The sequence below is a fragment of the Medicago sativa genome, chromosome 6 (genome assembly GCF_051527215.1).
Source record: "Medicago sativa cultivar Bolivia chromosome 6, Bolivia_mono, whole genome shotgun sequence".
NCBI classification, from domain to species: Eukaryota; Viridiplantae; Streptophyta; class Magnoliopsida; order Fabales; family Fabaceae; genus Medicago; species Medicago sativa.
The window spans coordinates 57823673-57895761 of NC_140754.1; the positions used below are offsets into that span (position 1 = coordinate 57823673).

Genomic DNA, 72089 nt, shown 5'->3' on the forward strand with positions numbered 1-72089 from the left:
CCGAGGGATGTGGTGCAGTTCAACCTTTGTAAAGTATGTCAACAGACGTCTTGCATAGTCACGGTATGGGATCAACTTCTCATGATGAGTTTCCCATTCACCTTTTATCTGGTTAATAACAAGTGCAGAATCTCCATAGATGTCAAGGTTCTTAATTCTCAGATCAAGGGCTTCTTCAATGCCCAAGATGCATGCTTCATACTCAGCTATGTTGTTTGTGCATTCAAAAGTTATTCGAGCAGTGAAAGGAATATGGTGCCCCTGAGGAGTTACAATGATGGCCCCAATTCCTTTGCCATAAACATTAACAGCACCATCAAACACCAGTCCCCATTTGCTATTTGGGTCCGGCCCTTCATTGATCAGTGGTTCTTCACAGTCTTTTGCCCTCAAATACATAACTTCTTCATCAGGGAAATCAAATTTAATTGGCTGGTAATCATCAAGAGGTTGACAAGCAAGATGCTCAGCAAGGATGCTTCCTTTGATTGCTTTCTGAGCTTTGTACACAATATCATATTCTGACAACAACATTTGCCAACGTGCAATCTTTCCAGTAACAGCAGGCTTTTCAAAGATGTACTTGATTGGATCCATTCGGGATATCAACCAAGTTGTATGATTCACCATATAATGACGCAGGCGTTTGGCAGCCCAAGCTAAAGCACAACAAGTCTTTTCAAGCATTGTGTACCGAGTCTCACAGTCGGTGAACTTCTTGCTCAGATAGTAGATAGCATGCTCTTTCTTACCAGTCTCATCTTGTTGACCGAGAACACAACCCACTGAATCATCCAACACTGACAGATACATAATCAAAGGCCTTCCTTCCACCGGTGGGACAAGGATAGGTGGCTCCAACAGGTATTCTTTAATGCTATCAAAAGCTTCCTGGCATTCGTCATTCCATACAACATGCTGATTCTTTCTGAGTAATTTGAAAATTGGTCCACAGGTAGTGGTCATGTGAGATATAAATCTTGAAATGTAATTCAGACGTCCGAGGAAACCTCTGACTTGCTTTTCAGTTTGAGGGGCCGGCATCTCTCTGATGGCTCGGACTTTGTCAGGGTCAACTTCAATGCCTCTCTGGCTGACAATGAAGCCTAGCAACTTTCCAGATCGTACACCGAATGTACACTTGTTAGGATTCAGCCGCAGCTTGTACTTTCTCAATCTTTCAAACATCTTTTTCAAATACACAACATGCTGCTCTTCATTACTTGACTTCACAATCATATCATCAACATATACTTCAATCTCTTTGTGAATCATATCATGAAACAGAGTGGTCATACCCCTTTGATAGGTAGCACCAGCATTTATCAAGCCGAACGACATCACTTTATAACAGAACGTTCCCCATAGAGTGATGAAGGACGTCTTTTCTCTATCTTCAGGGGACATTCGTATCTGATTATAACCAGAGAAACCATCCATGAAGGAGAACACTTTGGATTGAGCAGTACTGTCAACAAGCACATCAATATGAGGCAATGGGAAGTTATCTTTCGGACTGGCTTTATTCAGATCTCTGTAATCAACACACATTCGAACTTTCCCATCTTTCTTTGGTACTGGTACGATGTTGGCAATCCACTCAGGATATTCAGCTGTCATGAGGAAACCCGCATCAATTTGCTTCTGCACCTCAGCTTTGATCTTAAGAGCCATGTCTGGACGTGACCTTCTCAATTTCTGTTTGACAGGAGGACATTCAGGTCTTGTCGGTATCCGATGTTCCACAATCTGGGGATCTAGACCCGGCATATCTTCATAAGACCATGCAAAGACATCTGGATAGTCGTGGAGAAGCTGAGTAATCTTCCTTTTCACTTCTGGCTCAAGTGCAGCACCAATCTTGATCTCTCGCTTGTTTTCATCAGTACCCAGGTTGACGAGTTCAATCTCTTCCTGATGAGGCTGAATGGCCCTTCTTTCTTGCTCAAGCAGTCGAGTGATCTCATATGGTATCTCTTCATCATCCTCATCCTCATCTTCAGCTTCATATACAGGGAATTCAAAATTTGGAGGAACCATAGGGTCACGGTGTTCAACGGGTTTATTATGGTTCAATCTGCATAATATGATTGGGATGATTTTAGAAAAAGTTTTTCATGCAGATTTTTGAAATTAATAAGAAAAATACAGATGTTTTGGTTTTTTCTGGCATTACCATTATTTCCAAGAAAAAGGCACTAAAAAGTAAAAAACAAAGAGTCGTGAGAAAAACGACAACTTTTATTGATAACGGCAATGCCGAAACAAACATGCCCTTACAATGATATCACTTTCGCCTTGGGCAGAGCGAAAGGATTGTTATTTTGAAAACAAAAAACATGAGCAACAAAACACATTACATGGAAGCATGCATGACTAAGGGAACATCAATGGCTTCCCAATTTCTCACAGTGCCTCCTGGTGTAACAAATGTAGGCACGTGACCTCTTTCAGCAGCATCTTCGGCAATAGCATTGATGAACCCAGCACTGTAGAAGGTTCCCTTTGAAACAGCAGATGTTGGAGAGAATCCAAGGCCCTCTTTACGCTTGTTTTCCAGAATCTGAATCACTTTGCCCCAGCCAGCAGCTTGCCCTGCTTGAACAGCCTTCTGGGCGTCTTTCAGTGAAGCCATGCTAGTACCAGCCCTCCGGGGCTCTGCGCCCTCGACAGTCAATCCTTGAAATGATGTCCCTTCAGCAGACCCTGCTTCAACACAAGAGAACGATGACACTTGGCTAACTAGATATGCTTCCTCACCATGCACAGTGACAATCTTACCATTCCTCATGAACTTGAGCTTCTGATGCAAAGTGGAAGTTACTGCTCCAGCGTCATGGATCCATGGTCTTCCGAGGAGACAGCTGTAAGAGGCATTGATGTCCATGACCTGGAAAGTAATCTGAAATGTCTCGGGACCAATGGTAATTGGCAAGTCTACTTCCCCAAGAACATCCTTGCGGGATCCATCAAAAGCTTTAACGAGATAGCTGCTACCCCTCAGGGAAATTCCATGACGGCTCAATTGCCTTAGTGTGGATTCAGGCATCACATTCAACGATGATCCAGTGTCCACCAAAACATTAGATATCATATCAGACCCACAGTGCACCGAGATATGTAGAGCCAAGTTGTGATGTTTCCCTGCTGCGGGAAGTTCATCATCACCGAATCCCAAACTGTTGCAAGCGGTAATATTACCCACTATTCCATTGAATTGCTCCACGGAGACTTTATGATCAACATAGGCCTGCTCTAGTATCTTCATCAACACCTTTCTGTGAGCTTCTGAGCTCATGAGCAGAGATAAGATAGATATTTTTGAAGGAGTTTGCAGCAGCTGGTCAACAATCTTATAGTCACTTTTCTTGATAAGCCTCAGGATTTCGTCCAGATTGGACTCTTCAATAGATTGGCCTGCTGGGCCAGTGTTTTTGTCAACAGAAGGAACAACTGGTGGAGTTACCGTGGCAACGGGTGTAACTACCTTCTTTTGAAACAAGGGTGGACGGTCCTTTCCGCTTCTCAGAGTTGTAACTTCACTGGCAACATTGTCAACTGTAGCTGGGGATACCAGAGGCACTTCTACTCCATTCTCAATCATGGTTGCACTGTACTTGTAAGGAATTGCTTTGGTAGAGGTATAAGATACCGGACCAGGTAACCTGATCACCAAAGGCTCAACATTTCTCATCTGAGATACATTTTCAACAGGGGAGTCATGGAACACTGGCACAATCACGCATACATCACTGACGGTCAAGTGTTTGTCATCCATCAGACACTGGATATCATCTTGCACAACACAACAACCCATGGGATTTTGCAGACATTCTGAACAAGAATCATGATCATGTTTGAACAAAGAGGCCTGGCAGAGCTTGACATGTAATGGCACCAAGGGAGTAACGACATTGCGGACATCCAACATGGGATCCTCTTGAGGAGCGGGAATCCTTTCAAAAGCCTCAATCATATTGACAGCAGCATGGTTTGGAAGTGGATTGCCGAGGACATGAGGAGCATTATTCTCAAAAGTCAACCTTCCCTTTTCTATTAGGTCTTTCACAATATACTTCAGAGCAAGGCAACCCTCAACATCATGGCCTTGAGCACCCTGATGAAACTCACATGTTAGATCCTGTCGGAACCTGGGAGGCAATGGATTAGGCGGAGGCCTGCCTGGTCTAGTGACACAGTGTCCCTTGGCCAGTAGAGTTGGGAGCAACTCACCATACCGCATTGGTATTGGTGGAAAGGAGGGTTTGGGTCGGGGACCCTGTTGCTGCTGCTGTTGTTGCTGAGCAGGAGGCTGTTGTTGCACTTGCTGAGCGATGACATTGACGGGCACTGGTGGTTGGCCCGGTGGCAGAGGATATTGCTGGTAGAATGGCGGGAAGAAAGGATGCTGAGAGTACTGCATGTAATGATAAGGCATAGGTAATTGTGTGGCAGCTGCAGATGGGTTACCAGACACCATCCCCACATCAGATTCTTTCTTCTTATGATGACCATTACCATACTTCTTTGATGCACTATTTGAAGATTCACCTTTCTCTAGGACAATAATACCATCTCGGACGGCCTCCTCTAGACGCGTTCCCATTGTAACCATATCAGAGAAGTTGTTTGGGGCAGAGACTATCATTCTCTCCTTATATTCCTTCTTCAGAGTCTTCAGGAATGTCTGTGTTAACTCTTCCTCATCAAGTCGAGGAGAAACACGGGCAGCTGCCCCTCTCCACCTCTGAGCATATTCTCGGAAGGTTTCATCTGATTTCTGAGACAAGGCTTTAAGAGAGTCTCTATTTGGCCTCAGACGGGTATTGAATTCATATTGACTCTCAAAAGCAGCAGCCAGATCCTCAAAAGTATGGATGTTGTCTTTACTCAAACTAGTGTACCAATCTGCTGCATCATCTGTCAAGCTACTCTGGAAGCAATGGATCATTAGTGCATCATTGTCGGCGTAGTTAGCCATCTTTCGGACATACCGGATAACATGGTTGTGTGGACAAGAAGTCCCATTGTATTTGTCAAATTCTGGCTCTTTGAATTTCTTAGGAACCTCAAATCGGGACACCAAGCATAGATCACGAGCTTTAGCAGGAGCACCATTGTTTCCTCGGCTAGCCTTGACCTCACGGAGTTCTCCAGCCAACTCCATCAACTGTCTTCTCATAGCTTCCATTGCGGGATCTTGTCCACGCGGAGTATCGACATCAATTACCTGTTGCACAGTGTGTACAATAGGATCGGTAACAACGGTAGTCACCTGAGGCATAGCAGTGGACACAGGAATCTGTCCTTGTCCAGCAAAACCAGAGACACCAGCAGCAGTATTAGGAGAATAGTAAGCTGAGAGACCATAAGGACGCCCATTGGGCATAACAAAACGAGCATCAGTAGCCACAGTAGATAGTGGGATAGACGGAATTGCTTCAGTAGAAACTGGGACAGATGTGGCTGGTTGTTCTTGTGCAGCCAGCAAAGCAGACATAGTGTCATGAGCCTTAGCCAAGTCTTCTTTCATAGCAGCCAATTCGGCACGGAGCCGAGCATTTTCTTCTTCAAAATTAGCCATGATCCTTCTCTTGTGAAATCTTGTTTGGTGAATTCTATCTGGTTGATACACTTTGCGAGCACGAGCCACTTTTCAGACTGCGGCGGACAAAACCAGGAGGCAGTAAGCACGAGAGAAGCTTTTTGTGACCAATGAATGCATATGATGCATGAAATGTGTAAATGCATATGCAAAAAGATTCTTTTTACGTGTTATCGGAGGGTTTTTAGACAAATTAGACACTTGTAAACATTACTAAACAACGATTAACATGAACGGGAAACAAATAACCAACATATAGTTTTTACAAGACGATTCCCTTTGAAATGCTAAGCCAAGGGATAGACTTGGAAATGTAAATCAACACAAAATGGAAACAACAACAGGAAATGGAGATCCTCAAGCATAGGAAGTGGAAGCATCATCCTCAGACTCAGACTCACAGCTGCAGTATCGTGCATAGAAGTCACGGGCACCCCTAGCCCTCTTGGAGTCTCTCATAAGCAACCTATCTTTCTCTTCAATCTCCCTCTTAGCCTTAGCTAACTCTTTCTTCAGTGTCAAGACCTCATGAGTCTTCTGCTCATCCTTTCCATCCAAAGTCATGATCAAGTTCTCAGCCTCATAGTATCTAGACCTCCACTGATGTTTCTCCCGACTCTCCATAGCTAGATGCTCCAAATACATCTCCTGGGTAGGTGGGAGTAGAGGCAAAGGCATGGTAGGAACAGATGCAGACACATATCTCATAGAGGGGTAAGGCATACCAATCTCCTCAGCTTGGTTTATCACCCACTGTGTATAGGCCTCATGAGCAATACCGGACCTTACACCCATATGCTTTACCTCTTTCTTCCGAAGCTTAGTCCAAGCTTCCATGAAATCCTCTCTAATTCCCGTGGGAGCATTGGAGTAGTGAAAGAAGTAGGGAGCTGTAGCAAGATTGATGGGTTTATCCTTCATCGGGAAACCAAATTGTCGCAAAGCAAGCTCCGGGTTATAGTTGATTCCACCCCGAGTACCAAGAAGAGGTACATTAAGAAACTTTCCACCACCAAAGATAATTTCCTTAACCCTAGAAGCGGGAGTGAGCCAAACCACTTCATTAGGAGTGAGAGCCATAATCCTCTGTGAAATAGACCAATTCTCCGGATTGTCATGGAAAGACTCCGGAAGGTGCGAAATAAACCACCTATAGAGGAGAGGCACACAACAAAGGATGTAGCCACGACCCTTGCCGGAACGATCATGAATAGCATGGTATGTGTCAGCTAGCGAAGTAGGAACCGGATTCTTGGAGTGGAAGATCATAATAGCATTCATGTCCACGAAGCCATCAAGATTCGGAAAGAGAATAAGCCCATAGATGAGAAGTGCAAGAATAGCCTCGAGAGTGTCCTGACAAGTGGTATTGAGGTGAGCTTTCCCAAGAAGATACTCTGACGTGAACCCTCGGATACGAGCCTTAGTGACGAGATTCTTGGAGACATCGGTGGTCTTGAGATAGAGATCCTTAGCAATAACCAATGGAGTAAGAGGAGGCTCAAGTCCTGAGAAAGGTACCCCCTTAGCAATAGATAAACCCATCAAGGAAGAATAAGCCTCTAGAGTAGGCACCAACTGAAAGTCTGGAAAAGTAAAGCACCGATACTTCGGATCATAGAATTGCACTAGAGTGTGCACAAGCTTCTCATCCACATTAGTATGAAGAATAGGAAGTAAAGCCCCGTAACGATATCGGAAACCGGTCGGATCCTTAACCTTGAGTGCCAAATCTCTCAAACTAGCCAAATCCACCTCCTTGAACTTGTAGGACTTAGTCATCTTCATCCCTACAATGTTTACAAATTCAACTTGTCTAAGCCCTTCGATAACAATGCATGGAAAAAGTTTATGCATGTATGCATGTATGCATGAATGCATGATTATGTTCAAGTTCGGAGAAAACATGGTGGGTTTGAAGTTCAAAGTCGAGGAGTCATGGGTGGACACGGCGTCCGGTGAAACTAGGGCTTTAGGATAATAGTAACCGGGTTCTAAAAAGGTTCCCAAGTTGCAACCTCTCCGACGTATCTCATGGTGTCACGAGACAACCCTCGCTCCATGATTATACGTGAAAGGTCTAACTTGAGTGTAGTATCGCGTGACGACTAAAACTCGAGACAACACCCGGTTTAGCCTCCGCACTACATCCTAGAAAATGGCCATGGATGGGTTTGGTTATCTACGGTTCATAGCGTCATAGAACAATTAGAAGCAAAGTGCCTAAACGCGACAACTCGCGTCGACAACATCACCCCCAAAATGCCTCAGCTATGTGGGATTGATCGCATAATCCAAAACACGAGGCAACCCCCGGAATGAATTGTCGATTATATCCCTCCTAAATCCTAAGTTCACTCAGCCCGGGTGCAGGACTTTTGATATTCTCACCCCACACGTTTGCAAGAATTTAAACATTTATTCACATAGGAAAGCAAGTAAAGGAAGCAAGTAAAAAAACAAGCGCAAGCGTGGAAATAAAGACTAGGCGTAACTCTCGAATCTCCCCAGTGAAGTCGCCAGCTGTTTTATCTTGGTTTTTCGGGTGTCAAACATTGATTACGTTTGAACCTTTCTAACCGGTGATATCTTATTTTTTCTTGGGAAGGGAAAAAGTAAGCAAAACCCTTGAGAATCGAGGTCCGGGAGTTGTTTTCGCTACGGGAAGGTGTTAGGCACCCATAACGACTATAGTAACCTATAGGAACCGTCTTTAATTTCTACGCGCGCGCTTTATTTTTAAATGCTATTTTGAAATGTTATTTACACCTATGGGTTTTCTAAGTGAAGAATTGGAGGGAGAAGAATGTTTTTGGATTTTTATTTTAGTTGAATTGAAGGAATTTTGTTCCTTGCCTACGTACCCGATTAAGGGATCAAATCCACCGTAGTTCTCTTCCAAAAATGTTTTTGTTTTTGTTGGTTGATTTTAAGTTTGAAAATTGGAATTTGAAGAATGAGAGAAAGAGGCCTCAAGGGCATGAGATTATGAAATTGTGAGGTTGAATTAGTCATTTGCAAAATGTGGTCTAAACATGATTATTTTTCATTGAAATTTGATTAAGAAAATGAAAAAGGAAAATTCAATGGGATTTTGATCCCAAGGTTTATTTAGAAAATAGTTTGAGTGATGTTGTTCACATTTGTTTGAAAAATTGGTTTTTTCTAAGTATAAGTCCTAGGCATTCATCTAAACATACAATCCTAAACATACATCTAGACATGCATATTCTAGCTATATACCTAAAGTGGTGTGTGTGCATGTGTCGGTGCTTGTGTCGGTGTACATTATTAGAGTCCATTGTCCTTTACATCACACCCTAGATACATTCTATGGCCTCTTTGCCAAGAAATTAAAAGCATGGAAGTAAAATATTACAAGAACTCCTAAATTTTTACATTCTAATTTTTGCATGAAATTGGAACTTAAAGTGCAAGAAATTAAAGTGAAGAAAGAGATGGGAATATAGAATGCTTATGATGTATGAAACATGCAACAAAAAAAAAAAAGTTAGTAGCACAAGATATAAAACAAGTCAAAGCTATCATAACAAAAAGTAAGAAAATTAACATAAGAAAAACAAGCAAAAACAAATGTGAAATAGGCCTAAAAAATCATCACCAATGCAAGGCTTGAATATGACTTATAATCCTCATACTTCAAAGGGTTTCCAAAGAATTTTAATTCAATTTTCACAAAGAGGATTAAAGGAGTATACACTACCAAGCATTTAAGACAAAAATTAGGCAAAGTTCACATTATTTATTCACAAACAAAACTTGGAACACAAGGCATTAATGAAATATTCACAAACAGCACCAATTTCATGGATTCAAAGTCACAATTTTCATAAAATTCATATAACAAGGTTCCCTATCAAATACTCAAGATTAAGGGCCAAGATCATATAAAATTTTCACAAGAAATTATCAAAAAGTAACATAAAATCACAAGAAAACTCCACATATATTTTTATCAATTTTAACATGCAACAATTATCACAAAAATACCACAAAACTATCAAGAAATATGTATGAATTTTTTTGGAATTTTTTAGAGAATTTTTAGACACAAAAACACATAAAATTTCACAATTTTTTAACAAAAATAGCAAACAATTGACAAGGAAATACCACACATTTTTTAACCAAGATTCAACATATGAAAATATCACAAAAATGTCAAGAAAATGATTAAGAACACATAGAATTTTTTGGGAATTTTTTAAAGGGTTTTTGAACATGCAGGGGTGCATAAAGCAAGAAATTATTAAGAACATACAGGGAAGGGGGGTGTAAACAGCAAAAGAGTAGAGAAAAGAAAGGCTGTAGGCAAGTCAGGCCTAAGCCCAAACGAAATGGGTGGACCCATGGGTTATGGGTATCAAAACGGGTCAAAACCCATGGGTTAGCATAAAGGAGTGAAAGTGTGGTGTGTATACGTTTTTTCTTCCTGAAGCAAATACACCTTCTTCTTCCTATCTTCTTCTTCGTTCCAGCCAAAACAACACACCACCTACTCCTTATTTCTTCTCCTATCTTCATTCTCTTAATCATAATTTTCAAAATTAAAGCCCCAAATTCCAAAGGATCTAACAAATCAACATCAAGAAATGCAAAAAAAAGAACGATGCTTCTCTTCTTCCTCAATCATTTTCAGTTCAGATTTTTCCCACAAAAAGCTTCAATTCATGCATTCAATGGAAGAAAGGGGAAAGAAATTACCTCAAGCTCTTCTCCACTTTGATTTCGCGGATTGCAACTCGTTTCGGTGAATTGCGAATTCACGTTCGAATTCGTTCCTCTTCTTTGATTCACGGCTTCAGACTCGTTCTTTCCCCTCACCGCTCGAGTTGACTCCACGCAGCTTCTTCCTTTCGATTCCGTTCAGTTTTGATCTTGATAGCTTGATGAAGCTTGGGTCCGATTGTTGATGTTGTTGATGGGTGATGATGATGATTGTGTTGTTGTGATGTTTGAATCCGAAAATGGAGTGGATTAATGGAAGTTTCTGGTGGAAATGGTGGTGGATTGTGGTGGTTTTGGTGGTAGAAGGTGGTGGTTGAAGTGGATGATGGAAGTTGTTAGGGTGGTGGAGAAAGAAAAAGTGGTGGTGGAGAAAGAAAAAGTGGTGGAGGGAAGTGGTTTATGAGTTGGTTATGGAGGAGGAGTGGTGGAGGAAAGGGTTGTTAGAGGTTGTTATGGTGGAGGAAGTGGTGGTTAGAGGTTGTTATGGAGGAGGAAGTGGTGGTTAGAGGTTGTTATGGAGGAGAAGAAAAGGAACACGTGAGGGAAAAGAAAGAGGGAAAAATTTTTATGACTTTTTTGTGGAGTTTGTGAAAAAATGATTGGTGTTGAAAAATTGACTAAGACTTTGACTTTATAGGTGATGTGGTGAGCCTTGGACCAATGAGGAAATGCCACATGGACTTGACTTGTAACAAACTTTTAAAGACCAATAACATTTGGACACATGGCACTTGGACTCTAACAAACTTAAAAGGGATTAAAACGTAAATAACAAAAGCGCGCGGACTAAAATGAAAATTAAAACAAAAATTGAATTGAAAAAGTAAATTGAAAATTAACGTAAAATGAGACGATTAAAAACAACAAAGCAGATTAAAACGAATCAGAAATATTATGTGAAATGACCAAAACGCCCCTAGGGACTAAAACGACTAAAAACGACTCAAATGCAATTTTAAAATGATTTTTTAACAAGGGATTAAAGCAAGAGTTTATACAAGCGAATTAAAATACTCAGAGACAATTTTTTTAGAATTTAAACAGGGCTTTGACACATGAAAAGACTAAAATGCCCCTAGGGGCAAAATTGACTCAAAATGACTTCAAATGCAATTTAAAAATGGATTTTGACATAGAATTGAGATGAAGACTTATTCAAACTATTTGAAAGGACTCCACCAAATTTTTAAAAGACTGAAAGAAATTTTAACACAGGAAATGACTAAAGTGCCCCTAGGGGCTAAACTGACTAAAAAAAAATGACTTAACTGATATTTTTTTAAATGAATTTTGACATGAGATTGAAACAAGGACTTATACAAACCAATTTAAAAGACTCAAACAATTTTCAAGGATTAAAATGAGTTGAATGCAGGAAATGACTAAAATACCCTTTTACATGAATCATGCAAATAACATTGAAATAAAATGCAGAGAAAGATGCAATTGATCAGAGACATATCAAATGACTTATAATGCAAGAAAAGAAGAATTAAACAAGTATTTTTAGGTCCAAAATTAGGGTATAACATCTTATGCTTGTTCATCAGTGTGTGTTGTTCAAGATGAAGGATAATGAAAGTATTGAGGAAATGTACTTAAGATTTAAAACCCTGGTCTCTGGACTACAAATACTGAAGAAAAGCTATGTTGCTTCTGATCATGTGAGCAAGATACTAAGAAGCTTGCCTGCTAGATGGAGACCTAAGGTTACTGTTATTGATGAAGCTAAAGATTTAAACACTTTAACTGTTGAAGATCTTGTCAGCTCTCTAAAGGTTCGTGAGATAAGTCTAAATGAACTTGAGCCTGCTAAGAAGAGTAAATCTATTGCTCTGCCTTCTAAAGGGAAGTCATCAAAAGCTCTTAAAGTTATTGAATCTGAAGAAGAATCACCTGATGGAGATTCCGATGAAGATCCTACTGAGAAGATGGCTATGCTCTCCAACAAGCTCTGACAAGGAAGAATAGGAAGTTTTTGAGTAAGCGAGGTGGTTATAAAAGTTCCAAGAAAGAATATCAGAAGGGATGCTTCAACTGTAAGAAGCATGCACATTTCACTGCTGATTGCCCTGATCTTAAGAAGGAGAAATCAAAGGACAAGTCAAGGAAATCAAGCTTTAACTCAAGAAAATACAGGAAGCAAATCAAGAAAAGCTTCATGGAAACCTGGGAAGATTTAGACAGTGAATTTGGGTCTGAAAAGGAAGAGGCTGGAGATGAAGCAAATGTAGCTATGGGGTTAGTAGCTACACTGACATCAGAAGCTGAACCTAACTCAGACTTTGAAGATGAAAATGAGATATGCCTAAGAGCAAAGGAAAATCAAAAATCATGGTACCTAGACAACGGTTGCTCAAGACATATGACAGGAGAGAAGTATATGTTCCTTACCCTCACAATGAAAGAAGGAGGAAATGTGAAATTTTGGAGGCAACCAATCCGGCAATATCATTGGTACAGGAACTATTGGTAACTCCTCTATCTCTATTAATAATGTGTGGTTGGTAGATGGTCTTGAACATAACCTTTTGAGTATTAGTCAGTTTTGTGACAATGGTTATGATGTGATATTTGGTAAGACCAACTGCACAGTAATTAACAAGGATGACAACTCCATAGTGTTCAAGGGAAAAAGGGTTGAAAATGTCTATAAAATCAACTTCTCTAAACTGGTTGATCATAAGGTGATTTGCCTTCAATCAGTGAATGATAAGAAATGGGTATGGCAAAGAAGGTTGGGACATGCTAACTAGAGATTAATCTCTAAGCTTAGTAAGTTACAACTTGTCAGAGGCTTACCTAACATTGACTATCATTCAGATGCACTTTGTGGTGTATGCCAGAAAGGGAAGATTGTCAACTCTTCTTTTAAAACTAAAGACATTGTTTCAACCTCCAGACCCTTAGAATTACTTTATATTGATTTGTTTGGACCAGTTAATACTGCATCCTTATATGGAAGTAAATATGGATTAGTCATTGTTGATGATTTATGCAGATGGACTTGGGTTAAATTTCTGAGAAGTAAGAATAATGCATATGATGTATTCAGTAACTTCTGCACTCAAATACAGTCTGAAAAAGAAATGAAGATTTTAAAAGTAAGAAGTGATCATGGTGGAGAATTTGAAAATGAGCCTTTGAAACTTTTTGTGAAAAACTGGAATCATCCATGAATTCTCTTCTCCTAGAACTGCACAGCAAAATAGGGTTGTAGAGAGAAAGAATAGAACTTTACAAGAAATGGCAAGAACCATCCTTCATGGAAATAATTTGGCTAAACATTTTTGGGCAGAAGCAGTGAATACAACATGTTATGTCCAAAATAAAATCAATATCAGACATATCTTGGAGAAAACAACATATGAACTCTTTAATGGAAGAAGACCCAATATCTCTTACTTTCGTCAATTTGGATGTACCTGTTACATTCTAAATAACAATCTCTACCTAAAGAAATTTGATGCCAAGGCCCAAAGAGGAATCTTTTTTGGTTACTCTGAAAGGTCAAAGGCATACAGAGTGTATAATTCAGAGACGCTCTGTGTTGAAGAATCAATGCATGTTAAATTTGATGACAAAGAGCCTGGAAATGAAACTCCATAGCAAGGTGAAAGTTTTGCAGATATACAGGTGCCTGAAGATACTTCAGAACATGATCAGACTCCTGAGTCTGAAGAAAGTCCAGAAGCTGAGCCCACTCCAGAAGCTCAAGATGATGTAGCTTCTGATGAAGCTCAAGATGGTTCTCATCAAGCTAATCAATCCAAGAATACCTTCAAGTACAAGTCTTCACATCCTTAGGATCAAATCATTGGAAACAAAGAAAGTCCTAGAAGAACAAGATCGTATTTCAGACAGGAAGAGTCTATGATGGGATTGTTATCAGTGATAGAACCTGCTACAGTTGATGAAGCACTATCAGATGATGGATGGATAATAGCTTTTCAAGAAGAACTCAATCAATTTCAGAGAAATGATGTGTGAGATCTGGTACCCAAGCCTCAGCATAAGAACATTATTGGAACAAAATGGGTATTCAGAAACAAGCTTAATGAACAGGGAGAAGTAGTCAGAAACAAAGCTAGACTTGTGGCTCAAGGTTACAGTCAATAAGAAAGCATTAATTATACTGAAACATTTGCTCCAGTTGCAAGATAGGAAGCAATCAGGATACTTCTATCCTATGCAGTAAACCATGGCATTATATTATATCAAATGAATGTAAAGAGTGCATTTCTCAATGGAGTGATATGAGAAGAAGTGTTTGTCAAGAAACCCCCTGGTTTTGAGGATCTGAAGTATCCTGACCATGTCTATAAGCTTAAGAAATCACTATATGGTCATAAACAAGCTCCTAGAGCCTGGTATGATAGAGAGGTTGCTTAAGTAATTTCTTGATTAAAAATGATTTTAAAAGATGTCAGGTTGACACAACACTCTTCAGAAGGACTCTTGGTAAAGACTTTCTTGTTAAGAAGATATATGTTGATGATATAATACTTGATTCCACTAATGCATCTCTTTGCAAGGAATTCTCTAAGTTAATGCAGGATGAGTTTGAAACGAGCATGATAGGAGAATTGAAATTCTTCCTTGGAATTCAAATCAATCAGTACAAAGAAGGAGTATATGTTCATCAAACAAAATATACTAAGGAGCTTCTGAAGAAGTTCAAGCTGGAAGATTGTAAAGTGATGAACACTCCAATGCATCCAACATGCACCTTAAGCAAAGAAGATACTGGATCAAAGGTAGATCAGAAGCTGTATAGAGGTATAATTGGTTCTTTGTTATACCTCACTGCATCTAGGCCAGATATTTTATTCAGTGTATGCTTGTATGCAAGATTCCGATCAGATCCTAGAGAATCTCATTTAACAGTTGTTAAGAGAATCTTCAGGTATCTGAAAAGAACAACAAATCTTGGACTCCTCTATAAGAAATCCTTAGATTATAAGTTGGTTGGATTTTGTGATGGTGACAAGATTGAAAGAAAATCAACCAGTGGCAATTGCCAGTTCCTATGTGAGAATATGATATCCTGGGCTAGCAAAAGACAAGAACCTATTGCTATGTCTACAACAGAAGCAGAATACATCTCAGCTGCAAAATGTTGTATACAACTACTTTGGATGAAACATCAATTGGAAGATTATCAGATTAATGCTAACAGTATTCCCATTTATTGTGATAATACTGCTGCTATTTGTTTGTCAAAGAATCCAATTCTACATTCAAGGGCCAAGCATATTGAAATCAACCACCACTTTATTAGAGATTATGTTCAAAAAGGAATTTTAGATATACAATTCATTGATACTGAACATCAATGGGTTGATATATTTACTAAGCCTTTAACTGTGGAAAGATTTGATTTTATAAAGAAAAATTTGAACATGCACTTTGTGACGGATTAAATTGCTTGTCTTTGAAGAGGAATTTAGGTTCTGAAGTTATTCAGAAGCTATAGTCCATCAGAAGCTCTTAATTGAGGTTCTGAGGAAGATGTGCTTCTGAAGATGACATCAGCATCTGAACTCCAGAAGTTGGATTTTGTGCTTCTGAATAGCAGTGTTATCGAAATGTTGGAAGTTACTTTTTGGTAGCATCTATCCCACTAACTTGGTGGCAGTTACTCTGAGAAACTCTTATGTGTCTTAAGTGTATTGGCGTATAACGTAAGAGGGCAATGATGAATTTATGCTTTGAATGTAGTATCTCGTACCCCCTAAGTCATTAATGCTGTGTTTGTTTGTCCCCTTCTGAATTGCAATCGTTTTTGCTAAAAACACTTTGACAAAAACACACACTACTCACTTCACATCATACATTTTCTGATTTTAGATTGAATCTCTGCAAAAATCATCTTTTTCAAAATCAAAACCTTAGAACCCTAAAACTCTCATCAGTATCAATGGCAACTTCAAGTTCAAATCAAGAAACCTCCATGCAAATAGCTACGGGTAAATCATATCAGATTAAAGGAAGAACAATGAACCTAGAGGAATGGGAATTGACAGTTCAAGTGGAGAATCCTGTGGATTTCATCTCCTTAGCTCATCTTGGTTGTGAGCTCAGAAACTTCTTTCATGCTCAAGATTTGGATGGTTACTTCTGCATGCTGAATGGTCCTATGTATGAAAATATGGTCATGCATTTCTGGGTCAGGGCTAAAATTTATGATATTCATGCTGCTAGGTTGGAAGAGCATGAAAAGCTTCTGATTGATCCTAGCTTTGAAGGGAAGATCAGAGAATAACTTGGTTTGAAACCATTCATCTGTACAGAGATTCGCTCAAGTATCATGGGAATCCCTGTTTCTATCTCAGAAGAAGTCATTGCAAGGGCATGTAGAAGAGAAGCTGAAGGTTCTTTTGAAGAGAATCTGGATAACAATACAAGTCCTTGGATAGAGGTTGTGAACATGACTATGTTCAACAACATGAAGAAAGGAAAGTACTGTGATATGTAGAAGGAACACAAGATGCTTCAGAAGATAATGACTGAATGTGTTCTACCCAAAGGTGGAGGGGTGGATTAACCTTCATTAGAACACAGAGTGTTCCTGCATTTTATCATAACTCAAGAGAAAGAAAATGTGCCTAAGTACATCTTTTATCACATGTTGTGGGCACTAAAAGAAAGTCAGGACAAGAGCGGAAGTTACATTCCTTATGGAATATTATTGTCAGAAATCTTTCATCAAGGAGGAATCCTGAAGGCAGTCAAGCAGTCCAAGATAGTCAATGATCATCAATTGGGCACAGTGACTGGCAGATGCATCAATGGTAGCACCTTGAAACATATGAAGATGATAAAAGATGTTTTCAAGTTGAAGACTGATCTTAAGGAATCATCTGTTCTATCCAACTTAATGAATGATTTTCCTCCAATCTACAAACAAGATCCTCCTGATGTAAGAGCTAATTATGTCTATGAGCACTGGCAAAGATTTGGAGAAACTATCAACTATGATGACATTCTAGAAACCATGCATGGTGGTGCTTTACCAGTTGCTAGAAAGAGGAAATCAAAGAAGAAAGCAACTTCAGAAGCTGATGATGATGAAGAAGCTTCTGAACCAAAGAAGAAGAAGGCCAAGAAAGCAAAGGATGTTCCTCAAGAACAAGCAACTGGTTTTGATATGCCATCCATTCAAGATGAAGTTCAGGACTGAGTGTTTTATCTTGGTTTTCGGGTGTCAAACATTGATTACGTTTGAACCTTTTAAACCGTGATATCTTATTTTTTTCTTGGGAAGGGAAAAAGTAAGCAAAACCCTTGAGAATTGAGGTCCGGGAGTTGTTTTCGCTACGGGAAGGTGTTAGGCACCCATAACGACTATAGTAACCTATAGGAACCGTCTTTAATTTCTACGCGCGCGCTTTATTTTTAAATGCTATTTGAAAGTATTTATTTAAACCTAAGAGTTTCTAAGTGAAGAATTGGGGGGAGAAGAATGTTTTTGGATTTTTATTTTAGTTGAATTGAAGGAATTTTGTTCCTTGCCTACGTACCCGTTTAAGGGATCAAATCCACCGTAGTTCTCTTCCAAAAATGTTTTTGTTTTTGTTGGTTGATTTTAAGTTTGAAAATTGGAATTTGAAGAATAGAAAGAGGCCTCAAGGGCATGAGATTATGAAATTGTGAGGTTGAATTAGTAATTTGCAAAATATGGTCTAAGTATGATTATTTTCATTGAATTTTTGATTAAGAAAACAAAAGGGAAAATACAATGGGATTTTGATCCCAAGGTTTATTGTGAAAATGGTTTGGGTGATGTTATTCACATTTTTTTTTGAAATTGATTTTTCTAAGTGTAAAGCCTAAACATACATCTAAACATACAATCCTAAACATACATCTAAACATGCATATTCTAACTATATAGTGATGTGTGTGCATGTGTCGGTGCTTGTGTCGGTGTACATCATTAGAGTCCATTGTCCTTATTACATCATACCCTAGATACATTCTATGGCCTCTTTGCCAAGAAATTTAAATTGCATGAAAGTAAAATATTACAAGAACTCCTAAATCTTTACATTCTAATTTTTGCATGAAATTGAAACTTAAAATGCAAGAAATAGGGTGGAGAGGAAGATGAAGTGTGAATGCTTATGATGAATATGAGACATGAAATGGAATGGTTAGTAACACATGGCAATATCAAAAGAAATAAAGCAAGAGAAACATTATAACATAAAGGATAGAAAACCAATCACAATAAAGGCAAAATGAATGCAAACATGACTAAAATTTGTCCGTAGAATGCAAGAGCCATATGACCTATAATTCTCACATTCCAATACATTTTTAAAGGTTTAGAATCAAATCTTGGAATGGGAATTAAGGCAACATGGTCAATCTTGACATTTTGGAAACAAACTTAAGCATATTTGCATTAATTATTTACACAAGTAACTTGTAAACTAAGCAACCTATCAAGATTCACACTAATGCAGCAATATCAAACACAAACAGTGGCTAAGACCCCATGAAATCAAGTGGTATAGGTCGCAAATATTCATCAAGCAATTGGGATTAAAATCAAGCAAATTTTCATTCATTTTTAGCACAAAATATCATAAAAATAGTAAGAAAATTAGCCACATTATTTTTTACCAATTTATTATGTAAAATTAACACTAAAAGGTCACAAAATTATCAAGAAGCACTCATGAATTTTTTAGGAATTTTTTTTAAAGGTTTCTTGATCACAAGAACATGTAAAATTTTCACAAGTTTTAACAAATGTAATAAACAATTGGAAAAAAAATGCTACTTATTTTTTATCCAAATTCAACACATAACAGCATCACAAGGAAGTCAAGAAACTAGTCAAAAACACATGAAAAATTAATTGGAATTTTTAACAAAGTTTTTGAGCATGAAGGTGTGCAAATAGCAAGAAGTAGTGACAAAAATAGCAAAAACAGGGGAAATTCGCAGGAAAACCAAGCCCAAACCCAAGCCCAAGGAGGAAATGGATCCTGGATCCTTCAGGAATCAAAGAAGGCCGTTGGATTGATCCAACTGGATCAACCCCTAGATCTAATGGCCAGGACGTAAAGCCAGTGAACCAAGACTGAACCAGACCGGTTCAGTCACCTATACAAAGGCTGGTGGACCGGTCCAATTCATTATCACCATTCGTTTCTCTCTCTTCTCTCAGGTTTCTCTCGTTCTCTCTTCTTCTCACCCTAACCCTAACGGCGCCGTTCATGGTTTTCACACATCAAACATGATTTTTGGCTCATAAACTATGAATCAACACTCAAATCAAACATAGAACGAACATGAAACACTTCGATCTTTGCTATTTTCTGAAGAAAGTCATTCAAACCGTTCGATCTTGACATTTTTGAAGAGAAAGAGTTCGAAACGTTTCGATCTATGTGTTTTTTGAAGAAGGATGCTCAAAACGTTTCGATCTACGTGTTGTACACAGGTTTGATTTTGGATCTTTACGGTTTTTTAGGGTTTCAACTTTCTTTTCGAATTTTTCTGAAGCAAAACCCTAATTCGAACTACTTTCTTCACTGATTATGGATTTGAACCTCAATTGATGAAATAAACGGTGAATTCTTGGACGATTCACATTTCTAGGGTTTCGTTCGAATTTCTTCGAATCTTTTTCAAATCATTCTTCGATTCACCGTTTATTCTTGATTTCAAACCTTCGATGATGATTATAAGCAAAAAACGAGAAGGTTTTTCTTGAATATACCTGGATTTTTGAGGTTCGAACGAAGGATCCTTGAACAAGCTTCGGCTTCTTCTGGTGAGCTTCGAGATCGAAAATAAATCGGTGTTTTGATCTTCCTCTTCTTCGAACTGTGATCTTGCTTCAATTCCTCTTCTTTTCACTCTCTTCTTCGAACTGTGATCGCACAATTTCTTTGAAATTGTGCTTGAATTGCAGTTTTTCAATTCGATGATGAAGATTCGAATGTGAATCTCTGAGAATTGCAGTGAATTCACTTCAATTCGATTCAATCCTTTGTTCTGGAATTCTAGGGTTCTTCATTGTGTTCTTCGTGTTTTTGAGAAACGGTTATGATTTTGATCTGTTTGGGAGAAGAGAGAGAAATGAGAAAGTGTTTTTGCTGATTTGGCACGTTGTGTATGGATTCTGATACTGCATTGATGAATTGGCTCCTTTTATAGGCTGCCAAGTGGCCTTGGTGGCCAATGAAAGCTTGCCACCTGTTCTGGACTTGTAACTAATTCGAAACTGGACTGAAAATTTGCCTGAGGACCTTTGTGCAATTTCTGGACTTTAAGGGACTAACCTGCAAAATTGTTAAGATTCTGGACTAAAGTGTAATTGACCAAAAGATTTAAAAAGTTTGACTTTAAAAAACGAATAAAGAAAAGGACCCAAAAGAAAATAAAGTGACTTAAGGGATGAAAATGCAATTTTTGGAATTTTGATGATTTAAAAGAAAATAAAAATAAAGAAATAAAATTGGATTAAAAAATGGTAAATTTGACCAAACGTAAAGTGAAACGATTAAAATTTGACAAAACGGACTAAAACGAACCAATGGCTTAAATGAGGTACTTTAAAGTAACCTCTCTCTGCCAAAATTTCGTGTGAAATGACCAAAATGCCGCTGGGGCTAAAACGACTGAAAATGACTCAGATGCAAATTTTAAAATGGATTTTTAACAAGGGATTAAAGCAAAACTCATACAAGCAAAGTTAAAAGACTCAGAGACAAATTTAAAAGTTTAAACAGAGTCTTGACACATGAAAAGACCAAAATGCCCCCAGGGGCAAAATTGACTCAAAATGACTAAAATGCAGTTTTTGAAATGGACTTTGACATAGAATGAAACAGAGGCTTATTCAAACTCCTTGAAAGGACTCAAACAAAATTTTAGAAGACTGGAAGAAATTTTGACATAGGAAATGACTGAAATACCCTTCCATGTGAATTTTGCAAATAAAATTGAAATAAAATGCAGGGAAAGATGCAATTGATCAGAGACAGTTCAAATGACATGTAATGCAAAAAAGAATTGAATCAGTATTTTTAGGTCCAAAATTAGGGTATAACACTGAGAACCTGCTAAGATTCTAAATAAAAGAACTAGTAGTGGCAAGTCCACAATCTCTGCCTCCTCAATCATCAATTCCTAAGAAGAAGAGGAAGCATGGTGTAAGGAAAATGAAGCTTTCTGCATATGATATGGAAGAGGATGATCAAGTAGAAGCTGCAACTGAGTTGGTCACTAGGGAAGTTAGAAGGAAGAAAACTGTTGATGATGCTGCTGCTTTACAAAAAGCACTTGATATTGCCAGAGAAATTGAGGTTCCTGTTGAAACTTTGCTAAAGGAATCATCAGCTGAACATGCTCAAAAGGTAATTGAGCTAACTGGGAATTTGCAAGATCTGGTGGTGGCAGATGAGAAATTGAAGACTGCTGAAGATGCTCAGTGGGAGGAAGCTACTTTTTCAGAAGCTGCTGCTTCAGAAGCAACAAGAGGTAACACTAACTCTCACACTACTTCTAATCATGAAATAGAAAGAAAATCTAGTTCAACCTCTTCCTCACACTCAACCTCTATTTCAACCTCTTCAGACATAGATGATATTCCATTAAATAGAGTATATGCAAACTTACATAAATCCTTATCTCCATCATCATCTACCAAGCACCAGAAAAAGCCTGTTGTTGATGAGTTTGTGCCATTGTATCCATCTATCCAAGAGAGAATAGGTGAAATGGCACAAATGAGAGTTGATGTCTGTGCTAAACTACCTGCTAATCATCCCTTTCAACCACCATTCATTCAACCTCTTCAAACTATTCCTGCTGATGCAGAAGTTAAAAGAGAGCAAGCAGTGCCTGATTCTGACATCCCTGCTTCTACATCAACACCTCAACCTCAACCTAAACCTACAACCCAAACTAGTGATCCCTCTATTTTACAAGATTTGGTCAATCACTATTCAGGTGAATTACCAGGTTTTGAGCCAAACCTAGAAAAATCCTTGGAAATTGCTTCTGATGAAGTTGTTTTTGAAAGCCCCCAACAACAACAACCTGAACACAGACCAGAATCTCTACAACCTTCTCAGCAAGAGTCTCCTTTACATGAACCATCTGATACTAACACTCTAGTACCAGGAGATCAAACACTAGTTGAATCTCAAATCATTGTAGCCTTACCTGCCTACGTGGCTACAAATGAGCCTGAACAACCTAATCAATGGTTTATGCCTGGATTTTTGAATTCATCATCAAGCACATCTTCTCTGGCTGTCATAAAATCTAATTCAGATGCTGAAGATGGGATTCCTATTCAAACTGGAACTACTTTAGACCTATCTTTACCATATGTATTAGAACGTGTTGATGATCCACCTTTTGTCCCTAACAATGCTCATGCTATTGAGGTCAACAGTTCAACCATCATAGCTACTGAACCTACCCAAAATGCTGACAACACTTCCATGGACTTACCTTCATCTTCTAACCAACTTTGTTCACCTACCCAAACTACAAAAGTCTCATTACCACCTACCCTTTTACTAGATTCTATTAAATTAAAAGAGGTGTGTGAGAATATTTTTAAGGATCTGAACAAGTTAGTGAAGACCAGGAACAATCTTGTCCTTGAGAATGATTATGTAAATGAATGGACAAGATTGAGAACCAGAGTAGACAATGTCATGTGTGAGCTTCAGAAGACTTCTTTGGAAGCACATGATAAAGCTGTGAAATCTCTCAATGAATGGTTTTCAGAAGTTGTCAAGAATATGGAGCATATAGAAATCAACAGGAATAAGGAGAAGAGCAAGCTATACATATCAGACACTCTTATCTTCTTGGATGCTTCTGGTATCATTTCTTCAAGTATGCATTATAAGAATCTGGATCTCAAATGGTTGAAGAAAGAGAAAGAGAAAAGATTGTTATTTGCTGCATACAAGAGAAAGACAAATGCTCAACTGGAAGAAGCAAGAATCAGAGAGGAAAATCTTATCAGGAGTAACCATGAGTTCAAAGAAGAAATGAAGAGGCAATCAAAAACAACAAACAGTTTGATTAGATATCTGATGGAAATGGTTTAGAAACGAGCCAAGCCTTAGATTGCACACCTTATTTTTAGCTTGTTTACTTTTTATCTTGTCTGTTGTTTGTGTTTCTAAATATGAATACTTTGTTTTTCTTCTGACCATGTTTTGCTTCTGACAATGTTTTTGCTTCTGAACTTATTATCTGTCTTATCTATATAATTTTTTTTCTCACTATGTTTTTGATAAAAAGGGGAGTAGCTGTATAGTATTTATTTACAGGCTCTGAGCCCCATTAATTTAATTTTCATTAAGTTGAATTAATAGGACCATCTTCTCATCTCTTAGTCTATTAATTTTAATGTGAGATTATTCTGACTGAATTACAATTTTAAAGACAAATTTAATTAACTTGTATAGAACTCAAGGGGAGCTTACAAACCTCACCTTGAAGGACTATTAGACTCAGGGGGAGCTTACAAACCTCATACCCTAAAAGTCAACTTGTTAATTAGATTAACAACAATTGAACATTTTTAAATACTAGTGTTTGTCATCATCAAAAAGGGGGAGATTGTTGGAACAAAATATGTTTAAACATTACCCTTTGAGTTTTGATGATAACAAGGTATTAAAAATTGTCAATTGGATATGCTATTATTTGTTCAAGTGCGCAAGACCATAGACAAAATTTTCAATGTTTTATTTTAAGAATAAGGTTCTGAGAGAACAAATCAGAGCAGTGGAATCAAGAAGAAGGAAGTTTAAAGTGTCTGAAGACAAGAGGTCCTGAAGAAGTTGACGTCATCAAAAGTACTTTCCTCAGAAGCTGATCACCAGAAGCTGACGTCATCAGAGCCTTGAAGCTTCAAAGGCTGTTCAAATGTTTTAATCACGCCTATCGTTGCAGAAGTCTAGAAGCATGAAGCAACAGCTAATTCAAATGGATTTGAAGTCATTGGATGCTTATTCGTTGGAGAGAGTTGCAAAAGGACAATTGTACAAAGTGTACAACCACTACCTCCACTACTCTGTTTTTTGTCTGCAATAGGACAAGAACAACAGCTATGCTTGCACCAGTGCACCTCCAGACTTGGAATGGACTTGAAATTGATCCTTCAGAGGACAATAACCAAATCAGGCAAAAGATCAATGGTGATTTGATCAAGTTTCAAAAGACTCTTTTTGATGTGCTGGAAATCAACAACATCTCTTTCACACCTCTATATAAATGAGTGAAGACTTGAAGAATTGCAAGACTCATACAACAATTTTACTAGTGCCAAAACTCTGCTGAAATTGTTCCACATCAAAGTTCACTTAGAATTTCTTAACAACTTTCATATTTTAGAAATTCTAGAGTCTTAAGAGTCTGTATCTGATTTGTATTGTGAACACCACTGATTGTATATCAAGTGTTCAACCTCAAACAAATTTCTTTGTAATTCTGTTTGAATAGAAGTCTATTGCAGTTGTGCTTGACCATTGGAAGTCTCTTGTAGTTGTGCTTGAGCATAGGAAATCTCTTGCAGTTGTGCTTGAGTAGTTTGAAGTCTCTTTCTAGTTTTAGCAGTAAGCAGTTGTAATCAGATATTACATTTTAGTGAACTCTCATTGGAAGTGAGAAGGGGGACTACTTCCGGTTTGTGGAAGGAACTTGTATAATTGCTTTGTATCTTTCTTCTCTCTCTCTATTTTATCCGATGCAACTAGATCCTGAACATTACTTCATAAGCTGAACCCTATCTGCTTCTGAACAGTAATTTCAGCTTAGGAGAAAACGAAGAAAAAACTAACACAATTCACCCCCCCCCCCCCTTCTTGTGTTTTTCTCACATTCAAAGATGTTCAAACCATTGAATGTTTAAATACCTTCTCTCCCATCACCACATTAGTAAAAAAAAATTAATTATTATGCAGTAAGTGTTGAGTTTGAGACAATGAAAACAACACTGTCATTTATAGAACTTTATGTGGGTTATGCACCCTAGAAAGTGTCGGTGGATTCCCATCCACACAAAAAAACACTACAACGAAACTAGCTTCCGCTGTCACAACTGCAGTTAGTTGACGTTGCGTACTGAATGCAATACCTGTTGTGGCCAAAACCTACACTAAAGAAATTCTCTGTTTTCATTTTTTTATCAAATCAACAATAATAAATTACCAACATACGAATTATTTACATTATAAGAAAAATAAACGCAAAATACTACGATACGATAGGAAATGTACCCATATCAGTACCAAATACAAAATACGAACAAATGTCATCAAAATACGAACAAAGCCTGAAAGTGGAACTGACAACAAATCCTAAAAACGAACAAAGCCTAACTAATAGAAAGTCTTGCAAATGGAATTACTCCGCCTGCTGTTCCCGCCTCCTTGGCTTCCTGGTCAATACTGGTACGAACCTTCCCTTCACATCTCGCAAAGCCTAATACAACTCCTCGCTGCTCAACCCCTCTTGACACAACGACTCATCAACTCGGCTAATAATGCTTCTATAGCTGGGCCTGATACTCCTGATATTGGGATTTTTGCTACACCATCAATGTTCCTACGCGCCCTTCCCCTCTTTGTCACATGTGAGTTTGCAGCCATCATATCATGGCGGGCGCTGTTAGTTATCGTCTCTTTCCCCAATATGCGTCTATTTGGGTTCCTAGACATATCTGCACAAAAACAAAAGGAAAAAATCAATGTAATTCTCATTCAACTTGAACATCACCAACATTCAACTTTTAAATAAATTCATCTTTATTGTAGTAGTAGAGATAGAAACATGAACATCACTAACATACAAATTGTAAATAAATTTGTCTTTACTGTAATCCAAACTCCAAATATATTACTTTCACGTGTGTCTTCATCATGTAGATAAATCCACATTTGCTCAACATATAAAAAGTTATATGTAACAACTATCAGAAACTACCACATCAAAACAAAAAATAACAATTATTGTCAAAAAAACCAATAATAATATTAATAAAGAACACATTGATGTAAAATATGTCAAATTGTCCATGATACATATTTGAACCCCAAAACCAACATCAAACATAATTGTACAACTCACATTGTACATAAAGATTGAAGTCCAAAGGGATCTACATGACAAACTCCTATGCATATCGTAAACACCCACACCTTTTAGCTAAAGCAGATCCTTAACCTTGTTGTTGGCTAAATCAATCACTCCAAACCACAATATCATCCTTCTCCAACACTAAGATAAGTGACATAACAAATCAAACTTCCAACATGCTATTCCCCTAAATTAACTTCACTAACCCACCGCATCTTGGTATAAATCACATGCCTCTACTTCAGTGTTGGCAGAAGTAAAGGCGCAATCAAACACAATTATGCTTGTGATATTAATATTTTACACTTTTATGATGTCTTCATGCACAAAGAACTCTCTTCCAGATTGCAAAACAAAAGTCCAGATAAATTATAATAGAGAAAAGATGAAGATTTTGATACAAAATTATTCATTCCCCTCTTTTGTCCTCTTTTTTTGAGCCTCTCAATAGTTTTAATTGCATCTACTTCTTCATGTCTTTCCACCAAATAACTTTGATACTAAATTTTTTCAAAAATTATAACTAAAAAGAGAGAGAGAGAGAGGAAGAATGCATGTCTTTCCACTCTCCTTAACTCACAAGTAGCTTGAAACCATATTATCCCAAAAAAAAAAACTACCCAGAAACCATTATAAATACCATCAATTTCTATAGAGTCAATCCCTGAATAAAGCGCAGTCAACTTTACCACTACACCAAACACAACAGCAGTTAATCCCTGATTATATGTTTTGGATGTACATGATTTGATGGTTGTTGTATTCTCCAAATGATAGTTCACCGACCTGCAAATCTTTGTAATTGCAAGCAGAATATTATGCCAAATTACATTGGGCAATTTTGATATCAGAAAATTGAAACATGGTTATTTATGATATGAAGTGTTTAGCTTCATGATTCACTTTTCCCAATATTAATTCCATATAAGAGAACACTAAGATAGATGAAGCCAAAACTGCTTTGGACTTGTGAAGACTTTTTATGGTTAGCAGACAGTGATGTTGTTATATCAAAGGTATAAAAATCCCTTTTTGTTATTGTACATGTAGTGAGTACAATATCAATAACTAGGGTTCAGTCTGTTTTGATCATGCCATGAGAATGATCCCAAGGCGAGGACCTATAGCCCTTTTTGGGGTTGTATTTCCGTGACTTAAGCCCTACGTAACATTAGCTCTATGTCATGTTTCTTATATAGAACACGCGTTCTAGAAGCTACTAGAAGTCCATGAAGGCGATGATGAGATTGTAGGAAAGAGTGTAAGTATACTAAGCCCTTACTAGAATATTGACGTCCAACAGCCCCCAAGCACGAGTTTTGGGACAAGGCGAAGTGGTTTGTGTTTAAGTTAAGGGACCATATATGTTTGGCTTTTAGGATCCACACGTCAAAGGATAACTTTTGGGGAATAAAATGGGTATAAGTTTTAAAGTAGTATGTTTTAATAAACATAATGTTTTCCTTCTTAAACGCGGCAATAACTTTCGCCCACAACATACCCATGTCGGCTGGGAATATAACCCGTGAAACCCAACCATCCGAATCTGGCGGGTAGGCAATGAAGACAACATATAGACTGGATTTTGATCTATTACATGTGTAATAGAGGGTTGCGTTCAAAGTTGGATTTTGATCTATTACATGTGTAATAGAGGGTTGCGTTCAAAGTTGAGAGGTCTTTGCAGATTGTGTATCTTGTTATGTTTTGGTTGGAACAGGCCATGTATGAATCATCCAGGGTAAGTTTCACTAAAAGACATAGTATAAAAAAACACATGAACAAGCTTAAACTTATTCATGTGTTCTTTTATACTATGTCTCTTATTAAAACTTAGCATGTTGATTCATCTGCGGCCTACTCCAACCAAAACATAATAAGATACGTCGTCTTCAAAGACCTCCCTACTTCGAACGCAACCCTATATTACACATATAATAGACCAAAATCGAGTCTATTTGTGGTCCTCAAAGCCGCCCCGCCAAATCCAGATGGTTGGGTTTCACGGGGTATAAACCCAACGAGCATGGGTGTGTTCGGGGCAGAAGTTATTATCGCAACGTTATGTTTATTAAAACATACTACTTGAAAACATATATTCATATTGTTCCCTAAATGTTATCCTTCAATGCGTGGAACCTAAAAGCCGAACATAATTGGACCGGTAACTTAGACACAAACCACTTTGATTTGTCTCAATAATTGTGCTTTGGGGGCTGTGGACCATCAATATTCTATTAAGGGGTTAGTATCCTTTCACGCCCTCTCTCTTAAAATCTCGTCACCGCCTTCATAGAATTCTATAAGCATCTAGAGCGCGTGTTCTACATATGAAACATGACATAATTAAAAGTGATACAAAGTACACAACAATAATGAATAAAAACTACATTTTCAGTGGCATAATTATAGGAGATTGAAGGAAACAAAAGAATAAAATTATAGAAGGTGAAATTGTGTGTAAAAAATATATAATTCTTTTTTTTAAAGGAAAAAAAGTTAGTACTGCCATATTTATAGGAAGATAAAAATGTTTATATTAACTTCTTTTTTGAAGAAATACATGCATCATTTTTAATGATATAGTCATTGGTTATTATAAAAAAAATAATGCTATAAAATAACAATAATAATTAATCCTTAAGACTTTTTTATTAATGATTTTAATGTTTGAGATTATTTTTCGGTTGGTTTTATAGTTGATGCACTCTAAGTTTTAGTTCATCCAATACCATGTCATGCTCACTCCAATGTAAGTTTGCTATAGTTGTCATCATTTATAAGAAATTTGGCATAGTGCATCATGCAAAAAGGTTGCTCTTAATGAAAACTAATAACCAAAAGGGGAATATTTTACTTTTCATTTTTTGCATTAAAGATAGAACATGAACACTTACTTGTGAGTTGTGAATGCATCTTTTGTTCTGATGTTGCAAACCTGAGCTTTCAGCCTTGTATGCTATGCTATCCTAGTCAATAATATAAATCACTTCTCTCGATGCTATGCTAGTTATTTTACATTGCACTCTGCAGTGTTCTACCGTGTTAGCAATAAATAACTGTTCGTATGACTAGTGCAAAATTTATCAGTGTTGTGAAAGTGACTCAAAACCGAAGTTTGGAGGCCAAAATTGATGTTTGCTGAAAGTACAAATCGGTGGCCGATTTTCAGAGCACGATGGCTGATTTTGGACTCTGTTTTTTTGTCTGTTGGTTCTGGAAAAATCGGTGGCCGATTTGGTGAGCACGGTGGCCGAATTTGACAGCAGAAAATAAAACAGAAACGTATTTTCGGGCCTAGATTTGTTCCAGTTTTATTGAGGATTCTTTTACTATAAATATAGGCATTGTATCAGTGTAAACCTTGAGATAGAGGGGGCTGAAACAAGGGTTTAGAAAGGCAACAACAAAACTAGGGTTTGTATAGAGTTTGTCTCTTTGGAACAAACACTAGGTTAAAGGGTTGATTCACCTTGGGAAACACTATTAGGATTAAGTCTCTTGGTTACGGGAAGAGGCTGGGATTTGGGTAGAATTAGGCAGGAGACTTATTCTTGTAACCCATTGAATTCTCTTTTGTAACGTTACTCATCATATAGTGAAACAGAGGGCTGCTCTCTCCCCCAGACTAGGTCAATTTGGACCGAACTGGGTAAACAAATTCTTTTGTGTTCTCTCTTCTTCTTTTCTCTCTCGCTGTTTTTCTACTTTTGGCTCGTGATTATAATTGTTCCATACACTTTGATTTTGGTTGCTTAATTATCCCTTGCTCCACACATCAAGTTGTTATTGGTGTGAGTTTTTTTTTCATCGAATTCGCAACAATTGGCGCCCACCGTGGGGCAAGGGTCAAAGGATAATCTAGTACCATGGGTTCGAAGTAGGATATTGAGAAGTTTACCGGTGATAAAGATTTTGGGTTATGCAAGGTAAAGATGGAAGCGGTGTTAATACAGCAAATGTGTGAGAAAGCTTTGAAGGGTGAAGGATCGTTACCGGTCACCATGTCACGAGCGGAGAAGACCGAGATGGTGGACAAGGCTAAGAGTGCCATTGTCTTGTGCCTCGGAGATAAAGTTTTGAGAGAAGTAGCAAAGGAACCAACCGCGGCATCGATGTGGGCAAAGTTGGAATCTTTGTATATGACAAAGTCTTTGGCTCATCGGCAATTCCTAAAGCAACAACTCTACTGATTCAAGATGGTGGAGTCAAAGGCCATCATGGAGCAACTTACAGAGTTCAACAAAATCCTTGATAACTTGGAGAATATTGAGGTGCAACTTGAGGATGAAGATAAAGCTATACTCTTGTTGTGTGCTCTACCGAAATCTTTTGAATCGTTCAAAGATACCATGCTCTATGGCAAAGAAGGCATTGTTACCTTGGAAGAAGTTCAAGCGGCTTTGAGAACCAAGGAGTTGACCAAGTCCAAGGACTTGAGAGTTCATGAAAACGGTGAAGGCCTAAGTGTCTCAAGAGGGAATGGTGGAGGTAGAGGTAACCGGAGAAAGAGTGGTAAGAAGTCAAAGTCTGAATGCTTTAACTGTCACAAGATGGGTCACTTCATAAAGGATTGTCCGGAGATTAATGGTAACTCCGCACAAATTGTCACTGAGGGTTGTGAGGATGCAGGTGCTCTAATGGTGTGGTGTTGTTTGGAGGATGAAGGTGATGTTGGTCACCTTGGGATTGATGCCTAGTGGAGCGGTGGTCGTCTGGAGAGACGTTAAACACTCAACATCAGCCTGGAGAGGCGATGGTAAGAATACTCATGATCAGTCTGGAGAGGCGGAGGCAACAATACTCATGATCTACCTGTTGAGGTGGAGTTTCAAGGTTGAAGACATAGTGGCATGTACGCATTTGCTAGTTGAGGTAGAGTATGCTCAGCTTGAGGTGGAGTTGAACACACTGGTAATGGTACGACTATGGAGGACCTTGGGTGCTATAGGGATAGCACAACTTGTGGGATTACTCTAAAAGAAGGCCAAGGGTGATTGAATGCAAGGAGACCTTCAAGGAAACGGGAGATGTCCTGTGTTGAAGATGTCATGGTGAATGCTTGTGGAACTACCTAAAACTCCTAGTGTAGTTGGACTGCAAAGACTCTTCGAGAAGATGGAAGACGTTCTGATGGCTGAAGAGGTTGAGGTAAAGGCTTAAATTCCTAGCGTAGTTGGACTACAAGTACCTTCGAGAAGGCGGAAGACATTCCAATGGCTGAAGGGGTTAGGGTGTAAACTTGTGGAGCTACTTGGTGTAGTGGGAAGCAAGGGAAAGAGCAGCAAGGTGTTGATGTTAAATTGGTATCATCACTAATTTGGAGTCAAGGTGGAGATTGTTGTGAAAGTGACTCAAAACCGGAGTTTGGAGGCCAAAATTGATGTTTGCTGAAAGTACAAATCGGAGGCCAATTTTCAGAGCACGGTGGCCGATTTTGGACTTTGTTTCTTTGTCTGTTGGTTCTGGAAAAATCGGTGGCCGATCTGGAAAAAACGTATTTTCGGGCCTAGATTTGTTCCAGTTTTATTGAGGATTCTTTTACTATAAATATAGGCATTGTATCAGTGTAAACCTTGAGATAGAGGGGGCTGAAACAAGGGTTTAGAAAGGAAACAACAAAACTAGGGTTTGTATAAAGTTTGTCTCTTTGGAACAAACACTAGGTTTGAGGGTTGATTCACCTTGGGAAACACTATTAGGATTGAGTCTCTTGGTTATGGGAAGAGGCTGGGATTTGGGTAGAATTAGGCGGGAGACTTATTCTTGCAACCCATTGAATTCTCTTTTGTAACGTTACTCATCGTATAGTGAAACGGAGGGCTGCTCTCTCCCCCAGACTAGGTCAATTTGGACCGAACTGGGTAAACAAATTCTTTTGTGTTCTCTCTTCTTCTTTTCTCTCTCGCTGTTTTTCTACTTTTGGCTTGTGATTATAATTGTTCCATACACTTTGATTTTGGTTGCTTAATTATCCCTTGCTCCACACATCAAGTTGTTATTGGTGTGAGTTGTTTTTTTTCATCGAATTCGCAACAATCAGATTGAGGATAAGTGGATAACACAATTCATATTTAATTTTCTATGTTGTTGAAACTTTTAATAGAAAGCAAGAGGATAACAAGTTGCCGTTAGGACTTTTTAGATGGTAAAACCAATACACATAAACATAAACATATATATGTGTGTGTGAGAGAGAGAGAGAGAGAGAGAGAGAGAGAGAGATGTAATTTAGAACTTGTAAGCTAAAAAAGTACTATTATTCAGTTTCTACATATCAAATTGGGATATTTCCATTTCTTCACTGGTGGTTGTGTCCATTATCCCATCAGATTTCATGCATATTTTCTTTTTCTATTTAAGTTATTTTTTTATAATAGAAGAAATTAAAGTAAGTATCTTTGCTAAAATAAAAATACTTTGGATCTGGAATCTTTCCTAAAAAAAAATACTATTTTCAGAAGAAGGAAACGCACAAATATTTAATTTGAAGATTGGAGGATGATAATGATAAACCCAATAGAGAAGAGCAAGACGAGTGTGATTTGAGATATGCCACATTGCAATATTCTCTTATGTGGAGAAAATTGAGGTATGTGGGATCAAAATGGATGATTTGTCGATCAGAAAACTTGAAGGTCTAATTTAATGGATATAATAATAGATAGATATCACACTTACTTGTTCACCCATACAGTTTAGAGAGGATTAAACTAACTGCCTTAACCTCACGACACTAAATTGTTCGCTTCACTACTCATTCAATCCAAAAACGAATCTCTCTCGATCCTATTTATAGAGGTCCCGCCAACTCCAATAGGTTGGATTGTATTTATCAATAAACTAAATTGACCAAGGAATGGTCAGCGTCCAGGTCATAGCAGCATTTAAAACTGACAACATTATGGCGATAGAAACATTAGATATTAAATCTTATCATCTTATTGTTCTTGTGAAGTTATCATTCCACTTCCCATGAATAATAAGATCATGAGATTTAATATCCACCATTATTATCGCGATAATGTGTTTAGTTTTAAACGCCGCGGTGACCTTGGCTCTGACCTTTCCTTAATGGGCCGACTATTAGTACGATCGAGAAGGTGGAGTTTTTTGGATTTGAGGAGTACTGAAGAGGAGAATTTATTGTTGTGTGGTTGGTAGTTTAGATAGACCTACTCAAACTACAACAAGTAAGTGATGATACGGTTCCATTTTTTGGGTGTTGAAGGAATTTTTGAAGAAAGAGGGAATGGTGTAGACAAAGGAAAATGCTTTTTCAACGTGCTCATTGTTTTCGGCCTAGAAGCCTAGAATAGTGGAATTGCAAGTCTTTTTTCACTACCCTTCTCATCAAAAGCAACAAGGTGCACCTCATTGGTCAATTGAATGATGCAATTGGTTTGTTACATCAAATGATATTGGAAAACATCAACATGTCTGCTAAAGCTAGATTAGGCAATCATCAAACAAACAATTCTTCTGTAAATTAGCTCTATAGGATATGAACAAATGTTTATTTAGTAACCATATTAGATTTCTTGTACTTTCCACTCCAAAACCAGGGGGAAATAACAGCTTGTTAAAATTAACTTTACACTGCACTTTCTAATTTATACAAATACAAATAAACATTTAGTTTAGATTCAATTCACTTTCTATTCAATTTTTAGATTAATTTTTATTATGTATACCAACAAGTATTATAACCTTATTTACCCCAAAAAACAAAAAGTATTAAAACCTTATTATTTCTTGAACTAATCAAGCATATAAGATAGCATTCTTGCCAACCTTACTAATACCATCTTAAATAGATTTTGGGGAATCAATTCATCCCTAAGGTGGGTGTCTATAACAAGAGAAGCATCATACCTTTTTACCATCTTATAATAGGTCTTTCGCAATCATTTCACATGTTTCCATGCCTTAGTATTTGCAACTTTATTGGACGAAGATCGGATAATCATTCAGCCATGAAGGTGGTGACAAGATTTAAGGGTAGAGGGCGTGCCCTAGGGTTAGTTAGCCCTTGTGAAAGGATACTAAGCCCTTAATAGAATATTACAACTCCCCAAGGACAAGTATTGGGACAAACTTGTGTCCAAGTTAATGGTCCAGTTTTGTTCGGCTTTTAGGATCCACACGTTGACGGATAACTTTTGGGGAACAATATGGGTATAAGTTTATACCCATATTGGACCATATAACTTTTGGGGAAAAACATATAACCATATAGTTCCCCAAAAGTTATCCTTCGATGTGTGGAACCTAAAAGCCGAACAGAACTGGACCGTTAACTTAGACACAAACCACTTCGACTTGCCCCAACACTTGTGCTTGGGGGATGTGGACCGCCAATATTCTATTAAGGGTTTAGTATCCTTTCACAAGGGCTAACTAACCCTAAGGCGCGCCCTCTGTCCTAAAATCTCGTCATCGCATTCATGGATTTCTGTAAGCATCTAGAGCGCGTGTTCTACATAAAAAATGTGACTTAGGGCTTAAGTAACTTAGGGCCTAAGTCACAGAAATACAAGCCCAAAAAAGGCTATAAACACCCACCTTGGGATCAATCACAATGCATGACCAAAACAAACTAATCCCTAGTTATTGATATTATACTCACTGCAAGTACAATTCTCATGTTTTGTTATCATGTAATGTGTTTATTTTTATTGTTACGTCTTCTTCAAATCTTTCATTTTTTTTTACTTTAAAATCGTTTTTAGATTCATATATGCATACAATGTATTTGATAAAATGCTAGAGTGAATTTTGATAAACATTAACATATGGATGTTATTCTTTTATTTATTTTTATTCACGAATATTTCAATAATATTACTTATTTGTTTTACATTTAATTCTTTCTATAATATATGCATATGGTTTTAGTTTTTGTATATACATGTCATCCGTTAAGTACATATTAATTCTTTCTCCCAAAAAATAATCTGGGTATGATGATCATTGAAGTTAAAGAATGAATGCGATGCCCCACTCCTTCTCTATATGACTTTCCTCATTTTTTATTTTTTACTAATATCACTTTGACTTTCTCCTTCGTTTATTATTATTGTTGTTGTTGTTGTTGTTGTTGTACTTCTTTTAGGAAAAAAAAATAGTATGTGACTGATCATATTAGAGCATCTTTAATAGGGTGAATTAAAGTGGGTAAATTATGTTTATTTTTGTGGGATCGGATTAACTAATTTAAAGTTGATCTAAGTATTTTTTACTTTAATAGTGGATATTTATAAAGAACTCAAACTTGACCCTACCTGTTTATATTTTATTATTTGTAATTATTTTTTATTTAAAAGTAATATTAATTCAAGATGTAGAAAAATTCCTTCAAAAAAAAAGATGTAGAAAATTATTTTAATCAACTTTACCTAAACAAATTTTAAATAATAGTAAATATATATATTTTAAAGTTAAAAGTGATACAAAGGACACAACAATGATGCATAAAAACTACAATTTCAATGACATAATTATAGAAGATTGAAGGAAAACAAAAGAATAAAATAATTGATGGTGAAATTGTGTGGAATAAAATAATAAGTCTTTTTTGAAAGGGAAAAAAAAGTTAGTACTACCATATTCATAGGAAGATAAAAATGTTTATATTAGCTTTTGTGTGTTTTTTTGAAGGAATACATCCATCATTTTTAATGATATAGTCATTGGATATTATAAAAAAAATTAATACTCTAAAATAATAATAATATTTAATGCTTAAGATTTTTTTATTAATGATTTAAATGTTTGAGTATTTTTTAGGTTGGTTCTATAGTTGATGTACTCCAAGTTTTAGTTCACCCAATACCATGTCATGCTCACTCCAATGTAAATTTTCTATAGTTGCGATCATTTATAAGAAATTTGGCATAGTGCAACATGCACAAAAGTTAAGCTTAGTGAAAACTAATAACCAAAAGGGTAGTATTTTACTTTTCATTTTTTCCATTAAAATATAGAACATGGACACTTACTTGTGAGTTGTGAATGCATCTTTTGTGCTATGTTTCTGCCCAGTTCCAAGATCTCACTTCGTTTTGGGGAGCAATGCCTACAATTTTCCATTTTGTCATGACATTGTTAGTATTTCAATCTTAAAAATAAAATTCAAGAGTCTAAATGGAGGATTCACATATAGAGCTTTGGTGATTCACATATATCATCACCAAATATATAATTTGATATATATATGACATTGTTGATGATTCACATATGGGGGAAATAACAACTTCATAAAATGAAGTTTTCACTGCACTTTCTAATTTAAACAAGTACAAATAAACTTTTAGTTTAGATTCAATTCACTTTCTATTCAATCTTTAATAACCAAACAAGTTTTAGATTTATTTTTATTATGTAAATAGATTTTGGGGAATCAATTCATCCTAAAATCATACAAAACTACATGTTTTCATTTGTGCAAGATATAAAATAATCAATACTTCTCTCTAAGGTATATTTAAGTACACGTCTACTTAAAGGCTAAGCTTGTGCATGTTGTATGTAAATCTCAGGTCTTAGCAATTCAACCTTAAGTATAGTATTCTAAAATGGTTAGGATTAGTAAGATTACAATCATTATGAAGAAGTATAATTATTTCAAAGAAACACTTTAGATAAAGTGTAATACAATTGGTAAAATCCCAATACAGCAATAACAATTATAGGCGAGGAAAAACAAAATTAAAATAATGTCATAAAGTCGAAATATGAATACAAAATTACAATCTATAACAAGAGAAGCATCATACCTTTTTACCATCTTATAATAGGTTTTTCGCAATCATTTCACATGTTTCCATGCCTTAGTATTTGCAACTTTATTGGACGAAGATCAGATAATCATTCAGCCATGAAGGTGGTGACAAGATTTAAGGGTAGAGGGCGTGCCCTAGGGTTAGTTAGCTCTTGTGAAAGGATACTAAGCCCTTAATAGAATATTACAACTCCCCAAGGACAAGTATTCGGACAAACTTGTGTCCAAGTTAATGGTCCAGTTTTGTTCGGCTTTTAGGATCCACACGTTGACGGATAACTTTTGGGGAACAATATGGGTATATGTTTATACCCATATTGGACCATATAACTTTTGGGGAAAAACATATACCCATATAGTTCCCCAAAAGTTATCCTTCGATGTGTGGAACCTAAAAGCCAAACAGAACTGTACCGTTAACTTAGACACAAACCACTTCGACTTGCCCCAATACTTGTGCTTGGGGGATGTGGACCGCCAATATTCTATTAAGGGTTTAGTATCCTTTCACAAGGGCTAACTAACCCTAAGGCGCGCCCTCTGTCCTAAAATCTCGTTATCGCATTCATGGATTTCTGTAAGCATCTAGAGCGCGTGTTCTACATAAAAAATGTGACTTAGGGCTTAAGTAACTTAGGGCCTAAGTCACAGAAATACAAGCCCAAAAAAGGCTATAAACACCCACCTTGGGATCAATCACAATGCATGACCAAAACAAACTAATCCCTAGTTATTGATATTATACTCACTGCAAGTACAATTCTCATGTTTTGTTTTCATGTAATGTGTTTATTTTTATTGTTACGTCTTCTTCAAATCTTTCATTTTTTTTTTACTTTAAAATCGTTTTTAGATTCATATATGCATACAATGTATTTGATAAAATGCTAGAGTGAATTTTGATAAACATTAACATATGGATGTTATTCTTTTATTTATTTTTATTCACGAATATTTCAATAATATTACTTATTTGTTTTACATTTAATTCTTTCTATAATATATGCATATGGTTTTAGTTTTTATATATACATGTCATCCGTTAAGTACATATTAATTCTTTCTCCCAAAAAATAATCTGGGTATGATGATCATTGAAGTAAAAGAATGAATGCGATGCCCCACTCTTTCTCTATATGACTTTCCTCATTTTTGATTTTTTACTAATATCACTTTGACTTTCTCCTTCGTTTATTATTATTGTTGTTGTTGTTGTTGTTGTTGTACTTCTTTTAGGAAAAAAAAAAGTAGTATGTGACTGATCATATTAGAGCATCTTTAATAGGGTGAATTAAAGTGGGTAAATTATGTTTATTTTTGTGGGATCGGATTAACTAATTTAAAGTTGATCTAAGTAGTTTTTACTTTAATAGTGGATATTTATAAAGAACTCAAACTTGACCCTACCTGTTTATATTTTATTATTTGTAATTATTTTTTATTTAAAAGTAATATTAATTCAAGATGTAGAAAAATTCCTTCAAAAAAAAAAGATGTAGAAAATTATTTTAATCAACTTTACCTAAACAAATTTTAAATAATAGTAAATATATAAATTTCAAAGTTAAAAGTGATACAAAGGACACAACAATGATGCATAAAAACTACAATTTCAATGACATAATTATAGAAGATTGAAGGAAAACAAAAGAATAAAATAATTGAAGGTGAAATTGTGTGGAAAAAAATAATAAGTCTTTTTTGAAAGGGAAAAAAAAGTTAGTACTGCCATATTCATAGGAAGATAAAAATGTTTATATTAGCTTTTGTGTGTTTTTTTGAAGGAATACATCCATCATTTTTAATGATATAGTCATTGGATATTATAAAAAAAATTAATACTCTAAAATAATAATAATATTTAATGCTTAAGATTTTTTTATTAATGATTTAAATGTTTGAGTATTTTTTAGGTTGGTTCTATAGTTGATGTACTCCAAGTTTTAGTTCACCCAATACCATGTCATGCTCACTCCAATGTAAGTTTTCTATAGTTGCGATCATTTATAAGAAATTTGGCATAGTGCAACATGCACAAAAGTTGCGCTTAGTGAAAACTAATAACCAAAAGGGTAGTATTTTACTTTTCATTTTTTCCATTAAAAGTTAGAACATGGACACTTACTTGTGAGTTGTGAATGCATCTTTTGTGCTATGTTTCTGCCCAGTTCCAAGATCTCACTTCGTTTTGGGGAGCAATGCCTAAAATTTTCCATTTTGTCATGACATTGTTAGTATTTCAATCTTAAAAATAAATTTCAAGAGTCTAAATGGAGGATTCACATATAGAGCTTTGGTGATTCACATATATCATCACCAAATATATAATTTGATATATATATGACATTGTTGATGATTCACATATGGGGGAAATAACAACTTCATAAAATGAAGTTTTCACTGCACTTTCTAATTTAAACAAGTCCAAATAAAGTGTTAGTTTAGATTCAATTCACTTTCTATTCAATCTTTAATCACCAAACAAATTTTAGATTTATTTTTATTATGTAAATAGATTTTGGGGAATCAGTTCATCCTAAAATCATACAAGACTACATGTTTTCATTTGTGCAAGATATAAAATAATCAATACATCTCTCTAAGGTATATTTAAGTACACTTCTATTTAAAGGCTAAGCAATTCAACCTTAAAAAAAAATAGGCTAAGCAATTCAACCTTAAGTATAGTATTCTAAAATGCTTACGAATAGTAAGATTGCAATCATTATGAAGAATTATAAGTATTTCAATGAAACGCTTTAAATAAAGTGTAATACAATTGGTAAAATCTCAATCAATACAGCAATAACAATTATATTCTACAACTTCCACTCAAGATGAAACACAAGTTTATTTTTCATTAGGCGAGGCAAAAACAAAATTAAAATAATGTCATGAAGTCCAAAAATAAATACAAAATTGCAATCTGTAACAAGAGAAGCTTCAAACCTTTTTACCGTCTTATGATAGGTCTTTCGCAATCATTTTACGATGTTTCCATGCCTTAACATATTCACCTTTATTCAGCAAAGATCGGATAATCATTCCATAAGTTGCAGCATCTGGAGTAACTGTCCTTAGTTCCATTTGTTGAGAAAGGTAAACAATTGTGGAATACTGTTTGGCCTTAGCATATGGTTATTGAAATAAGAATACAGCATCAACGTTGTTGTCATGATGCAGAGACTGAGTGAGAGTATGGTTGTTTTAAATACTATGAAGATGATAAGAATTGGGTGTGATGGAATTGGAATGAATGAGTTGAATACCAAAAATAAGGGTTGTTTTTAAATGGAATGATGCAGTTCTATATTAGTGTTTGTTTTGTTTTGTTCGATCCAATTTTGGTGGAGCTGAAAGCGGAACTAAATTAATATGATTCGGTCAATTAATTTTTCATCAAGGATTCGGTCAACTATTAAAAAGTTTCTCTAGAAAATAACTATTACACATCGTACTAAAAAAAACATGTCTAAATTAACAAAAGTGCACATTTTTATTTGGACAAAAATACCTTCACCTTTATTATTTAAAACTAATAGCTCGAGGGCTACTTTAGTAATTTTCATCAAAACATATTTGTTAACTTGCACCAATTTGCTAACTTAGATCCACTTTTATTTTATAACAAATAGCTTGAGGAATATTTACTAAACAATCTCTTACTTTAAGTTGGTTTACACTAGTGGATATTAGTTTTTTTGTCCAAATAAAAATGTGCATTTTTGCTAACTTGAACCTTCATGTTTTTTGTTGGTATAAGTTTGCTAACTTGAAAACCACATCTCTTATTTATTTTTATTTTTATATAAGGATCTGTTATATACTAGTGAATTTCAAAACTAAAACTGAATTGGCAATGACAATTTGACTGGTTCGTTAAGGATTCTTTGGTGCATAACATATACCTACGTGGCATACAATTTGATGAAATGTCAACGAGTTGGCCAAAGACAATGTGGCACATGTATGTATATAGTACTTATTAAATTCCTTTCGAGGCTCATTAGGATCGTCTAAAGTCAAAACTAAAAGCCTTGAATGAAGCATAATATCGTAACCAAAATTCTTCATGAGTTTTTTTTTTTCTTTCTAAGAAAGGCTATTTAATGTAGATAGTGAAGAAGTATGAAAGTCAAGTTATAGTAATTGAAAGTAACAGTTGTTATTACCATAATATCACAATAGTACCATTTGAATGAGCAAGATTTGTACTTTCAGAATCATCAAATCCAGCGTAGTGTATTGTTGGTTAGATTAAACCTTGTACACCAAAAAAAAAACCCAGTCGTAAGTTATCCTTATCTTTTTAAATATGCCTTTGGATTCTCTTTTATGTTATTCAAAATTCCGGTATGTAAATAAACAAAAAAAAAAATATCATTTTTAAAAGGGAAATACGAGGCTTTCCTAAACATTCTGTTGGCTTTCTTAAAAGAGTTGCCCGCATGCCGGAAACTGATCGTAAACAAATTTTAAAATTTCTGAAGAAACACGATAGAAGGAGAAGGGTGTGTAAGGGGAAACATGCAGCAGGTACCTCTAACTCGGACTCCTCTAAAAATTCAAGCTTTGTCCGTAAATAATGACCGGGAGAGTTGGGTTGTGTTACACGGGAAACCAGAGGTTTTGGCGGATGATGTTAAGGAGATTGGGAAGGTAGTGGGTGTGAAATTTAATTGTGGCACGGAGAATAGTTTCAATTTGTTAACAAAGGAAGGGCGACGGGAATGGAGGGCAGCCGGTTGTGGTGAGATGGTGCATGAGGTATTAGGGGACGGTGAGGGTGTTGAGTGTGTGGGGTTTGGTGACGGTGGGGAGGGAGGAAGGTATCAATGAGGATTTTGACTTATAATGCGAGGGGGTTAGGCGGTGGTGAGAAGCGGGTGGAGGTCCGTCGGTTAGTTAGTGACAAACATCCTTCCGTGTTGTGTATTCAAGAATCGAAGATGTCTGTGGTTACTGATTTTTTTATTAAATCCATATGGGGGAATGTTCCTTGCGGCTTTTCTTTTCAACCGTCGTTGGGAGCATCTCGAGGATTAATTACTGTGTGGGACAGTTCACGTGTAGTAGTTTGGTCCACCATGAGCTTTGAGCATGTTTTGGTAATTAAAGGCAAGGATATTCAGACAGAGGAAGAATTTGTTATTTTTAATATCTATGCACCTTGTGATCTGTCAGCTAAAAGCCCTCTTTGGGCTAGATTGACACCTATAATTATCAGTAATAATGATTTGTGTTTATGTGTGTGCGGAGACTTTAATTCTGTCTGTGACTCAGGCGAGAAGAAAGGTAGGGGTATGGTGTTCAGACAGGTAGATGCGGATGTTTTTAGCAAATTCGTAGATGATGGGTCTCTCGTGGACTTACCTATATGTGGGCGGATGTTTACTTGGTATCGAGGTGACGGTGTGTCAATGAGCAGACTGCACTACACCATTTGTTGTCTCTGCAACACTTTTTTAAGGGACGTGCAAAAATTGTCCCCTAAAAGTACCTAAGGCAATGTTTTTTGATTGTCAGTAGAAATAAATTCGCAACCCCTGGAAATCGTCCCCTTAAAGACTTCTGGGGACGTTTTTGGAGCGTCACTCTGTTATTTCTTTGGTGACGATAATTAATTCCCCCCTTAAATATTTTTGGGGACATTTTTGGAGCGTTACTCTATTATTTCATAAAAATTTCAACAACATCAAATTTTTGGTGGCAAACTTCCCTCTAAACTTGTTCACCAAAATACAAATTTTCCCTCCAATCATTCTTAAAAAAATAAAAACAAAATATAGCTAACACATTACGTAAGAGAATAATATAGCTTTTTTTTTTTTAAGGAGTATATAGTTTTTTCTTTTGTATCACATATATAGTAATAATAATAATATATCTTTATTATGTAAAAAAATTAAAAAGAACATAATTATAATTTTTTTTAGTAAACTATCAATTTGGTCTCTGTCTTTGTACCAAATTCTCAAATTAGTCCATGACTCTATTAATAACTCAAAATGGTTCCTGTGTTTATCAAACGTTTCTCAGAGTGGTCCCTGACTCTATTAGTTGTTTTGTATTTTTAGTGTTAATGACTCAATGTCTTTTGCATATTATTTAGTGGTTAGTGACATAATGCATTTTGGATCTTATTTGGTACATTAATGACTTAAAATACAAAACAATTAATAGAGTCGGTGGTCAATCTGAGAAACGTTTGACAAAGACAAGGACTATTTTGAGTTATTAATAAAGTCAATGACCAATTTGAAAATTTAGTACAAAGACATGGATCAATTCGGTGATTTACTCTTTTTTTTTTTGACAAAAAACATAATAATAATATAATATAACATAATATAAGAGTATTTTTTTTTGGTAGTGTGATATAAGAGTATCTTTATTTGTATAATAATAATATATCTTTATTTTGTAAAATAAAAAAATGACATAATAATAATTTTTTTAGACAAAAAACATAATAAATAATAATAATATAACATAAGAGTGTACCTTATCTTTAGAAAACGTAACTTTCCCAAATTTATTCACACAAACCTAATCTAAACATTTCTCTCGTTCACTCCGCCATTCATTCAGCCCCTTTCCAGAAATCAAACATTTCTCTCGTTCACTCCTCAAATCCGGACTCGTTACTCAAAAAGATCCATGTAATTCTTCAAGGGTAAGTGATCTTGCTTTATTACCTTCTCAGATTTCACCATTAAAAAAAGCCCCAAATTTTTATGTGAAACCCTAACCCAATTTATTTTACTACCTTGCTCTTATTTGAATTGAATATTTTCTGTCTTCTACTTTTATCTCTTCACTAATCTGTTTATTTTGTTCGTAGATATTTACATATAATCTGTCATCACTTTCCTTCAAAAAAAAAAAATTCATCAGTTTTTGGGACCTATCTCTGTTTATGGTGATTGATTCTTTGTTTTTGAGCACTTCAAATATTGACTCCAGTTTTGTTATTTAATTCGTTCTTTTTTCCTTCCCATATAACTTGTTTTTCAAAAGTTAAATAAATGGTGGTTTGAGTCCCTGTTGTTTAGGATTACTGGGAGAATAAAGAAGAGAAAAATGGATTATGAGAGGAGAGAAAAGGAGAATAGAAAACGTTCTGATTTAATTTTTGGTGTATACAACTTCTACACACGTGTATTATTCATTGACTTCAGTGGTATATATACTTCAGTGGTATATCATACATAGGCCCAATACTTTCTAACTAACACATATGATTATGCAAGTAACTTCTCCAATACTAACTAACTAACAATTTTGTGCTTATCTAGAGTATAATTAACAACCTTGTGCAACTAACTAACTTCTCCACACACTATATTAGTGAATCAGCACATCCTCTAGACCTTCATAATGACTTATTATAATTCCAAACATCTAAAATATTCTTGTGTTGCAACTAACTGGAATAGCGATACTCTGGTATAGTGTGTTTCGCCAAGCCTACGGTTGACAATGGTGTGGCTCAATACCTTAGGTTTGTTGTTGTTTTCTTTTTTGTTATTAACCTTTGATTAGTAGTTTAATATAATATAAATTCAACCCCTATGTTATCTCAGTATTCTTATTTTGTTTTGAGCTAGTATTTTCATTAAATCTTTATGTCACACCCAAAAAGATCTTGCTGCTCATCTCAAATAACAAAAGATCCATGTAATTCTTCTTCTATTCTTCATCTCTATTTTTATTTTTATTTTAATTTTTTTTATTTCAATTGAAAAACAAATCTTTATTGTTTATTTAAAATTTTGAAGTTGTTTTAATCGTTAAACTTCCGGTTTTTCATTTTTGAATGTTTTTGTAATACATGAGATTTGTTTTATCGGTGGATTCGAGGGTTAATGATGAAACTGGAAAAGTATTTGTATGTAAAAATTTACAGTTACGTTAAATTGTGTTTACTTAATATTGCCGGCAAACATTGTTTATGTTATTCTGGCGCGTTAGACTTGCGATGTTCCAAACGATGTTCCAACATAGGACACAGAAAAGCAGATGTTGTATATGATGTTTAGAACATTAAGCTAACAGACACAAACATAATAAAGCAAATAATAGACAGGAAAGAAAAGAGGCACAGAGAAATTGTTAACCCAGTTCGGTGCAACGTCACCTACATCTGGGGGCTACCAAGCCAGGAAGGAAATCCACTAGTGCAGTCCGTATTCAAAAGCTCTCAGCAAACCACGTTTGCACTTATGACCTAGGACCTACCCCAACTAGACTTCAACCTAGGAACTCCTAGATCTGAGATCCCATCTCACTCCCTTACAACATATCACAATCCCCTGTGATTCCAAATTACAGACACAAATCAAATGAGGTTACCCTCAAAAATAACAACTTGCAATCTTGCTTAAAAGCTTAGATGCAGTTCACAATCTACCTAGCTCCTTGCTTAAAAGCATCGGAGTAGTGCACAGTATTACAACTCAAAGCACAGTCCTAAACATGTATCAAGATGATACACGAAAGGCTCACAAGATATAAGACTCAAAACCTAAACAAAACTCTATTTTGTAAACAATGTCTTGAATAATATCTTCAGGTCTTGCAGCCTCCTTTATATACTGAAGCAAGGCGTGTCATTCCTTCAATCATGCTTCAGATCGGATCAGTGACTTCTTCATTAAGCAATATGGACGAATAGAGAAACTCCTATAAAATAGGCTTATTAAAAGTCACATTAAAAATACTTTCCTAAGTCATTTCAACAATTCCTTAGGAAATCACATATATTCTGATCTCTTCATAATTGCACACGGTTCATACCAACACATGCTGGTGTGGATTCCTTCAATCAAGCAGGCGCGTGCGTAAACATAGGTCAAGCCCAGAACGTACAAAACAACTCTTGATGTTGGAACATTGTGTTCCACATCTGAAGTGAATATTTGTTTTAGGCAAAAGTGAAGCCAACATACAAATATCCAACAATCTCCCCCTTTGGCAAATTTTTGGCTAAAACAAATTCAGCCCACACCTGTTAAAAACTGAGAGATAGCACACGCAACCTTTCCTTCAATCTACAATTAAAATCTTCCTTGAAGAAAGGTTCACATTCTCAGACTTCTAAAAGATACCAAAATATAGTTCTTCAGTCATCACACATAATCTTCAGAACTAGAAGAAGTATATTACAGGTCTCAGATTCTGCTTCCATTATTTTCACACAACAATTAACATATGGATTTATGCAGATAAGAGAAACTATAAAAGGTATCAGAGCGAAGATCAGAGTCTTGCAGCAGAGGATGTATAAGGAAAAATAAATTCTTGTACATCCTAGACAGACAGTCAACTGTCACAACACGCTACTTAGAGAATTATAGACAAACAATATTTAGTAGCTCAAACCATCTGGATTTTCCAACATCCACAAGAACATTCAGGGACATAGAAGTTTTACTCCCCTCAAGAAGCACACACAGATATCTTTCACTCCCCCTGAATATATGCACTAAATTTTTTTTTTTAAACAAACAAGAATACCAGAAAACCAAAATCACCAGAGGGCCAGAATCAGATGTCTCAACATCCTCAAGCACATAGTCAGGAAACATACAGCAAGGATATACCTACTCCCCCTTTTTAGCCATAAAATATGCCAAATTTGATTCAAGTATAAATTACAGCTAAAAATACCTGACACTTTGAACAGTGGTTGCTATTCCTCATGGATGCAAACCCCCAGCTTGCTCCGTAGTTTCTCAAATTGCTTGACATCTAAGGCTTTTGTGAAGATGTCAGCCAGCTGTTCTTCAGTTGTTACATGCTCCAGAGTTAGTACTTTGTCTTCAACAAGGTCTCTAATGAAGTGATGCCGGATGTCAATATGCTTTGTTCTGCTATGTTGTATAAGATTCTTGGAGATGTTGATAGCACTTAGATTGTCACAGTACAATGTTAGAACATTTTGTTGAACATCATACTCTTCCAGCATTTGCTTCATCCAGACTAACTAAGAGCAGCTACTACCTGCAACAATATATTATGCCTCTGCTGTTGATAGAGACACAACATTTTGTTTCTTGCTGAACCAAGATACCAAATTGTTTCCCAGAAAGAAACAGCCTCCTGAAGTACTTTTTCTGTCATCTGCACTACCTGCCCAATCTGCATCACAATAGCCAATCAACCTGCAACTTCCACCGTGAGAATAGAGAATCCCATAGTCTGTGGTGCCATTTATGTACTTCAGAATCCTCTTAACTTGAACAAGATGACTCATTTTGGGATCTGCTTGATATCTAGCACAAACCCCTACAGCAAAAGTTATGTCAGGTCTGCTTGCGGTAAGAAATAGGACACTTCCAATCATGCTTCTGTACAGGCTTTGATCAACAGCTACACCATTTTCATCTTTGGATAGCTTTACATGAGTGGCTGCTGGTGTTCTTTTGTGACTGGCATTGTCTAGCCCAAACTTCTTCACAATATTCTTGGCATACTTGCTCTGAGAGATGAAGGTTGTGTCTTCCATCTGCCTGACTTGCAGTCCAAGAAAATAAGTCAGTTCTCCCACAAGACTCATCTCAAATTCAGACTGCATCTGATGAACAAAATGTTGAACCATTTGATTCGACATTCCTCCAAACACAATGTCATCAACATAGATCTGTGCAATCATGAGTCGTCCTTTGTCTTTCTTAACAAACAAGGTCTTATCTGTACCTCCCTTCTTGTATCATTGATGTGTCAGAAATTCTGTGAGTCTTTCATACCAAGCCCTAGGTGCTTGTTTTAGCCCATACAGTGCCTTCTTCAGCTTGTACACATGATCAGGGAAATTTGGATCAACAAATCCTTTTGGCTGTTCAACATAGACTTCTTCATGGAGATACCCATTTAAAAAGGCACTCTTCACATCCATCTGAAACAATTTGAACTTCAGGATACAAGCCACTCCCAAAAGTAACCTAATAGATTCCAATCTGGCTACAGGTGCAAATGTTTCATCAAAGTCTAATCCTTCTACTTGTGTATAACCTTGTGCTACCAGTCTTGCCTTGTTTCTAGTAACAGTGCCATTTTCATCTGACTTGTTTTTGTAGATCCATTTTGTTCCAATGACATTTATGTCATTTGGTCTAGGCACCAGATCCCATACTTCTCTTCTTTTGAGCTGGTTGAGTTCTTCTTACATGGCTTCAATCCAGCAATCATCAGTGAGAGCTTCCTTAACATTTTTAGGTTCAAATTTGTACACAAAACAGGAATTGGAGACAACATCATTAGATCTCCTGGTTCTGATTCCCTGATCTGGATCTCCAATAATGAGCTCTTGAGGATGATTCTTCTGAACTCTGATTGAAGGTCCTTTACTTGATTCTGCATTCTCTAGATCAATATCTTCAGAGTTAGTCTCAGGTTCTTCATCGGCTTCAGGCCTTACTTTCTCTTGAGCAGATATTTCAGGATATGCTTCAACACCTGGTACAACTTCAAGCATTGGTTCTTTAACCATATCATCTACCACTACATTGATGGATTCCATAACAACTTGAGTTCTGTTATTAAACACTCTATAGGCTCTGCTGTTAGTAGAGTAACCAAGAAAAACTCCTACATCACTCTTTGGGTCCATTTTTCTTCTGTAGTCTCTATCTGCTAGAATGTAACACTTGCTACCAAAGACATGAAAGTAATTTACAGTAGGCTTTCTTTCCTTCCATAGCTCATACAAGTTAGTTGAAGTACCTGTTCTCAGAGTGACTCTGTTATGAACATGACAAGTTGTATTCATAGCTTCAGCCCAGAAATAAAGAGGTAGGTGTTTAGCATGTAACATGACTCTGGCAGATTCTTGTAGAGTCCTATTCTTCCTTTCCACCACTCCATTCTGTTGAGGTGTTATGGGAGATGAGAATTCATGCCTGATTCCTTCATCTGCACAAAATTCATGAAACCTGGAGTTTTCAAACTCTGTCCCATGATCACTTTTTATCCTGACAATACCTCTATTTTTCTCTCTTTGTAGTTGGATATAGATTTCCTTGAGTGATTCAAAGGTATCAGATTTTTCTCTGATGAAGTTCACCCAGGTAAATCTTGAAAAGTCATCAACAACCACCAGAACATACTTCTTTCCACCAAAGCTAGTGACTTGCATGGGTCCCATTAAATCAATATGAAGAAGTTCAAGAGTTTTTGTGGTTCCATGATGTTCCACCCTAGGATGGGACATCCGAGTCTGTTTACCAACTTGACATTCACCACAAATATTTCTATCAGTGATGAGGTTGCTTCTGAGAAACTTGCTTCTGATGAACTTCAGCTTCTGATGACGTCATCATCTTCCAGAGCACTTTGTCTTCAGGAGCACTATTGACTTCAGGAGCACTTTTCTTCAGACGCTTTCAAGCTTCCTTTTCTTGATTCCTTAGCTCTCTAAGATTAGTTAGTCCAATTGACAATTTTTAATACCTTGTTATCATCAAAACTCTCTAAGATTTATTGTTAAACACATTTTGTTCCAACAATCTCCCCCTTTTTGATGATGACAAACAATAGTATTTAAAATTTGATCAATTGTTGTTAATCTAATTAACAAGTTGACTTTGGGGTTCTGAGGTTTGTAAGCTCAAAGTCTGAGGTTTGTAAGCTCTAACTCCCCCTGAGTCTGATAGTCTCTAAGGTGAGGTTTGTAAGCTCCCCCTAAGTTCTATCCATGTTAATTAAAATCATATACGTGCAATAATATCAGAGCTTAAAAATGAAAAGAGATTATAGATAAGAAGAATGGTTCAATTGATTTTATTTGAAATTTGATACTCCTTCTTACGTTCAAAGCTTATACCTTTCAGGTAAAAATGATAGAAGTTTTTCAGAATTAATTTTCAAATAACATTAATAGGGTTCAGAGCCTTTAAATACTATCACATATACTCCCCCTTTTGTCATCAACAAAAAGTTTTTAAAGAAAACTTAAGACAAAAAGAGAAAATAGTTTAAAAGATAGTGAGAAAAACCAGTAAGCATAGAGTATAAACTATAATCAGAATCTATAATCATATCAAAACATAATCAGAGCAGGAGTAAAAATTTATATCAGAGCAAACATGTAGTAAAGCATAGTCATGAGATGATATATATAATCAAAAGCAAAACGAATTCACAACATAGATAAATGTCAGAAGCAAATAACATCAAAAACTAACAAAAATAAACAACAGGGTGTGCATTCTAAGGGTTGGTTTGCTGTGGTTGCTCAATCAACGCCTTCAAGCTAGAAATTTCCCCAGTTTGCTTCTTCAAGAGCTCAGATTGTTGCTTCACAAAGTCTTCAAGTGCTGACTGCCTCTGCAGCAGAGAATCTTCCTTAGCCTTAGATTCTTTTAATTTTTGCTTCAGCATCTTGAACATCTTTGCTTCCCTTGTTACATAGTTTGACTCTGAATAGAAGGGCTCATTTGCTAGATACAACAGTGGACCTCTAGCTTGCTCAGCTAAATGCATATGCCTCAAAAATCTTCTTACAGCAGCAGCTTGGATCCTCAGACATTTCTTGCTCACAACATCTATCATTTCAGAAGCTTTGCTCTTCAAGGATGTCCAACAGTCCTCATAGACAACAGACAGTGTTGGAACTCTTCTTAGTTGCACTAGAGATTGCATTTCTGAGCTGATATTGAGTAACTCAGTCTCAATGTAATCAGATTCCAGGATGTCTAGGGGTGGTTGTTCAAGGATCTCAGTGTCTGATAAAGATGAAGATGACGGTTGGTCAGAAACGCTAAGAGTTTGAATTGGAGTTGGGGGTTGAGTTTGTTCAGAAACTTGAATGGTCAATTGTTGGGTAGGTTGAATGAAGGTTGTTTGCTCAGGAACGGTTTGTTCAGATAAGATTTGGCTAGAGCTAGTTGAAGGGGCCATTTGTGGGTTAATCTATGTGTTGGGTGGTTGTGGTATTTGTGATGTTGAAGTCATTTGTGGTTCAGGTGGTTGTTGTTGGGGGCTTTCTAAAATAACTTCTTCATTAATAACTGTTTCAGAACCAACTTCAGAGTATTTTTGAAGGTTTAGGCTAATCTCTGGTTGAGATGATGAGGCTTTAGCAGTAACCTCATCAGGCACAATCATGTTGAGTGGTTGAATAACCCATTGGAGAGGATGGTTTGGGGGTAGTTTGCTAAACTTGAGCTCTAAGAGATTACCTACTCTAATCCTAATAGGTTCGTTAGATGATACAGGTTTAGCAGACTTTGTGTGTAGCTTGGATGTTGTTGATTGGCTTTTTATGAGTTTTGGGTAGCGTTGTCCTAAGGGTTTGTCATCATCAAAATCAGATGATGATGATGATGTGGATGATGATGAGGTGGATTAGGTGGAATCTGATTCTACATTAACAACTGAGTGATCAGAATTACCTTATTCAGAAGCAACTGCTTCTGACTCAGCAACAATGTCTTCCTGGACATCTTTAGTACCACTTACAACCATCATCAAGTTACCAGCTTCTGAGGTCACTTGTTGTTGAAGATCTTCAGTAGCTTGAATAGCTTCTGCAGCAACAACAACTGTATCTTTTCTAACAATGCTAGATGTAGGAACATCAATCACCCTTGAAAGCTTCAAGGCCTTCTGAAGAGCCTGAGCAGCAGCTTCTTCTGCCTTCTTCTTCTTCTTCTTCAGTTCCCTTGTTACCAAGTTTATAGAAGCCTATATACCTTCTACTTCCTCAACCACATAAGGAGATTCCTTGTTCTTCCTCATTGCAGGCTTCCTCTTCTTCTTGAGCACTGGAGGTTGTTCAGGAGCAGTTACAGAAGAAGCAACAGATTTGCTACTTCTTGTCCTCTTGTTCAGAACCTCACTAGTTCCCAGGTCCCGAACTTCATCCTCAATGGATGGCATTGAAGAGCCACCAATCTTGAGTTTCTTAGAGGCAGCCCTCCCTTTATTTGCCTTCTAGGCAGGTTTCTCAATTTCCAAATACTCTTCCTTGGAGGTTGCCTTCCTCTTGGACTTTCTGCCCTTAGCAATTGGCAGAGCACCACCATACATCTCTTCAGGGACCTCCTCAAGCCTGATCTTCTTACCAGATTAGGGGGAATCCTTCCATCAGGTTTAAAATGGCATCTGATTCCTTCAAATCTGTAGAGAGTTCTACAAAGCTATCTTTGGGAATCAACAACATATTTCCAAGAGTTCTGCCACCGATGACCTTGCCTGTGATAGTTGCCAGATGAGTGTCATTGTAGATCTGCATTTCACTGATAGCCCTCAAAATCCCTCCTTGGTGAAGTATCTCTGAAATCAATCTTCCATATGGAACCCAGACTCTTCCATTGTCCTGACTTTCCTTCAGTTCCTTCATCATGTACCTGAAGATATACTTGGGCAAATTCACTCTGGTTTTGTTGATAAAGTGATGTAAAAACACTTTATGCGTCAGAGAGGGTTGATCACTACCTCCACCTTTTGGAAGTAGGTTTTCATTCTGAATCTTTAACAGCATCTTCTTTTCTATACTGAGATCAACATATACTCCTCCCTTCTCCTTTCCAAATATTGGTCTCATTCACAATAGACTTCGAGGGACTTGTCCTTGCATTTAGAATGTCTATTCCTTCATACTGACCAGAAGTATCCCTTCTGAGTATCCTAGCCACAACATTCTCAGAACTAAATACTGGGATACCCAGAACGTTGGACCTTATCTCCAGACCTCTGTAGGGTTCAAAACCCATTTCCTCCCTTGTTTTCCCAGCCAGGGTAGGGTCTAACAGAATCTTCTGCTTCTCTTCAGCTTCAGAATTAGCCTTGTTGTAGAGGGAAGCTCTAACCCATAAGTGTCTTACCAGCGCCTCATATGTTGGTCCACTCAACATAGTAAAGTAATCCATTAAGCCCTGTGCTTCGTAGTAGCTTCTAATTTCGCACCCATGATGTGCTAGAGAGATGAAGTCTACTGGATTCTCTGTTTGGATTGTTAAGTCCCATTCCTCCAACTTTATGGTTCTTCCAGCAATTTTGTAAGCAGGTGCTTCCTATGAAGATGATTCTGGAGCATTATGTTGTATGTTGGATGCTGATTCTGGAATGTCCTGATGTGAGCTTGATGATGCCATTGATGAAGATGATGATTTTAGGGTTCTAGGGTTGAGATGCAGAGAATTTGCGCTTACTTCGCAAAGAGAGGTTTGAGAATAGAAAGTGTTTGTTGTGAAGTGAGTAGTGTGCGAATTGATTAAGTGTTTTGAGTAAAAACGTTTGCAATTCAGAAAAGCAACAAACAAACATAACATTAATGACAAAGGGGGCACGTGTTAGTACTTTCAAAGCTTATAATCATCATTGCCCTTTCAAGTTATACACCAATACAAATAAGCCTAGTCATAAGTTTTCAGAGTACTTGACAAGTTAGTGGGCCAGAAGTTACCATAAAAAAGTAACTTCCAACGTTTCCACTGACTCTGCTATTCAGAAGCACAAAGTGCGGCTTTTGGACTTAGATGCTGACGTCATCATCAGAAGCACATTTTCCTCAGAACCTCAATTAAGAGCTTCTGATGGACCATAGCTTCTGAACAGACTTTAGAACCTAAAATCCTATTCAGGAGCAAGCAAGCTTTAATCAGACACAAAATGCATGTTCAAATTTTTCTTTATAAAATCAAATCTTTCAATAGTTAAAGGCTTAGCAAATATATCAGCCCATTGATTCTCATTATCAATGAATTGTATATCTAAAATTCCTTTTTGAACATAGTCTTTAATAAAGTGGTGTTTGATTTCAATATGCTTAGCTCTTGAATGCAAAATTGGATTTTTAGAGAAACAAATAGCAGCAGTATTATCACAATAAATGGGAATACTGTTAGCAAAAATATGATAATCTTCCAGCTGATGTTTCATCCGAAGTAGTTGTGTACAAGAACTTGCAGCTGAAATGTATTCTACTTCTGCTGTAGACATAGCAATAGTTGCTTGCCTCTTGCTAGACCAGGATATCCGATTATCACCCAGAAATTGACAATTGCCACTGGTTGACTTTCTTTCAATCCTATCACCAGCATAATCAGCATCACAGAGTCCAACCAACTTATAATCTAAGCATTTTCTAAAAAGGAGTACCAGATAAGTTGTTCCTTTCAGATACCTGAAGATTCTCTTGACAGGAGTCAAATGAGATTCTCTAGGATCTGATTGGAATCTTGCACACAAGCATACACTGAATAAAATATCTGGCCTAGATGTAGTGAGGTATAACAGGGAACCAATCATACCTCTGTACAGTTTCTAGTCTACCTTTGCTCCTTCATCTTCTTTGCTTAAGGTGCATGTAGGATGCATTGGAGTGTTCATCACTTTACAATCTTCAAGCTTGAACTTCTTCAGAAGATCCTTTGTATACTTTGTTTGATGAACATAAACTCCATCTTTGCATTGATTTATTTGAATGCCAAGGAAGAACTTCAGCTCTCCCATCATGCTCATTTCAAATTCATCCTGGATTAACTTAGAGAATTCATTGCAAAGAGATGCATTAGTAGAACCAAATATTATATCATCAACATATATTTGCACAACAAGAATATCTTTCCCAAGGGTCCTTCTGAAGAGTGTTGTGTCAACCTGTCCTCTTTTAAAATCATTTTTGATTAAGAAATTACTTAGTCTATCATACCAAGCTATTGGAGCTTGTTTCAAGCCATATAGTGATTTCTTCAATTTATAAACATGATCAGGATACTTAAGATCCTCAAAACTAATAGGTTGTTTGACATACACTTCTTCTTCTATGACACCATTAAGAAATGCACTCTTGACATCCATTTGATATAATATTATGCCATGATTAACTGCATAAGAAAGAAGTAACCTGATTGCTTCCAATCTTGCAATTGGAGAAAATGTTTCAGTATAATCAATGCCTTCTTGTTGACTGTAACCTTGTGCAACAAGTCTTGCTTTGTTTCAAGTTACTTCTCCTTGCTCATTGAACTTGTTTCTGTATACCCATTTTGTTCCAATAATGTTCTTGTGCTGAGGCTTGGGTACCAGATCCAACACATCATTTCTTTGAAACTGATTAAGCTCTTATCCATCCATCATCTGAAAGTGCTTCAACAACTTTAGTCGGTTCAATCATTGATATCAGTCCAATCATAGACTCTTCTTGTCTGAAATATGATCTTGTTCTTCTAGGACTATCTTTGTTTCCAATGATTAGATCCTCAGGATGTGAAGACTTGTGCTTGAATTTGCTCTGGGGTTGAATAGCTTGCTGAGAGCCATCTTGAGCTTCATCAGAAGCAACTTCATCATGTGCTTCTGAGGTGGGTTCAGCTTCTGGACTGTCTTTAGATTCAGCTATCTAATCAGGTTCTGGAGTATCTTCAGGAACCTGTATCTCTACAAAACTTTCATCTTGCTTCGGAGTTTTATCTCCAAGCTCTTTGTCATCAAATTTAACATGCATAGGTTCTTCAACACAAAGTGTCTCTGAATTATACACTCAGTATGTCTTTGACCTTTCAGAGTAACCTAAAAAGATTCCTCTTTGGGCTTTGGCATCAAATTTCTTTAGGTAGAGCTTGTTATTCAGAATGTAACATGTACATCCAAATTGATGAAAGTAAGACATATTGAGTTTTCTTCCTTTAAAGAGTTCATATGCTGTTTTCTCCAAAATAGGTCTGATATAGATCCTATTCTGGACATAACATGTTATATTCACTGCTTTTGCCCAAAAATCTTTTGCTAAATTGTTTTCATGGATAATGGTTCTGGCCATTTCTTGTAAAGTTTTATTCTTTCTTTCTACAACCCCATTTTGTTGTGGAGTTCTAGGACAAGAGAATTCATGGACAATTCCATGTTTTTCACAAAAATCTTCGAATGGCTCATTTTCAAATTCTCCACCATGATCACTTCTAATTTTCAAAATCTTTGTTTCTTTTTCAGATTGAATTTGTGTGCAGATGTTACTAAATACATCACAAGCAACATCTTTACTTTTTAGGAATTTTACCCAAGTCCATCTGCTATAATCATCAACAATGACTCATCCATATTTACTTTCATATAAGGATGCAGTACTGACTGGTCCAAAAAAATCAATATGAAGTAGTTCTAAGGGTCTGGAGGTTGAAACAATGTCTTTAGTTATAAAAGATGATTTCATAATTTTTCCTTTCTGGCATGTACCACAAAGTGCATCTGAATGATAATCTATATCAGGAAGGCCTTTGACAGTTGTAACTTTCTAAGCTTAGAGATTAATCTCCAGTTAGCATGTCCCAACCTTCTGTGCCACATCCATTTCTTATCATTCAATGACAGAAGGCAAATATCCTTCTGGTCAACCAGTTCAGAAAAGTTGATTTTATAGACATTTTCCACTCTCTTTCCCTTGAACACAATGGATTTGTCTTCTTTGTTGATTACAGTACAGTTGGCTTTTTCAAATAACACATCATAACCATTGTCACAGAATTGACTGATGCTCAATAGGTTATGTTCAAGCTCATCTACCAACCATACATTATTAATTGAGGTAGAGGAATTACCAATGGTTCCTGTACCAATGATCTTGCCAGACTGGTTGCCTCCAAACTTCACATTTCCTCCTTCTTTCATTGTTAGGTTGACAAACATGGACTTCTCTCCTGTCATGTGTCTTGATTAACCGCTGTCTAGGTACCATGATTTCTGCTTTGGCATTGCTTTTAGACATATCTGCATTTTTCAAAAGTTTAGATTTAGGTACCCATTGTGTTATGGGTCCTGGAAGATTAGTACTAGAAGTTTTACTCTTCACTTCTTGTACTTTAGGGTGTAATTTAGGTTGCTTCTGATTAACCATCACCTTAGGTTTAACACCTTTTCATTTTGGTATTTCAGAAGCAGAAACTGTTTTGTTCTTCTGAACACCAGACTTCAGGATTTTAGATTCTGGTTTCATCAGACTCTGAGGAACAGATTCTGATCTCTTCAGAATCCTAATCTTTGAGGTTTTGGGTTCAGAGTTAGTCACAACCTTAGACTTAAGATTCTTTGGCATTGATGCAATCTTAGCCTTAGAGCCAGGAGCTTCAGGTTCTGACTGAACCACAGTTTCACCTTTTACACCTTCAGGTACAAAAACTATTACAGTCCTTGCTTGATGCATTCACAACATGATTTAAGATTAGTTTTATTAGTTTTCACTTCTGAAAAACCAATTCCTCTGCCATTGTTCTTGTAAATGCTATAAATCGTAGAAGCAACTCTGCTTCTATCAATGCCAGACATTATAAAATCTTCAAGCGCAATCTCATGGTTGCTTAAAGGTTTTCCATTGCATTTTTCTTGTAGCTTCTGACATAAGAACCTGAGCTTGTCTTCATAAGTTTTACAAATGAAGTCAAAACCTCTAAGTCCTTCTTAGAAGCCTTCAGATCCAATAAAGTTGATTCTTGTTGTTTCATTAAATTAACATATTTTTCTTTTAAATCCTTCAACTCATTGGTTCTTACTTCAAAATATGTAAGGAGTTCTTTAAGAGACTCAATCAACTCTTCTTTGGGAATTTTGGAATATACCTCATTTTCTTCTTCTGAGTCTGATTCTGATCCAGCTTCTGAAGTTGCTGTAGCTACTAACCCAACAATTATCTTTGCACCTTCATCAACTTCCTCTCTATCAGATCCAGATTCACTTTCCAAATCATCCCAGGTGGCAATTAAACTCTGTTTAATCTGCTTCTTGAACTTGCTTGGTTTGAAAGTTGACTTCTTTGACTTGTCCTTTGACTTCTCTTTCTGAAGATCATGGCAATCAGCAATGAAATGTCCAGGCTTCTTGCAGTTAAAGCAACCCTTCTGATCTTCTTTCTTTGAGCTTCTCAAGTTACTCCTTCTGGTCAGAAACTTTCTATTCTTCTTAGCCAGATACTGCAGTCTGTTGGAGAGCATAGCCATCTCAGCAGCATCTTCTTCAGAATCTGAACCAGATGGTTCTTCTTCTTCATATTCAACTACTTTGAGAGCTTTTGATGACTTGCCTTTGGATGGAAGAGCTATTGATTTACTCTTCTTAGAAGACTCATGGTCATTCAGACTTAACTCATGAACTTTGAGAGAACTAACAAGATCTTCAACACTTAAAGTGTTTAAATCTTTAGCTTCCTCAATGGCAATCACCTTTCGTCTCCATTTAGCAGGCAAACTTCTGAGTATCTTGCTCATATGATCAGAAGCAACATAACTCTTCTTCAGTATTTGTAGTCCAGAGACTAGGGTTTGAAACCTTGTGTACATCTCCTCAATAGTTTCATCATCCTTCATCTTGAACAACTCATACTGATGAACCAGCATGAGAGCCTTTGCTTCTCTGACTTTCTTGCTACCTTCATAATTAGCACAAAGAGAAGCAAACATTGCTTTAGCAGTTGACTTGTCACTCATCTTCATATATTCTGCTTTAGGAATAGCAGTGACAAGTGCTCCTCTGATAATATGATGCTTCTTGTAAGTCTTCTTCTGATCAGGAGTATGTTTCTTTCTATCAATAGCAGCTCCTTCTTCATCAAGAACCAAGTCATCACCAACACCTTCTTCAAGTATGTCCCATAGTTCTTCATCTAAACTCATGACATAGCTGTAGAAGTTGGTTTTCCACCAAGAAAATTCTTCAGGGTCTCCATTGAACTTAGGAATCTTTCCTACGCTAGATTTCTTGTTGTCACCATTGTAATCATGAGCCACAACATTATGATTATGACCAGATCCATTACCAGAAACAGATTCACCAGACATGTTTTTCTCAGATCTTGGACTGTTACATTGTTAGGTGTTATCAACAGAACCAAGGCTCTAGATACCAATTGAAGGTGAGAAAAACACAAGAAGGGGGGTTGAATTGTGTTAGATTTTTCTTCGTTTCTCCTAAACTGAAGCACACTGATCAGAAGCAAAGTGAGATAGCTTTTGAAGTGATATTCAGGATCTAAATGCAGCGGATAAAAACAGAGAGAGAGAGAAGAAGAAAGACACAAAGCAATTATACTGGTTCCTTCCACAATCCGGAAGTAGTTCAGTCCCCCTTGCACTTCCAAGGAGAGTTCACTAAAATGTAATATCTGATTACAATTGCTCAAACACACTGCAAAAGACTATGTTTGCTCAAGCACACTTTGCAAGAGTCTTCCTATGCTGAAGAACACAATCAAGAGACTTCTATGCTCAAGCACAACTGCAAGAGACTTCTAATCAAACAAGATTACAAAGAAAAATGCTTGAGGTTGAACACTTGATATCCAATCAGTGGTGTTCACAATACAAATCAGATAAGACTCTTAAGACTAAAGAATTTCTAAGATATGAACTTGAGAAACAGAAATTCTAAGTGAACTTTGGATGCAGAACAATTTCAGCAGAGTTTTGGCACTTGTAAAATGTTGAGTCTTCTGTTCAGCATTCCCAAACTCTAAGTCTTCACTCCTTTATATAGAGGTGTGAAAGAGACGTTGTGAAATTGCCAGCACATCAAAAGAGTCGTTGTTGAAGCTTGATCAATCACCAATGATCTTTTGCCTGATATGGTTGTTGTCATATGAAGAACCAATTTGAAATCCATTCCTATTGTGAAGGAACATTGTTGCAGGCAGAACTGTATTATGGAGCTGTTTTCATGTCTTGTAGCGTGGACACTGCAGAGTAGTGGAGATAGTAGTTGTACACTTCGTCCACTTTGTACTTTGTCAACCCTTTTTGAGGATAAGCATCCAATGCCTTCAAATCTTCACAAAAATGACCGTTGCATTGTATTTCCAATCTTCTGCATTGCTTTCGAATCCAATAGACAGCTTTTGAAGTGTTAAATCTTGAATCTTCAGCTTCTGGTGATTTTCAGCTTCTAATGAGGTTGCTTCTGAGAAATTTGCTTCTGATGAACTTCAGCTTCTGATGACGTCATCATCTTCAGGAGCACTTTGTCTTCAGAAGCACTATTGACTTCAGGAGCACTTTTTTTCATACGCTTTCAAGCTTCCTTTTCTTGATTCCTTAGCTCTCTTTTGTTCTTCAGAACCTTTATATGACGTAAATTTTTAACTATGGTCCTGTACACTTGAACAAATATTAGCTAGTCCAATTGACAATTTTTAATACCTTGTTATCATCAAAACTCTCTAAGGTTTATTGTTAAAACACATTTTGTTCCAACACGTTAGTATTACATTTTACCGTTAAGTGAGTAGTAACATTTTGGGTTAGAATAGAAATGGGTTAGGCCCATTAAGGCATTGTGAATTAAGCCCAATTAGTTGAACCTATATAAATTCTTGTTAGTAGAGAAATAGGTTTTTTTACCAACATTTGCAATTGAGAAGAGATAGAGATGGAGAGAAGATAAGGGTTTGAAGAGGAGATCTAGAGAGAGCTAGAGGAGGCTAGAGAATTCATGCTTTGGGAGCTAAACTGAAGCCTTAGTTGGTGTTGAGAAGAATTATGGTAAGGGGGTTAGTCTTTAATCATAATCTAGTAGTTTAATTTCTACCCTAATCATTTGTATAATTGTGGTTAAGTGGTTAATTTGATTTTAGGTGTAGAAATTCGTGCTTAATTTTGACGATATGATTATGTACGTGAATTGAATGATAATTGTGTTGTTGTTGTTGAATTTGTATGTTAAAACAGGTAGTTATGAACATGATGAGTTTTTGTATGAAATTGAGGATAAACAATGTTGTTGTTGCTAGATTGATGATGAATTCATGTTCCAATGTTATTGTTGTTGTTGTCAGATATGTTGTTGTTGAATTGATGCATTGGGTATCATTAAATTTGTGGATTGATGATGAAATTTACTGTTGTTGTTGAAAGTTGATAAGTGTTGGTGAATTGATGAATTTTTGATGTGTTGATGTTTCAATTTCAAAACTTATGCATGTTTAAGTGTTTTGGAACATATATGACCTATAAATATCTTTGGGATTGAGTTTTGGGGTTTGGGATGATCAAAATTGGGAATTTGGGGTAAAAAGCGGTAGAACCAGTAACATTTTTGCTGCAGAACCATGAAGGTTCGCTTAAGCGAACGCGTAAGCGAACCAACATGTTGGTTTTGACTTGAGTTCGCTTAAGCGAACAGGGGCTTCGCTTAAGCGAACCTGCACAGGTTCAGCCACCTTTGATTTTTCGTTTCGTGAACTTGGGGACCAATCCGGGCTTTCTAAAATGTTTCTTTTGACCTGTTTAACCTCTGTTTATACAATTAAACCTACTGGAACTTCATGTCAATTAAATTGGACTTGGATTTGTGAAATTCTCTTAACTTTTGAAAAATGGTCCAAGAACGCCGATTTTTCCGGAAACTTGTTTTTCTTCGGAAATTGAAGTAGGATTAAGGTTGTATAATGTTTACATGACTTCTAAAAATGGTTGTGATTGGTTTCATCAAGTCTTGACATGTTTTGCTTTGAAAGTGGGATTTCTTTTGTAAAAATGATAAAGTGAGATGAACTTTGTGATTTTCATGATTTCGTCATTCTCGTCAGTGAATCGCCAAGGTATCCTCTACTCCACCCATATGTGGCCTAGAGGTATGCTTAGTTGAGGCATTGGAACTTGTTTACTTGGTTTTGGCTCAATTGATTAATTATTTCTAATGTTGTGATTTTGAGAGACGAACTTGTTGAAAATGGTTCTTTTAAACCGATTTCCTTATAAATCATTCATGAATGGTTTTATATGATTAATTGAGGATATGTGGATGAATTGTTGAAGTTGGATATGATATTTATCATGAAATGATGTGTTGTGCCATTTTACTTAATTATGAAGTATAGGGAATGTGGAGGTATATTGTGAATTGATATAGATGTATGTTGATGATAATGTGATGATGACTCTTAGTTGAATTATCATTTGATTGATTGTGTGGACGTGAATACTTGATAATGCAATTGTTGTTGAGTTGATTAATGTAAAAGGAGATGGACTTTTACATTGTTGTTGGTGATATAATTGTTGGAGTTTCGCATTATTGGGTATTTACTTGTATGTTCATGCATCATAATCATATTGAGTCATATGTTGAAATGTAAAGGAGATGGACTTTACATAGGTGAATTGTAAGAGGAGATGGACTCTTACATATGATGTTTTTGTCGCATCATGGGTGACAACCTTGAGGAGATTTGGTACCACATGCATATAGGTGTCGAGTCTAGGCGCATTGCATATTGAAATGATGTCTTGATGTGGCATGTGAACAATGTTTGTTGATGATAAGTGTGTTTGATGAATACATATTTGTGACATTTGGAATTGATTGGTTGATGAATTGTGCCATAACGAATATATGACTTGTTGAATTTTGTGCATTGACGAAATTTGGTGAATGTTTTGATTATGTAGATTGGTGTATATGTACATTGGTGAATTTTGTTGATGGTTGTGAATAATTGGACTATGCTCTAATGTCATGTTTTACTTGTTTGTGCTTATACACTTGGTGAATCAATTTGATGATAACTATTTTGATAATAATGATGAGATGAGAATTGTATATGTATATACTGATTGGGTTTGCATGCAGTAATAAAACACACAGTTTCACACTGTAAACGATCTCAGCCACACATTTGCAATCAGACGGTTCAGCTTAATGCAGTTACAAAATCACTGTAAACCATCTCAGCCACACATTACAATCGGACGGTCCTGATTCGTTACAGCGTGAAACAACGTGCTTTTTCTATAGCACCAAATCCAAATCCATGTATATACATATGATGTGGTGATTTATTTGATAATGATGATTGCTTGCTTATAACTTGAAATGATGAATTGCACTTGTTGAGTTAAGTATGCTAAATGAAGAATAAGGTGAGTTATCCTTTCATTGATTGATGTTGATGAATGATGAGCTTATATCGATGACTTTATTAGAGATTGAATATGTCTGTTATGCTATGATAATAATGTGATAGCTTGAAGTCTTTTATAAAAGTAAACCCCTCAAACCAAGGACCTATTTGATGATTTTCTAAAAGAATTTTCTTATGATTGAGGCAAGTATTAAACATGTTTAGTGATGCTTGGTACATGATAGAATGATAGGTATGGCAAGATATGAAATGGGGTAGCAAAATAATCATTAAGCAAGGGAAAACTAGAGCCTCGACATAGACGTCGAGAACTAACAAGTTAGCATGAATTCCTAGTATGATAGGACGCGCAGTATATTATCTTCGCACTTGAACAAAAATAAGATAGCAAGCAAGTTAGGTCGTGGTTTGATTGGTTAATCTCTCCACCATGGTTAAGAACTTACAAGCATGAATAAATAAGACTTTACCATTAATCGTATCAATCAAGGTTCCGAGGTAAATATGTATGCATGATTAGGTTTAACCTAAATTCACGACAAGGCCATGACATGTATAAGTAGGTGGCATGTCTCTTGCTATCCACATCAGGGGGATACAAGGGGTTCTCATTATGAGAACGATTCAAGCCGTAAGGGACCCGCATGTCACCGAAAATGCAAGACTAAGATTATAACGGCATGGCGGTGCTCGTGTCTCTTGTTATCCACGTCAGGGGGATACGGGAGGTTCTCGACCTAAGGGGAACGGTTTAAGCAGCAAGGGACCCGCACGACACCGAGGGAGTCCGATGTATGTACATCGGTCATGTATGGGATTGTTCTCGGGGTTACTCGACCCGGGGCTCTCCGTAAAATGAACCAAGATAATGATTGTTTGTTCAACGCTAACATAATAATGAATGAACTTATGTACGACCATGCATGTTATGTTTATGATTATGTTCATGATTATGTAAGAATGAATCCATGCACGATTATGTACAAGAACAAGAGCACTAAATGCTATAAGATAAGTATAAGTCATGGAATTGAGCAAGTAAAGAACATGATACCGATGACGATCTTAGTTTTCCCCTAATCATCCGGTTTAGAGTTGTGTCATGATATGTTATGCTTAGGCCTTGATACGTTAAGTGTATTCTTGGCAATGCGGTTTTAGATTTCCCCTCGACCGCCATGACACGTATAGGAAGAGAAACCTATAACAAGAGAGATAAGCCTAAGACGGGTCTAGCATGCACTACCTTCTAGGAAAGCATGACCACACACGTATAATCAACCGTCAGGTTGTAATGTAGACACGTTGTAATATCCCGCCTGTCAGTATCGGTATATTACTAGTCGATTGTGTCAGAGGATTTAAGTTAATGGAAAATAAGTGTGATGGAAATATTTTATGACATGTCAGCTCATGGATAAAGTATCAGAGTCGTATTGAACACGTTTAAGACAATGGCAATTTGGTAATTGCACGGGAAGGGATATTTATTTGGTTAAGGCACCAAAATATCCCATTTTCAATCTTCTTTCTCTCTCTAAGTTTTGGAAAGGCTTCTCCTCCTTCTCTCTACTCTCCATCGCCACTCTCCCTCTTCTCCTCATCACCAACCTTCCAAAACTTATTCCTCTCAAAGATTAAGCTTATGTATGGTACTTCCAAGATCAAGGAAGAAGTAGAAGCTTTATTTGAGCTTGTTCTTCCACTCTATCCTCACAAGGGAAGAAATCATGAGATTAAGGTTTTGGTGAAAGAAGCTTTGGAATGGATTAGAGATGAGCTAGTAAAGATCATGATGCTATGGATTGCAAGAAATACAACCAGATTGAGAAGGTTTGAACAAAGAAAGTAAGTGGATCAAAACTAGGGTTTTGGGCATGCTTGGGCTTGGAGCTTGGAGCCGTTACAAGAACATGTTTAGGTGAGTTCCATAGATAGATATCCTACCCTTGGGATTATGTTTATGTCATGAAAGATTAACATGAAAATTCTAGGTTCCAAGTATTATGTTTAGTACCCCTTTTGCACCATTTATGATCAAATATTGTTAATTGATGCCATGCACATAATATAAGCTGTTTTTATGATGTTTTGGATGTTTAGAATGAATTAGAACACTTGAATTGAGGTTTTTATGCAAAATCACGTTTTCTGTAGAATTCTGGACTGCTACAGTTCGCCAGGCGGAATTTAGCTCGCCATGGCGAGCTGGGGATCAGGGCTCTCTGGAGTAGCTCGCCATTTAGCTCGCCACGACGAAAAATTTTGCCATGGCGGAGAGAATTTGGCCAGGCAAAATTGACTGCACAGCATGTGTTGTCAATTCGTTTCGTGGCCAGCGAGGGCTATCCGAGGCTCGATCTTGCAGTATCTTTTTAAACTATGAACCCCTCAATTCTAAGTGCCTAAAGTACAATTCCAAACAAGGTTTTAATCAAGGGAAAGGCATGGCAAATTGTTATCAATACTTGTTGATAAATGATACGCAAGAGTGATATGTTATGCAATATGTCCGGGAAGTGATGAAATAAGAAAGGGCATGAACGTAGAGCCTCGACATAGTTGTTGAGAACTAGCAAGTTAAGTAAGAATCTCTAGAATGTTAAGACGCGAAGTGTAATCTCTTCGCATAAGAGTTAAGTGCCATACGAGTATGGCAAGACGTGAATCGATTCCATATCCATTCACGAAGTAAGTTAAGCAAGCATTAAGCTTACCTCTAGTGGGATCGGTTACGGGTCTGAGGTAAAAGAGAAGGTATGTTTAAGTTTATTTTTCATGCATAAGACTAGACTTATAAGAAAGAAAGAAAGAGTGTCATGTCTCTTGTTATCCAAATCGGATTCAAGGGGTTCCCCAAGGGGAATGGTTAAGCCGCAAGGGAGCCGCATTTCACTAAGCTAAGGTGCCGTGTCTTTTGTATTCCATCCAAGGTTGGGTACAAAAGGTTCTCCAAGGGGAACGGGGTAAGCCGTAAGGGACCCTCACATTCACTAAGGGAGTCTGGTGCGCTCTTGCTAAGCATTTCACTGGTAGTAAGGGATTATCTTCCGTGGTTACTCCACTCGGGACTAATCCATAAAATGAACCAAGATAATTGTTTGTTACACGCTAACATAATCAATGAAGCTGACTATGCATATTCATCATACATTTATGTGTTATGTCATAGAGCCTTCGCATAGACTGTCAAGAACTAGAAAGATTATAGAAGTAAATAGTCAAGAACTAGCAAGCTAGAAAGAGTCACTTTTGTGGCAAGAGATGATATGTTGTTAGATGCAACATATTCAAGTAAGAAAGTTAAGAGAGTTATACCGACGATGATCATAGGTTTCCCTTAATCGTCCGGTTTAGAGTTGTGTTATGACTTTAGCAAGTGAAGGCCTAGATGCGTAGATCGTATCTTGGCATTGTGGTTTCAGTTTTTCCCTTAACCACCATGACACGTGTAAGATGAGAAGCTTATAACAAGTAAGATAAGCCTATGACGGGTTTAGCATGCACTACCGTCTACGAAAGCAAGACTCCACACACGTATAATCAACCGCCAGGTTGTATTGTAGACACGTGGTGACTATAGGTTTTCCCCCGAGGTTGCCTATAGCCTAGGGTAATGTGGAACTCACTGAGACATTATGTCTCATCCCAATCCTTATTTGTTTCAGATATCAGGATGGTTTGCAAGCTAGTAGCTGAATGGATGCTGCGACAAGTGTTGGTTCGTACCCGATGCCGGATGATGTGGATTTTCAAGGATGTATTCATTATGTATTAGGAAAGTTAAGATGCAATCTCTTGTACGAACGCATGTTGTTGTATAAACATTCATTCGAAGTTTTATTGTTGTAAATTTTAATGTATCCAGTACTAAAGATAACGCATTTGCTAGACTTTCTAGATACGTCTAGTATAGGTGTTACACACGTGGTGACCGTAGGTTTCCCCAGAGGTTACCTATAGCCTAGGATTTAGGGGAACTCACTGAGACATTATGTCTCATCCCAATCCTTATTTGTTTCAGATAAACAGGATGGATGGCAAGCTAGTAGCCGAATGGATGTTTCAACAAGTGATCGTTCGTACCCACAGCATGGAGAATAGGGATTTCAAAGAAGTATTTATCTTAAGTTAACAAGTTAAGATGTATTGATATTGTACGAACACATGTTGTTGTAAATAATATTCATTCGAAATTTTATTGTTGTATATTTTAATGTATCCAGTACTAAACTTAACGCATGTGCTAGACTTTCTAGATACGTCTAGTATGGGTGTTACATTTGGTATCAGAGCAGGTCGATTCAGACCGTGCCTTGGGTCATTAAATTACAGCTAAGGTAGTGGCACTATTGGGTTCCGGGTAAATGTTATATTTGTTGCTGTTAGTTGAGCCTGATCAACTCAATTTAACATTCGACGATTAGAATGGATGCCTGAGAGCTAAATAGGACCCAGGAGGAACGAAGTATGTGATGAAGAAATTTTATTGTGCTAAAAGGTGGTCGGTGAACTAATCAAGTAGAAGTGTGAATCCTCCGGGAATTTAAGGTCATGATAAGAAGGAACGTTCCGACAATGTCGGGTAAGATGTTAGCAATACTTCATGTACCCGTAAGTGAAGAAGTTAGACATATGTATCTAACCATGACTGAAAGTTTCGGTAAGAGTTGTTGTTGGAACGGGTTTATGATATTCTGGAATGTCAGAACAAGGTTACAAGATAGTGGGAGGTCGACATATGTTGACAAAGTCAGCAGGCTCTCAGGAATAGCAATAAGTGAATTAAATTAAGGACATGTATGTTCGAAAGGTTGCGTAATTGGCAACGTAATGAGGTAAGCTATTCGTCGTGGAGGAAGTTTAGGATTCAAGAGAAAGATTTATGTTATCAGGATTAAGGCATTGATTTTCGACGTGCCAAGAATTGTATCGAAAAAGATTGATGTTGCGATGCATATGTTATAGAATATTTCACGATGATAGGAATGAATGATGTGCATTGTATACTTGTGAAAAAGAATTTTATGCAATAAATGTTTTTTGAAAAATAGAGTTGGAGAAGCTCACCAATAGCAAGACTGGGACGAAATTTTCCGTTTTGTGAAATCTACTAGTTCGTTCCTATGGTTTGCAATGACTATTGGGGGGATGTCTTCACAATAATCTTTTATATGACGAAAATCTTTTAAGACATCAAGTAACAAATGCATATCATATCCTAAGATTTATAAGGAAAAAGGCATGGGCAATCATCAACGAAATCGATACGGTTTAAGGTAACTTTGGAAGTTAATGTGTCAAGAGTCAAAAATGAGCCAAGACCAAGAGTATAGAATTCCGGCACTTAGAAGGAAAGTCACAGATGTTTATACATGAGGTATTAAGTAAGGAGTTAAAGCGGTGCAGAGTTATGAGAAATCACAAGGTTCACGGATTATGTGGAATTATGACGTATCTCTCGAATCTATGTTTTGCTTAATTGACTTGCTAAGGCTCATTATGAAGTTGAACTATAAAGTTTAAGGGATTTTAAAAGGATTTATACGTATGGGTGATTGAGGTTGATATTTTGAAAATTCACAAGAGATTTTCTTAGGAACCGGGTTGCTACGACACTCGTAGAGCAGGCTAGACTTATTAGAGTCTAGATTTGATGATACGTATGTGTTATCAACTCATTCTATGATTTTAGATTAACGACCGGGGCCTAAACTCAGTTTTGTATATAGTAGAAAAACATCAACGTCAATGACCCGTGCGTTTGTTTATGAAGTTTTCTTTAAAAGAAAAAAAAAATCAACGAGCAAGCATCGGTATGATTAAGCATGATATAGTATGCAAGAATGCGAAGGTACAAGGATTAGATGTTCAAGAAAGATATGTTCAAGTGCTAGATGAGTTTGTTAAAGGAATTCGAGTTTGATCGGAAACAAGTTCAAGTATGTTATGTATACCTCAGCAGGTAAATGCAACCAGCAAGAACGTAAGGTTTACCCCCAAGTCAAGTATTATGAGCATAAGATAAGTTATCACAAGTTTTGAATTTACAAGACAGGTGTAAGGTTGTGATGTTGGTTGCACCATGGAAGATTTTGAGGATAGTTCAAGAAGTAAGTATTCAAGTGATAAGCATGAATTGAAGTCGCAATTGCTCTAACGGAATAGAGTATTAGTTTAAGCCAACCGGTGGGAATCAGAGTAGCGCTATGGAAGCTAATCGTTAATCACGAAACATGGACTTTTAGTATGAAAGAATTTTCGGTTGGTAATACATGTTTAACAAGAAGCATCATAAGACAAGCGAGGATTTCTCGATGTGATAAGTAAGTATGGATGTTTATATAGTCAGCATTGGCTAAGGTAAAAGTTTAAAGTATGTATCTTTACCTAGGTAAGATGAGAAAGACAAGTGTCGCCATATATGAATGGGTCAGGATGCACAAAGGATGATATTGGAAAACATGTAAGATTCAGACGGTTACCTCTTGTGACTCAATTAATAATCGAAGCATCAAGAATGATGACCAGTTTTCGGAAAAAGGTATTAACGCTCAAGCGATAATCTGATGAGATGATGTGGAGAATCAAGTTTAATGTCCCTAGATAAGAGGAATAAGTTAATGTCAAGTGGGTTAAGGATCTTCTTGGTTTATGTCATGTAATAATATGTGTATGAGGTATGTATAATAGTTAAGAAGGTAAGAATCCACCTTCGAAGTTTAAGCATGATATCATGTAGGGAGATGCGACTCTCGAGTTTTGTGCTATGAGAATCGTACTTTCGTATACAATATTTGTTGAGTGAAAACGATGCTTGTTAAGAAAAAAAAATGTTAAGGTATGATTTATAACTTTTAAAGTTAAGATTGGTATTATGGAACTTGGGAACGATGCTTATCTTTTTAAACTCATGGAATTATACATTTTCGAAACTAATGAGATACGTCGTAAGTAAACTCACTTAAGACGTACAAACTTCAGGACCAACTTGTCGTGGACAAGTTTGGGGCAAGTTGTAAAATCTTTTTCAAAGTATAGAAACTCGTCCGGTGGTTCTGTGGTATCATTACAAATTCAGTTTTCGAAATGATAAAATCTTTTATTCATGTATCTATTCGTTCCAAGAACCTGTATACCAAAGTTTAGAAAATTTCTTAAAGCAAGATGATGGAACACGTATCGTTATCATTTAACAAGAAGCGGCACTTGAAAGTATGCACATGTTATGGAAACGACAATGTTTGTATGAAGTCAATGTCATACACGATACACGGTAATGTGTTAAGAATGTTTGATGTATGTGCAAGTGAATTTGCTAGGAAGTTTCAAGAGAATGTGAACCATGACATTGGTTATTAGATTGTCAGATGAAATAGCAAGTTTTATTTCACTCTCTACGTCAAGCTATATGAGTTACCCATTAGTTCGGGTGTGGTAAGGTGCACTGAGATTGCAATGAGAATGAAAGATTTCCTAAGACTCTGAAAGGAGATGAGAGATTCATGGAATCGTTTAGATGAGTAATGCAAGTAAGAGACATGTGTCTCAAGGTGCAGTAAGTAAATTGATGTATGAAGTGTATGTTTACCCGATAAGATTATGTATGTATGAAAAGATGTTTTAATGTTGCAAGTATGCACTGCAGGGCAAACCTGGTTTCCGGTAGGATTCCAGTTAAAGGGCAAATCCTGAGTGTTCATGATTATGTTAAGATACCTTTTATGAATGGTCTATGTTAAGCGGGTAAGAAAGAATTCAAGACAATAAGTCTGTGTGTAACAGGGAAAGTTCCAAAACATGGTGTACTAAGATAACTTCAAAGTTTAAGTGATATTAAGATTAAGAAAGCTATATGTTTATGTATGTGAATCAAGGAACAAGACGAAACACAAGCAACAATGAACTTCTTGAGAATCTGTGTTTTGAATGTGTATGGCTCAGACCATAGATGGTAAGTTTTATCACGATGATTGGTAGTTGATCTCTAAATTTCGAGGACGAAATTTTTTTAAGGGGGTAGGATGTAATATCCCGCCTGTCAGCATCGGTATATTACCGTGATCGTGCCAGAGGAACTAAATTCATGGAAAAGTAAGTTAATGGAAAATATTTTTGCGAGATGTCATCTTTTTACGGGAAAAGTATATGAGTTATTTTTAACACGCTTGAGGCAGGGGCAAAATGGTAATTGCATAGGAAAAGATATTTAATTGGTAAAGGGTCCAAAAATATCCCATTTCTTATCTTCTTTCTCTCTCTTGGTTGGAAAACATTTTCCTCTTCCTTCTCTCCTCTCTTCTTCATCGCCCTCTTCCTCTCCTCTCTCCACCAATCCCTTCCAAAATCTTCTTCCTCTCATGTCAAGCTTTAGATTATGTTTCCTTATGAACCTCTAGAACTTAAGGAAGCTTGGGTTTTGTTTGATTCCTTCATTTCTCCTCTCAAAGATGGGTTCAAAAGTTAGGGTTTTAGGTTGGATAAGAGGTTAAAGCTTTTGGTTGATGACTTGGAGCTTATGTTGATCATGTAGCATGGAATTGGAGAGTTAAGCAAGGGAATAACCTTGAGGTTATGTTGGAAACAAGAGCTAGGGTTTTGTAGATGGAAGTTTGAGTTGGGATATAAAATTCAAGATTGTTGAACAAACCAAGATTATGGTGTCTTAGAGTTCAAGAAAACAACAAGATTGAATGGCTTAAGCGAATCAAGCTAGGGTTTTGTTGCTTGGGCTTAGTGCTTGAAGGATTGTCAAGTTCATTATGATGTGAGTTCCATAGATAGTTTTCCCACCCTTTGGGATTATGTTTATGCCATGTATGATTAAAATGATAACAATGAAAAGTCTAGGGTTATGTAAGATGTTAGTTGCCCCTTTTTCTTGCTATGCATACTAAACATGTTTATACTTGCCAAATGAATGTTTTACAAGTTTTCTATGTTCAAATATGTTCCAATATACTTAGAGACAC

The 72089-nt window shown here is 36.7% G+C and overlaps 1 protein-coding gene and 1 pseudogene across 1 annotated transcript; one reads left to right on the plus strand and one right to left on the minus strand.

Annotated features, from left to right (window-relative positions):
- Nucleotides 1–16274: 16274 nt before the first annotated feature.
- LOC146915891 (uncharacterized) lies at nucleotides 16275–16619 on the plus strand. The gene has a single exon (XM_085721481.1). The coding sequence runs from the start codon at nucleotides 16275–16277 to the stop codon at nucleotides 16617–16619; it is 345 nt and encodes a 114-aa protein (XP_085577607.1).
- A 30667-nt stretch (nucleotides 16620–47286) lies between these two features.
- LOC146915892 (secreted RxLR effector protein 161 pseudogene) lies at nucleotides 47287–47883 on the minus strand (annotated as a pseudogene).
- Between the last annotated feature and the right edge of the window lie 24206 nt (nucleotides 47884–72089).

Bases quoted from the DNA above. Each gene is read 5' to 3' on its own strand.
- LOC146915891 (XM_085721481.1), top strand. From the start codon at position 16,275: ATGGCAACTTCAAGTTCAAATCAAGAAACCTCCATGCAAATAGCTACG.